Genomic DNA, 72089 nt, shown 5'->3' on the forward strand with positions numbered 1-72089 from the left:
TCAGTGACCTAATCATAGTTGCAAGCCCGTGTGTGTCAGGCACACACAGACTTTATTGTGGCCACTAGCTAGTGGCTAGGCCTCCACTCATACCGTTACAGGTTGTCACTCACTCAAATACCTTGCAAATAAAAAAAAATTCATTTAATAATTTTCTGTGATATAATCACAGTTGCAAGCCCATGTGTGTCAGACCCACACAGACTGTATTGTGGCCTCTGGCTAGTGGATAGGCCTCCAATCATACCGTTACAGGGTGTCACTCACTCAAATACCTTGCAAATAAAAAAAAAATTATATTAAATATTTTTCAGTGATATAATCACAGTTGCAAGCCCGTGTGTGCCAGGCCCACACAGACTGTATTGTGGCCACTGCCCACCACTTATATAGGGTGGCACGGTACCTTGCACGCATAGTATCACTTATCTAAAAAAATGACAGGCAGAGGCAGGCCACCTAGCAGGGGCCGTCGTGGTCGTGGTGCTGTGAATTTCACTGGCCCTGGAATAATGCCTAGTGTTCAGAGGACACGTACCCTGAACCCAAAAAATTCTGAGAAAATAGCTTCCGCTAAGAAACTTGACACACCATCCTCCTCCAGCTCAGCTTTGGTCACCTGCTCTCAAGTTACCACTCTCCCGCTCGCCGCCACCACTACCACCACAGCCACTTCACTTAATCCCTGAGGAGTTATTTACACATCATTTGGATGAAATTAGTGATGCGCAACCATTATTGCCAGAGGATGTAGATAACAGGGATATGTCTCAGTCAGGCAGCATTACACACATGGACGTACAGTGTGATGATGATGATGATGATGATGATGTTGTACCCGCTGCTGCTTCCTTTGCTGAGGTGTCAGAAGATACAAGTGAAGTGGTTGATGATGACGATGTGTCCGTGGATGCCACATGGGTGGCTGCTCAAAGAGAAGAAGAAGAGGGGGAAAGTTCAGAAGGGGAGACAGAGAGAAGGAGGAGACGAGTTGGAAGCAGGGGGAGGTCATTGCAAGGAGCTAGTGGCACAGTCAGACAGCATGTATCAGCACCCGGGGTCAGCCAGACAGCACGCCAATCAACGCATGCTGTTGCTACCACCAGAATGCCGTCATTGCAAAGCTCAGCAGTGTGACATTTTATTTGTGTGTCTGCCTCTGATAACAGCGATGCCATTTGCAACCTGTGCCAAAAAAAACTGAGTCGTGGGAAGTCCAACACCCACCTTGGTACAACTGCTTTGCGAAGGCACATGATCACACATCACAAACGCCTATGGGATCAACACATGAGTACAAGCAGCACACAAGCTCAAAGCCACCATCCTCCTCCTGGTCCAGCATCTTCAGCCACGTCAACCACTGCTGTCCTCCTTGCCCCCTCTCAACCACCCGCAACGCCGCCTCTCATCTTCAGCAGTTCCATCTCATCTGCCCACAGTCAGGTGTCTGTAAAGGAAATGTTTGAGCGTAAGAAGCCAATGTCACAGAGTCACCCCCTTGCCCGGCGTCTGACAGCTGGCTTGACGGAACTCTTAAGGCTACTTTCACACTTGCGTTCGGGGCTCCGCTTGTGAGCTCCGTTTGAAGGGGCTTACATGCGGACCCAAACGCAATGCATCAATAAGGGGCTTACATGCGGATCTGCTCAGAATGCATCAGTCTGGCAGCGTTCAGCCTCCGCTCCGCTCAGCAGGCGGACACCTAAACGCTGCTTGCAGCGTTCGGGTGTCCGCCTGGCCGCGCGGAGGCAAACGGATCCGTCCAGACTTACAATGTAAGTCAATGGGGACGGATCCTTTTGAAGATGACACACTATGGCTATCTTCAAACGGATCCGTCCCCCATTGACTTTACATTGAAAGTCTGGACAAATCTGTCTGAGGCTACTTTCACACTTAGAAATTTTTTAACATTATAATGCAGACAGATCCGTACTGAACGGAGCCACCGTCTGCATTATATGAGCGGATCCGTCTCAGACGGATCCACTCTGAACGCAAGTGTGAAAGTAGCCTAACCCGACAGCTTTTACCATACCAGCTGGTGGATTCTAAGTCCTTCAAAAAATGTATCGCTATTGGGACACCACAGTGGAAGGTACCCGGACAATTCTTTTTTTTCAAAAAAGGCAATCCCAAACCTCTACTTAGTGATTGAAAAGGAAGTCATGGCATCTCTGGCATACAGTGTTGGGGCAAGGGTCCATCTGACCACTGATACCTGGTCTGCAAAGCACGGTCAGGGCAGGTATATCACCTACACTGTGCATTGGGTCAACCTGCTGATGGCTGCCAAGCATGGAATGCGTGGCTCTGCAGCGGAGTTGGTGACACAGATATGACTTGCAGGCAGGCCTACTGCCACCTCCTCTACTCCTCCTACTCCATCCTCTTCCATAATCTCCTCGGCTGAGTCCTCTTCTGCTGCAGCGTCTGGCTGCACATTAACTGAATCCCCCAGCTCCCCAGGAGCTATTCCACATCCCGGATACGACAGTGTCACGCTGTCTTGGGTTGACTTGCCTGAAAGTGGTGTGTGACAATGGAAGCAATTTGTTGGCGGCATTGATTTTGGGCAAGTTGTCACATGTGCCGTGCATGGCACATGTGTTGAATCTCATCGTGCAACGCTTTGTGTCTAAGTACCCAGGCTTACAGGACGTCCTCAAGCACGGCAGGAAGGTGTGTGGCCATTTCAGGCATTCCTACACGGCCATGGCACACTTTTCAGACATTCAGCGCCGAAACAACATGCCAGTGAGGCGCTTGATTTGCAACAGCCCGACACATTGGAATTTAACACTCCTAATGTTCGACCGCCTGCTCCAACAAGAAAAAGCCGTCAACGAGTATTTGTATGACCGGGTGCTAGGACAGCCTCTGCGGAGCTGGGAATTTTTTTGCCACGTTACTGGACGCTCATGCGCAATGCCTGTAGGCTCATGGGTCCTTTTGAGGAGGTGACAAACCTAGTCAGTTGCACCAAAGGCACCATCAGCGACCTCATCCCATTTGTTTTCTTCCTGGAGCGTGCCCTGCGAAGAGTGCTGGATCAGGCTGTAGATGAGCGTGAAGAGGAAGAGGAAGAGTTGTGGTCACCATCACCACCAGAAACAGCCTTGTCATCATCGGTTATTGGACCTGCGGCAACGCTGCAAGAGGTGTCTGAGGAAGAGGAGTGTCACCACCAGACATCTGAGAAGCTCTGACAGATGTGCTTCAGAACCTCCTGCTTGAGGTTCCTTTTGTTTTGCTTTCGTTTTCTCATCTCGTTAGCCTCTCTCAGCTGTTATGTAGTTGCACTGATTGCATCCCTTCTAAATCCCTTCCCATACTGCATCACTTTGCGGTTTATACAACTTCCTGGAGTGTGCTGATGCTAGAAGCTGTTACTTCTGCATCCACAAGATAAGTCTGTTTTCTTTATTTCCTAGGTGACCCTGACTCCCTCCGTATTAAGTGTAGGGAGCTGGTGGTCATGTCCCCTCACTATTATAGGGTGTTCAGGTGCATACAGTCGAGAAACGAGGATATGCAATTTTCTACCATTGAGATTTTTGCATAGGCTGAGCAGTAAGGGAGAGAGCTAGGGCTCTTACAGGGCTTACCCTCCTGCTCCTTAGTTTTGGATCAAGTTAGTCGGATCTTCATTTGTGTCTTCTAGTTTTCTGTAACACCATTCGTGACATTATAAACCGCCAAAACCGTCTCAAGCATGGATCCGGTTTCACTTTTGACTGAACACATGCAGGGTCTTTCATTGGAGGTAGCAGATCTCCGTAAAACTGTTTCTCAGTTTCAGGTGACCGGTTCAGCTTGCATTTATGGAGTTTGTTCTGAGCCTAAGATCTCGCTCCCGAATACGTTCTCCGGGGGTAGTGAGAATTTTGTTTGTTTTAGAGAGGCTTGCAAACTCCATTTTCGCCTACTTCCCCATTCCTCTGGTGATGAGGAGCAGAGGGTGGGGATCATTATATCGCTGCTCAGGGGTAACGCTCAGTCGTGGGCCTTTTCGCTGCCAGTGGGGGCACGGCCCCTCTGTTCAGTGGATGAATTTTTTTTAGCCCTGGGTCAGATATATGATGATCCGGATCGTATTGCTCTGGCTGAGTCTAGACTACGTCTTTTATGCCAGGGTAAACAGTCCGCAGAGATATACTGTTCAGAATTTCGGAGATGGGCAGCTGATACTGGTTGGAATGATGCTGCACTCCGAAGTCAATTTTGCCATGGTCTTTCAGAGGGATTGAAAGATGCATTTGCCTTTCATGAGAGACCTACCTCCTTGGACTCTGCCATGTCTCGGGCCGTTCGTATTGACAGGCGTCTTAGAGAGAGAGGAGAGATCACTCCTTCCTGTCATACTCAGTCCAAGGACAGTGCGGCCGGTCTCATTCAGTGCACAGGGGTCTCAGTCGCTCTCAATCCCCTCTGAGCAGGAAGCCCATGCAGCTGGGTTTGCTTGCCTCTGACAATAGAGGATTCAGCTCTCATAGGAAGGTTTGTTTCTGTTGTGGAGGTATAAATCATTTGGCAAATGTTTGTCCCTCTAGGAGATTCAGGCAGTTTTTTGAGAGTAATAAAGAAACAAAAAGAAAAAAATCCTCTAAAAACATTCCATCTGTTACTATTGGCAAGGTTGATGCGGAAATTGAAGCTTTTCCGTTTGCTTGTAGTTCCCGATTTGTCCTACCTGCCAGGGTGGCGCTAGAGAGCATGAACATTTTTTGTGAGATTTTTGTAGATAGTGGAGCAGCTGTCAATCTCATTGATAATCAATTTGCTATAACTCATGGTTTCCAGGTATGTACTTTGGGAAAGGATATACCTGTTTTTGCTATTGATTCCATTCCACTTTCTCAGAAATCGTTAAAGGGCATAGTTCGCAATATCCGTTTGATTGTGAGTGATACTCAATTTGAGGATGTGTCATGTTTCGTCCTAAGCGGGTTGCCTACTCCTCTAGTGTTGGGGCTACCCTGGCTCACTAAACATAACCCCACCATTGATTGGCAAGCGAGGCAAATAAATGGTTGGAGTGACTTTTGCAGAGAGAATTGCCTCACGACATCTGTTTCTGAGGTTTCTACTAAGACGGTACCATCTTTTCTCTCAGAATTTTCGGATGTGTTTTCTGAGAGTGGTGTTCAGGACTTGCCCCCTCACAGGGAGTACGATTGCCCTATTAATCTCACCCCAGGCGCCAAGCTGCCTAAATCTCGTTTATACAATATCTCCCAACCTGAAAGGGTCGCTATGCGTGCTTGTATCTCTGAGAGTCTGAGAAAGGGACACATACGACCCTCAAAGTCACCTGTCGCCGCTGGTTTATTCTTTGTTAAGAAAAAAGATGGTTCTTTAAGACCACGTCTGGATTTCAGGGAGCTGAACAGTATCACAATTCGTGACCCTTATCCGCTTCCTCTGATCCCAGACCTGTTTAACCAGATTGTTAAGAGTTTGCTAAAGTTTTTTCCAAGTTGGATCTAAGAGGGGCATACAACCTGGTCAGGGTCAGAGAAAAGAGACGAATGGAAGACAGCCTTCAATACCTCTGAGGGCCATTTTGAGAATTTGGTTATGCCTTTTGATTTGATGAATGCTCCAGCCGTCTTTCAGCATTTTGTAAACAGCATTTTTTTATCATTTAATGGGGAAATTTGTATTAGTGTATCTAGATGACATTTAGATTTTTTCTCCTGATTTCAAAACTCATAAGGACCACCTACGTCAGGTCTTGCTCATCCTGCGGGAGAATAAATTGTACGCTAAACTGGAAAAATGTGTGTTTGCGGTTCCAGAAATTCAATTTCAGGGGTTTCTTCTCTCAGCTTCTGGTTTTCGCATGGACCCCGAGAAGGTCGCGCTCTGCGTGAGTGGGAGCTTCCTGAGAATCAGAAGGTGCTGATGCGTTTTTTGGGTTTTGCCAATTATTACAGGAAGTTTATTTTGAATTATTCCTCTGTTGTCAAACCACTCACTGATATGACTAGAAAGGGGGTAGAAAGGCGCGTAAGGCCTTTTCTAGTATCAAGGAGAGTTTTGCTTCTGCTCCCATCTTGGTACAACCTGATATCTCTCTGCCCTTCATAGTTGAGGTGGACGCTTCTGAGGTGGGTGTGGGTGCGGTCTTGTCTCAGGGTCCCTCTCCTGCCAAATGGCGACCGTGTGCCTTTTTCTCGAAGAAACTCTTCTCCGCAGAGAGAAATTACGATGTGGGAGATAGGGAGTTGTTGGCCATCAAGTTAGCTTTTGAGGAATGGCGCCATTGGCTAGAGGGAGCCAGACACCCTATTACCGTGTTTACTGACCATAAGAATCTGGCCTACTTGGAGTCAGCCAAGCGTCTGAACCCGAGACAGGCCAGATGGTCTTTGTTCTTTTCAAGGTTTAATTTTGTTGTCACGTTCCGCCCTGGGGTTAAGAATGTGAAGGCGGATGCCCTGTCACGTTGTTTTCCGGGAGGTGGGAATTTTGAAGACCCGGGTCCCATTTTGGCTGAAGGTGTGGTGGTCACTGCTCTTTATCCTGAATTGAAGGCAGAGGTTCAGGTAGCCCAGTCAGAGGCTCCTGATCTTTGTCCTCCTGGGAGGTTGCTTGTGCCTCTCTCTTTAAGACACAAGATTTTTAAGGAGCACCACGATACTGTCCTTGCTGGGCACCCGGGGGCAAGAGCCACAGTGGATCTCATCGCTCGGAGATTCTGGTGGCCGGCGCTTCGTAAGTCGGTTGAGGGTTTTGTGGCAGCCTGCGAGACCTGCGCTCGTGCCAAAGTCCCTCATTCACGGCCATCAGGTCCTCTTCTTCCGTTACCCATTCCTTCCTGTCCATGGACATTATTACGGACCTGCCTCGTTCCTCGGGGAAGACTGTGATTCTGGTGGTGGTGGACCGTTTTAGCAAAATGGTGCATTTCATTCCTTTTCCTGGCTTGCCCAATGCTAAGACGCTGGCGCAGGCATTTATTGATCACATTGTCAAATTGCATGGTATTCCTTCAGACACAGTCTCTGATAGGGGCACGCAGTTTGTTTCCAGATTCTGGAAGGCTTTCTGTTCTCGCTTGGGGGTTCGGTTGTCATTCTCTTCTGCTTTCCACCCGCAGTCGAATGGCCAGACAGAGCGCGTCAATCAGAATCTGGAGACATATCTGCGCTGTTTTGTGGCGGAGAATCAGGAGGATTGGTGTTCTTTTTTGTCCCTTGCTGCGTTTGCTTTAAATAACCGTCGTCAGGAATCCTCTGATAAGTCACCATTTTTTGGTGCATATGGGTTTCATCCGCAGTTTGGGACATTCTCTGGAGAGGGGTCTTACTGGTTTACCCTGATGAGGACAGATTCTCCTCGTCTTTGTCATCTATTTGGCAAAAGATTCAGGATAATCTAAAGAGCATGAGTGAGAGATATAAGCGTGTCGCGGATAAGAGACGTGTGCCTGGTCCAGACCTGAATGTTGGTGATCTGGTGTGGTTGTCTACTAAGAATATCAAATTGAAGGTACCCTCCTGGAAGTTGGGTCCTAAGTTTATTGGGCCTTACAAAATCTTGTCCGTCATCAATCCTGTTGCCTACATCAATCCTGTTGCCTACATGATCTTCCTCAGACTTGGAAGATCCATAATGTTTTTCATAAGTCCTTATTAAAACCTTATGTCCAACCCATTGTACCCTCGTCTTTGCCTCCTCCTCCGATTGTGGTTGATGGTAATCTTGAATTTCAGGTCTCTAGGATTGTGGATTCTCGTGTTGTCCGCGGTTCTCTCCAATACCTCGTTTATTGGGAGGGTTATGGTCCTGAGGAGAGGATGTGGGTCCCAGTGACGGACATTAAGGCCACTCATCTCATCAGGGCTTTCCATAGGTCTCATCCTGAGAAGGGGGGCTCTGAGTGTCCGGAGTCCACTCGTAGAAGGAGGGGTACTGTCACCACCAGACATCTGAGAAGCTCTGACAGATGTGCTTCAGAACCTCCTGCTTGAGGTTCCTTTTGTTTTGCTTTCGTTTTCTCATCTCGTTAGCCTCTCTCAGCTGTCTTGTAGTTGCACTGATTGCATCCCTTTAAATCCCTTCTCATACTGCATCACTTTGCGGTTTATACAACTTCCTGGAGTGTGCTGATGCTAGAAGCTGTTACTACTGCATCCACAAGATAAGTCTGTTTTCTTTATTTCTGTTTGTCTGTGGGCTTGATCCTAGGAGACCCTGACTCCCTCCGTATTAAGTGTAGGGAGCCGGTGGTCGTGTCCCCTCACTATTATAGGGTGTTCAGGTGCATACAGTCGAGAAACGAGGATATGCAATTTTCTACCATTGAGATTTTTGCATAGGCTGAGCAGTAAGGGAGAGAGATAGGGCTTTTACAGGGCTTACCCTCCTGTTCCTTAGTTTTGGATCAAGTCAGTCGGATCTTCATTTGTGTCTAAGTCTTCTGTTACACCATCCATGATAAGGAGTCAGAGGAGGAATGTGGCTTTGAGGAGGATGAAGACCAACCACAGCAGGCATCCCACCAGGGTGCTCGTTGTTGTCACCTATCTGGGACCCGTGGTGTTGTACGTGGCTGGGGGGAAGAACAGACCGTCAGTGACATCAGTGAGGACGAGGAACGGGAAATGAGAAGCTCGGCATCCAACCTTGTGCAAATGGGGTCTTTCATGCTGTCATGTCTGTTGAGGGACCCTCGTATAAAAAGTATGAAGGAGAACGACCTGTACTGGGTGGCCACGCTACTAGACCCCCAGTATAAGCAGAAAGTCGCGGAAATGTTACCAAATTACCGACAGTCAGAAAGGATGCAGCAGTTCAAAACCAAACTAAAAAATATCTTTTACACAGCTTATAAGGGGGATGTCACAGCACAACGGGAATCTAACTGGGGAAGAGGTGAAAGTAATCCTCCTACCACGACCATGGCGGCAAGGACAGGACGCTTTACAGATGTGTTGTTGATGGAGGACATGCAGAGCTTTTTAAGTCCTACACATCGCCACAGCCCTTTGGGGTCCACCCTCAGAGAACTCAACCGACAGGTAGCAGACTACCTCACCTTAACAGCAGATATCGACACTCTGAGGAGCGATGAACCCCTTGACTACTGGGTGTGCAGGCTTGACCTGTGGCCTGAGCTATCCCAGTTTGTGATAGAACTTCTGGCCTGCCCCGCTTCAAGTGTCCTGTCAGAAAGGACCTTCAGTGCAGCAGGAGGCATTGTCACTGACAAAAGAAGTCGCCTTGGTCAAAAAAGTGTTATTACCTCACCTTCATTAAGATGAATGAGGCATGGATCCCGAAGGGACTGACAGTTGGCTGCAACAATACTTAATTTTTCAGGCATGTGTACATGCCTAATTTTTCTGGCCTCTAGTGCTGAACTTTGGCTGAACTGTGGCTGCAAAAACAAAGCAAAAAAAAGGCACATACATGTGTCAATTCCCCTTCGTGACCGGTACCTTGTTGTGGTGAAGGGGCTTGCGTATCACAATGAAGCAATCATCACCTCTGAGTGTGTTGCCACACCCCAGATTAGGCCGTTGCTTCATTATGATCAGACTAAAAACGATCGGCTGGATAATTTTTCATAGAAAAAACATATATTTTTTTTTAAAGTTGTATGGGTTTTTAATACATAAAATAAAAAAATCATAATAAAGTCTCTTAATAGTTTATTAGAAATAATGCAGACAATTTAAAAAATCCCCATCAATTCTAATACAAAGCAAGTAAAGAGCTCAGAACAAAATTATTCCAGGATGTCGTTTATTCGACAATGATTAATCAATTCGACACACGTCCCCGGATAGGGGATATAACAGGGATTAAACTGATAGGAATAGTACTAGTTAAGACACCACTCATATAGGGTGTCACAGCACATTGCTCCGTGCACGCGCAGTGCCCCAACTTGGGAGTAAGAGGACCAACCAAGCTGCTTTTTCAATCTCCCGATTCTTAAAATCAATTCACTGTCACCGTGAAGGCAGTCGAAGGTACCCGGCCTAAATTTTTTTTCACAAAAGGCAATCCCTGATATGGGACGTAACAGGGATTAAACTGATGAGAATAGTACTACAGAAAATATCACTCATATCGGGTGTGACAGTAAATTGCACGGCGCAGACACAGTGACCGCTGCGTGGATTCAAACAAAGGGAAGGGAGCCAGCGTTTTTTTAACCATCTCCCCGTTCGAAAAATCAATTTAATAAATGGATCCCAGATTGGGGATGTCACGTAACAGGGATTAAACCGATGAGAATAGTACTACAGAAAATACCACTCATATCGGGTGTTACAGTAAATTGCAAGGCGCAGACGCAGTGACCGTGGCGTGGATTCAAACAAAGGTGAGGGAGCAAGCGTTTTTTTTTTTAACCATCTCCCAGTTCGAAAAATCAATTCAATTCACCTTTCGGGGACCCTTGGTGTTGTACGTGGCTGGGTAGAGGAGGAAACCTTCAATGACATCAACGGGACATGGCTAGCTTGGTATCCAACCTTGTGCAAATGGGAAGTTTGCAGTTGGGCAAATGGACTGTTTGTGGTTGTTTGCGGTGCATTCAAATGGGAGTTTGGTCTGTCAATGTCTGTGAAGCGGGCGTAACCCTTACACTACCTGATCGATACAACATCATACCTGATCGTATACACACACTGGATGTTTTAAACCACGTTGTTCAAAAAAAATTTAGGATTGTTAGGTGATTTATGCCCTTTATGGATTAAAATCCAAATCTGCGTCAACTATGTAATTTTCCATTGGAGTTTTGCCATGGATCCCCCTCCGGCATGCCACAGTCCAGGTGTTAGTCCCCTTGAAACAACTTTTCCATCACTACTGTGGCTAGAAAGAGTCCCTGTGGGTTTTCAAATTTCCCGATTCGCCCGTTCGCGAACATCTGCAGAAATTCGCATTCGCGAACGGAAAGTTTTATGTTCGCGACATCTCTACCCAGAACCCGACCTTCCGCAGAGTTCGTACAGGTAGTTGTTAACTGCACGTTTCTGCTGGAGCAGCCTATCAAGCAAATACAAGGTGGAGTTCCATCGCATCTGGCAGTCACAAATAAGACGTCTGACGGGATGGTGGTGTCTTTGCTGAATGTCAGCAAGGCGAGCCATGGCTGTGGAAGATCTTCTAAAATGGCCAGAGATTTGTCTAGCCTACCTCAATACGTCCTGGATCCCGGGGTATTTGGAAACGAATCGCTGCACAACTAAGTTCAGGGAGTGTGCCTTGCAATGTGTCAATTTGCCCTGTTTCAGCGCACTCAGCAGATTGGCACCGTTGTCGCGCACCACTTTACCAACTGTGAAATTGAGCGGGGTTGGCCACTGATCGGCTTGTGACCTCAAAGCTGAAAGGAGTGCAGGACCGGTGTGGCTCTTGACTTCCAGGTCAACACATAGCACAGCATGGCAACGTCTCACCTCTCACGTCAAATCGCTCCTGGGGAGCTTGGGGGGCGCAGCGGAAGAGACGGTAGCAGCGGAAAAGGAAGAGTCAGCCAAGGAGGAGAGGGAGGATGGAGTAGAAGGAGAAGAAGAGGCAGGCCTGCATGCAATCCGTGGCGGTAACACCAAATCTATATGGGTGCCTGCTTGATGGTCGTCAGAAGGTTCACACAGTGGGGAGTAAAAGTTATGTACCTTCCCTGCCCGTGTTTGCTAGACCACGTGTCTGTGGTCAGATTTATCTTGGGACTGATACTGTGTGCCAGAGATACATTCACTTGCCGCTGAACGTGGCCATATAGCTGTGGGATGACCTTCTGGGAGAAATATTTCCTTCCTGGGACCTTCCATTGCGGTGTTCCAATGGCCACAAATGGCCTCAGTTCTGACAAGCCAGCGCTCAGCCGTTGGGCAAGAGGATTATCCAGCATCATCATCTTTTTTTTTATCGAACATTTCGGGCAAGCAAGCCAGCCTTTTGCCAGATGACTGCGACGACTGCACGGTTGAAGGTGGAGTTGAGGACAACTGGGAGGAGAGAGGATAAGGAGAAGAGGCAGGATGCGGAGCGCCGGGAGTGTGGCTTTGTGGGTTCTGACGGTGTTGCTCCCACTAGGCTCGGTGATGGGAGGCCAGGTGCCTTCTTAAGGTGGTCGTCCCTAGGCAAGTGTTGGGCTTACTGCAACTCATGCGTTGACAGCACAGGCTGCAACACTATTGTCAGCAGTGGACACATTAAAAAAAAGCCCACACTGCGGAGCCATGTGCCACCATCCTGGGAGCGCCAGATGTGAACAACAGGGACCACCCTCCATGGGCTGATATGGGAACTGTTGTCAGACTGCTGGGTGGCGACCGATGATACCTCCACTTCCTGATCCGATTCTAAGAATGGCTGCGCATCGGTAAGGTCTTGTAATGGATGGGAAAATAATTCATCTGACTCAAGCGGAGGGGATATGGTGGTGGTGGTGTCTTTGGGGGTGCACAGAGCAGAGAGTGAAGAGGGTCTAGATAGAGAGGATGAGGAGGGTGCAAAAGCATAAGACTAAGTGAGCCACTCAACCAAGTCTGATGTGTCCTTTGACGTAATTACACGCACCTTCTGCAACTTCCCAGTTTGGCTCTAGCATTTATAATTCTGTGTAGATGTGGTAACGCAGCAATACAGCAAACAAATGATGCACTACCTAAATGCACTATGTAGAAAGTATATTATTGTTATATAACACCCCTGCTTCAATAATTTTTGGGGGGGGACAACTGGTAAATCACACCAGTAGAAATATTTTGTTCCAATAGTGTTTGTAACTCTGCATAGAAGCAGTAACACAGCAAGACCACAAATAAATGCTGCACTACCTAAATGCACTATATAGAAAGTATATTATTGGTATATAACACCACTGCTTCAATCAATTTTTTTGGGGTGCAACTGGTAAATCACACCAGTAGAAATTATTGGTTCCTATAGTGTTTGTCACTCTGTGTAGATGCGGTAACGCAGCAAAACCGCAAACAAATGCTGCACTACCTAAAAGCACTATATAGAAAGTATATAATTAGTATATAACACCCCTGCTTCAATCAGTTTTTTGGAGGGCAACTGGTAAATCACACCAGTAGAAATAAATTGTTCCAATAGTGTTTGTCACTCTGTGTAGAAGCAGTAACACAGCAAAACCTCAATAACCGCTAACAAATGGTGCAATACCCAAATGCACTATATGGAAAGTATATTACACTGGCCTGCTATAAAATCGATATCCCATGACCGTGTAAATCTACCTCGAGCCACATACTACTTTCTTCTTTTATGCATGCTAAATGCATAATTTTTGGGGCCTGCAGTCTGCTGTAAAATTGAAATCCAATGACACTGTAATCTAAATTCAGCCACATACTTACTTGTACTTTTTCGTAGGATGACTGCATAATTTTTGGGGCCTGAAAAAACCCTGACTGCTATAAAAATTATATACAATGACAGTGTAATATACCTCCAGCCACATATTACTTGTTCTTTTATGTACGCTGAAATGCAAAATTTTTGGGTCCTATAATAGATTAGCCTGTTATAAAATTGATTTCCAATGACCGTGTAATTAACCTCCAGCTAACTTCTTACTTGTTCTTTTCTGTACGCTGAATGCATACATTTTGGGGCCTGTAGTCCATTGGCCTACTGTAAAATTGATATCCAATGACCGTGTAATCTACATGCAGCCACATACTTATTTGGGGTTTTCTGTATGCTGAATGCATACATTTTGGGGCCTGTAGTCCACTGGTCTGCTGGAAAAATTGATATCCAATGACCGTGTATTCTACATCCAGACACATACTCACTTCTGCTGTAAAATTGATATCAAATAACTGTGTAATCTACCTCCAGCCAAATGCTTACTTGTTCTTTTATGTATGCTACATGCATAATTTTTCGTGCCTATAGTCCACTGGCCTGATGTAAAATTGATATCCAATAACAGTGTAATCTACCTTCAGCCACATACTTACTTGTTGTTTTATGTACGGTGAAAGCATAATTTTTGGGGCCTATAGTCTACTGGCCTGCTGTAAAATTGATTTCCAATGACCGTGTAATCTACCTCCAGTCACATAATTGCTTGTTCTTTTAAGTTCGCTGAATGAATAATTTTTGGGCCCTGTAGAACACTGGCCTGCTATAAACTTTATATCCAATAAACATGTAATCTACCTGAAGCTACATACATATTTGTTCTTTTCTGTTCGCTCAATGCATCATTTTTGGGGCCTATAGTACTTTGTCCTGCTATAAAATTGATTTATGTACGATGAATGCATAATTTTTGGGGCCTGTAGTCCACTGGCCTGCTGTAAAAATGATGTCCAATGACCGTGTAATCTATCTGTAGCTACATACTTGCTTGTTCTTTTCTGTACACTGAATACATAATTATTGGGGCCTGTAGTACACTGGACTGCTGTAAAATTGAAAACCAATGACCATGTAATGTACCTCCAGCCACATACATACTTGTTCTTTTATATATGTTAAATTCATAATTTTTGGGGCCTATTGTCCTATGGCCTTCTGTAAAATTTATATCCAATGACCGTGTAATCTACCTCCAGCTAGATACTTACTAGTTCTTTTCTGTACGCTGAATGCATAATTTTTGGGGCCTGTGGTCCCCTGGACTGCTATAAAATTGATATCCAATGACCGTGTAATATACCATCAGCCACATACTTACTTGTTCTTTTTTGTATGCTGAATTCATAATTTTTGGGGACTATAGTACACTGGCCTGCTGTAAAATTGATTTCCAGTGACCGTGTACTCTACCTCCAGCCACATACTTAATTAGTCTCTTATGTATGCAAAATGCATAATTTTTGTGGCCTGTAGTACAATAGCCTGCTGTAAAATTGATATCCAATGACCGTGTAATCTACCTCAAGCCACGTACATACTTGTTCTTTTATGTACGCTAAATGCATAATTATTGGGGCCTTTAGTACAATAACCTGCTGTAAAATTTATATCCAATGACCGTACAATCTACCTCCAGCCACATACTTAATGGTTCTTTTTTGTACGCTGAATGCATACATTTTAAGGCCTATAGTAATATGGCCTGCTATAAAATTGAATTCCAATAATCTACCTTCAACCACACACTTACTTGTTCTTTTATGTAGGCTGAATGTGTAATTTTTGGGGCCTATTGTCCTATAGCCTTCTGTAAAATTGTATATCCAATGACCGTGTAATCTACCTCTAGTAACATAATTCATTTTTCTTTTATGTATGCTAAATGCATAATTTTTGGGGCCTGTAGTACACTGGATTACTATAAAATTGATATCCAATGACCGTGTAGTCGACCTCCAGCCACATACTTGTTCTTTTCTGTACTGTAAATGCATACTTTTTGGGGCCTATAGTCAATTGGCCTGCTGTAAAAATATTATCCAATAACTGTGCAATCTACCCCGAGCCACATACCTACTTGTTATTTTATGTACGCTGAATGGTATAATTTTTGAGGACTATAGTCCACTGACCTGCTGTAAAGTTGATATCCAATGACCGTGTAATCTACCTCCAGCAACATAATTACTTGTTCTTTTATGTATTCTGAATGTATAATTTTTGGGCCCTGTAGTCCACTGACCTACTGTAAAATTGATATCCAATGACTGTGTAGTCTATCTAAAGCCACACACTGACTTGCTCTATTATGTACGCTGAATGCATAATTTTGGGGGTTTGTAGTCCACTAGCCTGCTGTAAAATGAATATCCAATGAATGTGTAATCTATCTCTAGCCACATACTTACTTGTTCTTTTATATATGTTAAATTCATAATTTTTGGGGCCTATTGTCCTATGGCCTTCTGTAAAATTTGTATCCAATGACCGTGTAATCTACCTCCAGCTAGATACTTACTAGTTCTTTTCTGTACGCTGAATGCATAATTTTGGGGGCCTGTGGTCCCCTGGACTGCTATAAAATTGATATCCAATGACCGTGTAATATACCATCAGCAACATACTTACTTGTTCTTTTTTGTATGCTGAATTCATAATTTATGGGGACTATAGTACACTGGCCTGCTGTAAAATTGATTTCCAGTGACCGTGTACTCTACCTCCAGCCACATACTTAATTAGTCTTTTATGTATGCAAAATGCATAATTTTTGTGGCCTGTAGTACAATAGCCTGCTGTAAAATTGATATCCAATGACCGTGTAATCTACCTCAAGCCACGTACATACTTGTTCTTTTATGTACGCTAAATGCATAATTATTGGGGCCTTTAGTACAATAACCTGCTGTAAAATTTATATCCAATGACCGTACAATCTACCTCCAGCCACATACTTAATGGTTCTTTTTTGTACGCTGAATGCATACATTTTAAGGCCTATAGTAATATGGCCTGCTATAAAATTGAATTCCAATAATCTACCTTCAACCACACACTTACTTGTTCTTTTATGTAGGCTGAATGTGTAATTTTTGGGGCCTATTGTCCTATAGCCTTCTGTAAAATTGTATATCCAATGACCGTGTAATCTACCTCTAGTAACATAATTCATTTTTCTTTTATGTATGCTAAATGCATAATTTTTGGGGCCTGTAGTACACTGGATTACTATAAAATTGATATCCAATGACCGTGTAGTCGACCTCCAGCCACATACTTGTTCTTTTCTGTACTGTAAATGCATACTTTTTGGGGCCTATAGTCAATTGGCCTGCTGTAAAAATATTATCCAATTGCCGTGTAATCGTGTAATCTACCTCCAGCAACATAATTACTTGTTCTTTTATGTATTCTGAATGTATAATTTTTGGGCCCTGTAGTCCACTGACCTACTGTAAAATTGATATCCAATGACTGTGTAGTCTATCTAAAGCCACACACTGACTTGTTCTATTATGTACGCTGAATGCATAATTTTGGGGGTTTGTAGTCCACTAGCCTGCTGTAAAATGAATATCCAATGAATGTGTAATCTATCTCTAGCCACATACTTACTTATTATTTTCTGTACGCTTAATGCTTAATTTTGGGGGCCTTTAGTCAACTGGCCTGCTGTAAAGTTAATATTCAATGACCGTGTAATCAACCTCTTTTATGTACGCTGAATGCACACTTTTTTTAGCCTGTAGTCCAATGGCCTGCTGTAAAATTTATATATATTGAATGTGTAATCAACCTCCAGACACATACTTGTTAATTTCTGTATGCTAAATGCACAATTTTTGGGGCCTGTAGTCCATTGGCCTGCTTTAAAATTGATATCCAATGACCATATAAGCTACCTCCAGCCAAATACTTCTTTGTTCTTTCATGTACGCTGAATGCATAATTTTTGGGGCCTGTAGTCCATTGGCCTGCTGTAAATGTAATATCCAATGACTGTGTAATCTACCTCCAGCCACATTCTTACTTGTTCTTTTATATACGCTAAATGCATAATTTTTTGGGCCTATCATCTGCTGGCCTGCAGTAAAATTGATTTCCAATGACCGTTTAATCTACCTCCAGCCACATACTAAATTGTTCTTTTCTGTACAGTGAATGCAAAAGTTTTGGGGCACTGTAGTCTACTGGACTACTGAAAAATTGATAAACGTGTAATCTAAATTCAGCCTCATACTTACTTTTTCTTTTATGTACGCTAAATGCATAATTTTTGGTGCCTATAGTCCACAGGCCTGCTCTAAAATTGAAATCTAATGACCGTGTAACCTACCTCCAGCCACATACTTTCTTGTTCTTTACTGTACGATGAATGCATACATTTTGGGGCCTGTAGTCCACTAGCCTGCTCTATAATTGATATCCAATGACCATGAAAGCTACCTCCCGCCATATACTTCCTTGTTCATTTATGTATGCTAATTGCATAATTTTTGGTGCCTGTAGCCCACTGGCCTGCTCTAAAATTGATATCCAATTACAGTGTAATCTACCTCCAGCCTCAAACATTCTTATTCTTTTCAGTACAATGAATGCATAATTTTTGGTGCCTATAGTCCACTGGCCTGCTTTAAAATTGATTTCCAATGACCGTAAAATCTTCCTCCAGCCACATACTTACTTGTTCTTTTATGTACGCTGAATGCATCGTTTTGTGGGCCTATAGTCCACTGATCTGCCGTAAAAATTATATCCAATAACTGTGTATTCTACCTCCAGCCACACACTTACTTACTCTAATTTGTAATCTGAGTGTATATTTTTTGCGGCCTATAGTCCATTGGCCTTCTGTAAAATTGATGTCCAATGACCGTGTAATCTACCTCCAGCATCATACTTACTTGTTCTTTTATGTATGCTGAATGCATAATATTTGGGGCATGTAGTCCACTGGTCTGCTCTAAAATTGAAATCCAATGACCGTGTAACCTACCTCAAGCCACATAATTTCTTGTTCTTTACTGTACGATGAATGCATACATTTTGGGGCCTGTAGTCCACTGGCCTGCTCTATAATTGATATCCAATGACCTTGTAATCTACCTCTAGCCACATACTTTCTTGCTCTTTTCTGTATGCTGAATTACATAATTTTTGGGGCCGTTTGTTCACTGGCCTGCTGTAAAATTGATATCCAAGGAATATAAAATCTACCTCCAGCCACATACTTATTTGTTCTTTTCTTTACGTTGAATGCATAATTTTGGGGCCTGTAGTACAGTGGCCTGCTATAAAATTGATATCCCATAACCGTGTAATATACCTTTAGCCAAATACATACTTGTTATTTTATGTGCGGTGAATGCATAATTTGTGTGGCCTGTAGTGCACTGGCCAGCTGAAAAATTGATATCTAATGATCATATAATCTACCTCCAGCCACATACTTAATTGTTCTTTTCTGTTCGCTAAATGCATAATTTTTTGGCCCTGTAGTCCACTGGCCTGCTGTAAAATTGATATCCAATAACCGTGCAAGCTACCTCCCCCCATATACTTCCTTGTTCATTTATGTATGCCGAATGCATAATTTTTGGTGCCTTTAGCCCACTGGCCTGCTCTAAAATTGATATCCAATTACAGTGTAATCTACCTCCAGCCACAAACGTTCTTATTCTTTTCAGTACAATGCATACATTTTGGGGCCTGTAGTCAACTGGCCTGCTGTAAAATTGATATTCAATGACCATATAAGCTACCTACAGCCAAATACTTCCTTGTTCTTTTATGTAAGCTGAATGCATAATTTTGGGGTCCTGTAGTCCACTGGCCTGCTGTAAAGATAATATCCAATGACCGTGTAATCTACCTCCAGCATCATACTTACTTGTTCTTTTATGTATGCTGAATGCATAATATTTGGGGCATGTAGTCCACTGGTCTGCTCTAAAATTGAAATCCAATGACCGTGTAACCTACCTCCAGCCACATAATTTCTTGTTCTTTACTGTACGATGAATGCATACATTTTGGGGCCTGTAGTCCACTGGCCTGCTCTATAATTGATATCCAATGACCTTGTAATCTACCACTAGCCACATACTTTCTTGCTCTTTTCTGTATGCTGAATTACATAATTTTTGGGGCCGTTTGTTCACTGGCCTGCTGTAAAATTGATATCCAATGAATATAAAATCTACCTCCAGCCACATACTTATTTGTTCTTTTCTTTACGTTGAATGCATAATTTTGGGGCCTGTAGTACAGTGGCCTGCTATAAAATTGATATTCCATAACCGTGTAATATACCTTTAGCCAAATACATACTTGTTATTTTATGTGCGGTGAATGCATAATTTGTGTGGCCTGTAGTGCACTGGCCAGCTGAAAAATTGATATCTAATGATCATATAATCTACCTCCAGCCACATACTTAATTGTTCTTTTCTGTTCGCTAAATGCATAATTTTTTTGGCCCTGTAGTCCACTGGCCTGCTGTAAAATTGATATCCAATAACCGTGCAAGCTACCTCCCCCCATATACTTCCTTGTTCATTTATGTATGCCGAATGCATAATTTTTGGTGCCTTTAGCCCACTGGCCTGCTCTAAAATTGATATCCAATTACAGTGTAATCTACCTCCAGCCACAAACGTTCTTATTCTTTTCAGTACAATGCATACATTTTGGGGCCTGTAGTCAACTGGCCTGCTGTAAAATTGATATTCAATGACCATATAAGCTACCTCCAGCCAAATACTTCCTTATTCTTTTATGTAAGCTGAATGCATAATTTTGGGGTCCCGTAGTCCACTGGCCTGCTGTAAAGATAATATCCAATGACTGTGTACTCTACCTCCAGCCAGATACTTACATATTTTTTGTGTACGCTAAATGCTGATTTTTTTGGGGTCTGTCGTACACTGGCCTGCTGTAAAATTGATTTCCAATGACCGTGTAATCTACCTATAAAACCCCTAGAGCTCTCCCTGACTGCTATGCCCGTGCAAAGGTCTTAATGGTAGACGATTGCATGCCCTCTTACCTTATACTATGTGACACCTGAAAATCCAACAATAGTGAGGGGACACGACCACTGGCTCCCAGCCACAAACTTATTTGTTCTTTTATGTAGGCTGAATGCATAATTTTTGGGGAATATAGTACACTGGCCTGCTAAAAATTAATATCCAATGAATGTGTAATCTACCTTCAGCCACATACTTTCTTGTTCTTTTCTGTACATTGACTACATAAATTATGGGGCCTATAGTACTGTAACGTATGGTGTTGCAGAAAGCTGTAACTTATAAATAAACATCCGACTGGCTTGATCCCAAACTAAGAAGCATATGGGTGAGCCCTATAAAACCCCTAGAGCTCTCCCTGACTGCTATGCCCATGCAAAGGTCTTAATGGTAGACGATTGTATTCCCTCGTACCTTATACTATGTTACACCTGAAAACCCTACAATAGTGAGGGGACACGACCACCGGCTCCCTGCACTTAATACGGATGGAGTCAGGGTAACCTACAATCAATCCAGCAAGAAAACACAAATAAAGGAAACAGACTTATCTGAGGAATCAGGAGAAGCAGCCTCAAGCAGTGAACACAATCCAGGAAGAAGTATAAACCACAAAGTCAGGCAGTATGGAAGGGAATATAAAGGGAGACAATTAGTGCAAATAGGTGACAGCTGGGAGAAGGAAAGGAGATTAGAAAGTGAAACCAAAACAAAGAACATTATACAACAGGTAGAGAGGAACGTCTGCCAGATCTTCTCACAGAGCTGGCGGTGACAGTACCCCTCCCTCTACGGGTGGACTCCGGACACTCAGAGCCCACCTTCTCAGGATGAGACCTATGGAAAGCCCTGATGAGACGAGTGGCCTTAATGTCCGCCACTGGGACCCACATCCTCTCCTCAGGACCATAACCCTCCCAATGAATGAGGTACTGGAGAGAACCGCGGATAATGCGAGAATCCACAATCCTGGAGACCAAAAATTCAAGATTACCATCAACAACAATCGGAGGAGGAGGCAAAGAGGAGGGTCCAGTGGGTTGGAAATAAGGTTTTAATAGGGACCTGTGAAAAACATTATGGATCTTCCAAGGCTGAGAAAGATCAAGACGAAAGGCAACGGGATTGATGACGGACAAGATCTTGTAAGGCCCAATAAACCTAGGACCCAAATTCCAGGAGGGAATCTTCAGTTTGATATTCTTTGTAGACAACCACACCAGATCACCCACATTCAGGTCCGGACCAGGCACACGTCTCTTATCCGCCACACGCTTATATCTTTCACTCATCCTCTTCAGATTACTCTGAATCTTTTGCTGAATAAATGACAAAGACGAGGAAAATCTCTCCTCATCAAGTAAACCAGAAGACCCCTCTCCAGAGAATGTCCCAAACTGCAGATTAAAACCCATATGCACCAAAAAATGTGACTTATCAGAGGACTCCTGGCGACGGTTATTTAAAGCAAACTCAGCAAGGGACAAAAAAGAACACCAATCCCCCTGATTCTCCGCCACAAAACAGCGCAGATATGTCTCCAGATTCTGATTGACGCATTCTGTCTGACCATTCGACTGCAGGTGAAAAGCAGAAGAGAACGACAACCGAACACCCAAGGCGAGAACAGAAGGCCTTCCAGAATCTGGAAACAAATTACGTGCCCCTATCAAAAACGATATCTGAAGGAATGCCATGCAATTTAACAATGTGATCAATAAACGCTTGCGCCAGCGTCTTAGCCTTGGGTAACCCAGGAAAGGGAATGAAATGAGCCATTTTGCTAAAACGTCTTACGAAGAGCCGGCCAACAGAATCTCCGAGCAATGAGATCCACTGTGGCTCTGGTCCCCGGGTGCCCAGCAAGGACAGTATCGTGGTGCTCCTTAAAAATCTTGTGTCGTAAAGCGAGAGGCGCAAACAACCTCCCAGGGGGACAAAGATCAGGAGCCTCTGCCTGTGCTGCCTGAACCTCTGCCTCCAAATCAGGATAAAGAGCAGAGATGACCATCCCTTCAGCCAAAATGGGACCTGGGTCTTCAAAGTGCCCACCTCCTGGAAAACAATGTGACAGGGCATCTGCCTTTACATTTTTAACCCCAGGGCGGAACGTAACAACAAAATTAAACCTAGAAAAGAACAAAGACCATCTGGCTGTCTCTGGTTCAGACGCTTGGCCGATTCCAAGTAGGCCAGATTTTTATGGTCTGTAAACACGGTAATAGGGTGTCTGGCTCCCTCTAACCAATGGCGCCATTCCTCAAAAGCTAATTTGATGGCCAACAACTCCCTATCTCCCACATCGTAATTTCTCTCTGCAGAGGAGAGTTTTCTTGAGAAAAAGGCACACAGTTGCCATTTGGCAGGAGAGGGACCCTGAGATAAGACCGCACCCACACCCACCTCAGAAGCGTCCACCTCAACAATTAAAGGTAGAGAGACATCAGGTTGTACCAAAATGGGAGCAGAAGCAAAACTCTCTGTGATAGTAGAAAAGGCTTTAAGCGCATCTAGCGACCACGAAGAAAAATCTACCCCCTTTTTTATTCATATCAGTGAGTGGCTTAACAAGAGAGGAATAATTCTAAATGAACTTTCTGTAATAGTTTGAAAAACTCCAAAACCGCATCAGCGCCTTCTAATTCTCAGGAAGCTCCCAATCAAGCACAGCGCAGATCTTCTCAGGGTCCATGCGAAAACCAGAAGCGGAGAGATGAAAACCAAGAAATTGAATCTCCGGAGCCGCAAACACACATTTTTCCAGTTTAATGTACAATTTATTATCCCACAGAATCAGCAAGACCTGAAGTAGGTGGTCCCGATGAGTTTTGAAATCAGGGAAAAAATCTAAATGTCATCCAGATACACCAGTACAAATTTCCCCATTAAATGATGAAAAATGCTGTTCACAAAATGTTGGAAGCCGGCCGGAGCATTCATCAAACCAAAGGGCATAACCAAATTCTCGAAATGAGCCTCAGGGGTATGGAAGGCCGTCTTCCATTCGTCCCCTTCCCTGAGCCTGACTAGGTTGTATGCCCCTCTGAAATCCAACTTAGTAAAAAACCTTAGCACCAACAATCTGGTTAAACAGGTCCGGGCTCAGAGGAAGCGGATATGGGTCACGAACCGTGATACGGTACAGCTCCCTGAAATCCAGACAAGGTCTTAAAGAACCATTTTTTTTCTCAACAAAAAAAACAAAACTGCGGCAACAGGTGACTTCGAGGGTCGGATGTGTCCCTTTCTCAGGCTCTCAGAGATATATGTACGCATAGCGACTCTTTCAGGTTGGGAGAGATTGTATAAACGTGATTTTGGCAGTTTGGCGCCTGGGATGAGATTAATAGGGCAGTCGTACTGCCAGTGCAGGGGCAACTCCTGGACACCACTCTCGAAAAACACATCCGAAAATTCAGAGAGAAAAGATGGTACAGTCTTAGTAGAAACCTCAGAAACAGATGTCGTGAGGCAATTCTCTCTGCAAAAGTCACTCCAACCATTTATTTGCCTCGCTTGCCAATCAATGGTGGGGTTATGTTTAGTGAGCCAGGGTAGCCCCAACACTAGAGGAGTAGGTAATCCGCTTAAGACAAAACATGACATATCCTCAACATGAGCGTCACCCACAGTCAAACGGATATTGTGAACTATTCCCTTTAATGATCTTTGAGAAAGTGCAGCGGAATCGATAGCAAAAACAGGTATATCCTTTTCCAAAGTGCATACCTGGAAACCATGCGTTTGTAACGCACCAAGTTGATTAGTTAGGATCTCAACTGCAGAGTCAATGGACATCAACTATTTACCACACTGCCTAAGTGCTGGCTGTGTGTTTTGCGGCTGCTCAATTTGAACCCCAGGCGGCTCTCTCAGTCTTAGGCGGAGAGGTTGGGGTTACCAAAATCATGTACCGCAATACACATAAACAGATTAATTAATGGGGAGGAAGATCTCCTCTTAGTTGCGAAGGTCAGGAGGTATTTTTATAGCAATTCCTCAGGAATATATATATCTGCAATATCAACTCTCACCCCCGGGTGGCAACAACTCTTCAGATTAGTATGTGACTGCAATATCAACTCACACCACTGTGTGGCAGCAATTCTTCAGATTAGTAAGTAACTGCAATATCAACTCTCACCACTGTGTGGCAGCAATTCTTCAGATTAGTATGTAACTGCAATATCAACTCTCACCACTGTGTGGCAGCAATTCTACAGATTAGTATGTAACTGCAATATCAATTCTCACCACCGTGTGGCAGCAATTCTTCAGATTAACTTCCACATAACCAGCGGAGCCTGTTAGCAGGCATGTACTTGTGTTTTAGGAGTCCTCCGAGAGGAAACCAGCAGTGGGGGAGCCGTAGCAGATGGTGGTGAATCCTCCAAGAGGAAGGCAGCAGTGTGGAAGTCCGTAGCAGATGGTGGTGAGTCCTCCCTGAGCTGCAGGGTTCCAGACCTGCATCAATGATTCTGTCCTCTTGTGCAAATGGAGCTGACAGGGTGCGCACTCCATTAGTGGAACACCCTGTACAGCCCCTGACTCCTATTTATTGGCCAGAGCGTGAGTGGGCGGCTCCATTAGACAGCCCAGCGGCAGGTGTGTTCCATCACAGCGTTATTGCAAATTGATTATCAATGAGATTGACAGCTGCTCCACTATCTACAAAAATCTCAAAAACAATGTTCTTGCTGTCTAGCGCCACCCTGGCAGGTAGGAGAAAATGTGAACTACAAGTTAATGGCAAACCTTCAATTTCCGCATTAACCTTGCCAATAGTAGCAAATGGAAAGTTTTTAGAGGGTTTTTTCTTTTTCTTTTTCTTTTATTACCCTCATAAAACTCCATGAATCTCCTAGAGTGGCAAACATTAGCCAAATGATTTATACCCCCACAACAGAAACAAACCCTCCTCTGAGAGCTGAATCCTCTACTATCAGAGGCAAGCAAACTCAGCTGCATGATCTCCTCCTCAGAGGGGATTGAGAGAGACTGAGACCCCTGCGCACTGAATGAGACAGCCCTACTGTCCTTGGACTGAATATGACAGGAAGGAGTAGTCTCCTCTCTCTCTCTCTAAGACGCCTGTCAATACGAACAGCTAGAGACATGGCAGATTATAACAACGCTGGTCTCTCATGAAAAGCAAATGCATCTTTCAATCTTTCTGAAACACCATGGCAAAATTGACTTCGGAGTGCAGCATCATTCCAACCAGTGTCAGCTTCCCATCTCCGAAATTCTAATACAAATATCTCTGCGGACTGTTTACCCTGGCATAAAAGACGTAGTTAAGATTCAACCAGAGCAATACGATCCGGGTCATCATTTATCTGTCCCAGGGCTACAAAAAATTTAATCCACCGATCGGAGGGGCCGTGCCCCGACCGGCAGTGAAAAGGCCCAAGACCGACCGTTATCCCTGAGCAGCGAGATGATTATCCCCACCCTCCGATCCTCATCATCAGAGGAATGGGGAAGTAGGCGAAAATGGAATTTGCAAGCCTCTCTAAAGCGAACAAAATTCTCACTACTCCCGGAGAACGTATCCGGAAGCGAGATCTTAGGCTCGGGACAAATTCCATGAACGCAAGCAGAACCGGTCACCTGAAACTGAGACACAGTTTTATGGAGATCTGCTACCTCTAGTGAAAGACCTTGCATGGGGTCAATGAAAGCTGAAACCGGATCCATGCTTAAGACGGATATGGTGGTTTATAATGTCACGGATAGTGTTGCAGAAAGCTGGAACTTATAAATAAACATCCGACTGACTTGTTCCCAAACTAAGGAGCATATGGGTGAGCCCTATAAAACCCCTAGAGCTCTCCCTGACTGCTATGCCCATGCAAGGGTCTTAATGGTAGATGATTGCATGCCCTCGCACCTTATACTATGTGACACCTGAAAACCCTACAATAGTGAGGGGACACGACCACCGGCTTCCTGCACTTAATACGGACGGAGTCAGGGTAACCTACAATCAAGCCAGAAATAAAACACAAATAAAGGAAACAGACTTATCTGAGGAATCAGGAGAAGCAGCCTCCAGCAGTGAACACAATCCAGGAAGAAGTATAAACCGCAAAGTGAGGCAGTATGGGAGAGAATATAAAGGGAGACAATCAGTGCAAATAGGTGACAGCTGGGAGAAGGAAAGGAGATTAGAAAGTGAAACCAAAACAAAGAACATCATACAACAGGTAGAGAAGAACATCTGCCAGATCTTCTCACAGAGCTGGCAGTGACAAGAGCACTGGACTTTTATAAAATTGATATCCAATGGTAGTGTAAGCTACCTCCAGCCATATAATTCCTTGTTCTTTTATGTACGCTGAATGCATAATTTTTGGGGCCTGTAATCCACTGGCCTGCTCTAAAATTTGATATTCAATGACCGTGTAATCTACCTTCAGCCACATAATTACTTGTTCTTTTCTGTACGCTAAATGCATAATTTTTGGGCCTATAGTACACTGGCCTGCTATAAAATTGATTTATAATAACTGTGTAATCTACCTCCAGCCACATAACTATTTGTTCTTTTCTGTACGCTGAATGCATAATTTTGGGGCCTTTAGTCCACTGGCCTGCTATAAAATTAATATTCAATGGCTGTGTAATTTACCTACAGCTACAAACTTATTTGTTTTATTATATTCGCTGAATGCATAATTTTTGGGGCCTGTAGTTCACTGGCCTACTAAAAAAAATGGATATCCAATGACTGTGTAATCTACATCCAGCCACATTCTTACTTGTTCTTTTCTCTACAGTGAATGCATTCTTTTTGGGTCCTGCAGTACACTGGCCTGCTCTAAAATTTATATTTAATGAAAGGCTAATCTACCTCTAGACACATACTTTCTTGTTCTTTTCTGTACAATGAATGAATACATTTTGGGTCCTGTAGTCCACTGGACTGCTGTAAAATTGATATCGAATGACCGTGTAAGCTACCTCCAAACATATGCTTACTACTTCTTTTCTGTATGCTGAATGTATAATTTTTGGGGCCTGTAGTGCACTGGCCTGCTATAAAATTGATATCCAATGAACGTGTAAGCTACCTCTAGCCATATACTTCCTTGTTCTTTTATGTATGCTGAATGCTTAATTTATGGGGACTGTAGTCCACTGGCCTGCCTTAAAATTCATATCCAATGGCCATGTAATCTACCTCCAGATACATGCTTTCTTGTTCTTTTATGTATAATGATTGCATACATTTTGGGGCCTCTAGTCCACTGGACTGCTGTAAAATTGATATCCAATGATGATGTAATCTACCTCCAGCCACTTACTTACTTGTTCTTTTCTGTTCGCTAAATGCATAATTTTTTGGCCCTGTAGTCCACTGGCCTGCGGTAAAATTGATATCCAATGACCTTAAAAGCTACCTCCAGCCAAATACTTCCTTGTTCTTTTATATACACTGAATGCATAATTTTTGGGGCCTGTAGTCCACTGGCCTGCTGTAAAGGTAATATACAATGACTGTGTAATCTACTTCCAGCCACATTCTTACTTGTTCTTTTCTATACGCTGAATGCTTAATTTTTTTGGCCTATAGTATCTAGGCCTACAGTAAAATTGAAACCCAATGACCGTGTAATCTACTTCCAGCAACATACTTACATGTTTTTTTGTGTACGCTAAATGCTGAATTTTTAGGGCCTGTCATACATTGGCCTGCTGTCTACCTCCAGATACATACTTACTTGTTCTTTTATGCATGCTGAATGCAAAAGTTTTGGGGCATTGTAGTCTACTGGCCTACTGTAAAATTGATATCCAATAACTGTGTAATCTACTTCCAGACACATACTTCCTTTTTTTGTACGCTGAATGCATATTTTTTGCAGCCTGTAGTAAACTGGCCTGCTTTAAAATTGATTTCCAATGACCGTATAATCTTCCTCCAGCCACTTACTTGTTATTTTATGTATGTGAATGCATAATTATGGGGGCCTATAGTCCACTGGTCTGCTGTATATATCCAAAAACCGTGTATTCTACCTCCAGGCATACACTTGCTTGCGCTAATAATCTAAGGCGATCTATAGAGATAGATATTATTTAGAACCTAAAAACCAACTGAATAATCTGCTACAAAGTGGATATCACAAGTCCATATTAAGCATGCGAAAAATCAGATGCAAAAAAACAGATGTTATGCGTCTATGTTTCTCACATGAATTAACAACCACTTCACTTTACTGCGCATAGACCAAAAAGTAGTTGTCTCGCATCTATATTCAGCATGCAGTGGACCCGCTATCCGCCTCTAACATATAGTTAGATCACGCTGATAGCACCAGCGACTCGTTCTTAGAAGTCAGAGTTATTATGCAATGCACAATGGTATGATCTTACTGTAAAGCTCCAGTCGTTCGTTCCATACAGGTCGAAATTACCGTGCGATGAACCAGCTATCCGCCACTAGCATATAGTCAGATCTCGCTAATAGCACCAGACACTCATTCTCAAACAAGTCGGGATTATCCTGCAATGGACAATGCTCTCCGTCTCCAACAGGTGATTGATTCTTGCTGCAAGGAACCAGGTGTTCGTTCCAAACAAATCAGGATTACCTTTTGCAAAGGACAAAAAAAGATGGTGCAATACCCTCACGGTTTAGAGGTAAGAAATTTTTTATCTACTCACAAGCATAAGTTTTCACATGCGTATAAAATGCCCGACCCGGGTTTCGCACTTAGCTTCATCAGGGGCTGCGGTATGAATGCCGCCAAAGGTCCACGGGTATATAACAACCCTTAACCCCGGAACAAGTACAGACTTCCGTTTATCCAGGCAATATATTAAAACGTCACAATATACAAAATACTAAAATAACTATAATAATACATAGAAATTATCATTAAGATACAATAAATATAGAAAATTGAAAATGACATTACATCCACAATAACTTAAAACAGTATTAAATATACTTAATTTTGACAACTTGCTTGCATAATTAAGAACAAAATTAAGAAAAATTATTTTTATTTATTATTATAGGGGTTCAGGCCATACAGACTGATTTGATGTCCCATTCAATATTATGTCCATGTGGCTGCAACGTATTCATTTCATAAATCCATTGCGCCTCCCTTTTGTTGATTTGTGTGGCGGGATTACCTCCTCGCCAATGGGGTTTTACTAATTCCACACCGCAGAATTTGAGGCCAGCAGGGTCTTTTTGACGGAATTTTTTATAATGTGCAGAAACGCTGTGTGTTTCTAATCCCTTTCTAATATTTTTAATGTGTTCTGCAACCCGAACTTTTAATTTTCTCAGTGTTCTCCCAATATACTGGAGACCACAAGGGCACTCCAGCATATAGATAACACCCATCGATTCACACGAGATGTTTCCACTGACTTTTTTTTAAATGGATTTCGAGGTAGACACAATATCTTATTTTTTGCTAAATTTTTTATCATTAGTGTTGAGCGAATTCGCGAAATTTCGCGAATATTCGAAAGAATATTCGTAAAATATTCGCGAATATTCGAATTTGTTATTATTTCGCATATGCGATAATTCAAATTTTCGCATCGCATAATACATATTATGCGATACATTTTAACACTAAGGCTAGGTCTACACGACGACATTTGTCGCGCGACATTTTGTTGCACTAATGTCGCGCGACAATTTTTATAATGGCAGTCTATGGTGTCACGCGACATTAGTGCAACAAAATGTTGCGCGACAAATATTGCGCCCTATCTGTCGCTCAACTTTTTGTCGCGCAACAAATGTCGTTGTGTAGACCTAGCCTAACCCGACAAGCATCACTTCACTGTGTTGTCAAAATATACCATCGGATCTAAGTTTTCCGTACGTTAGTGAAAACTCAGTTCCGATGGTATATTTTAACTAACTAGGGTTAATAGCATTTTTCAAAAATTCGCCTATTAGCTGGCTGTTAGATAATTCGCTATATTCGTTTATTCGCTACATAACCACCTAAAATGTGAAGTGTGATAAGATTGTTCGCGCGCACGTGCGCGCGCATTATAGGCGTGGTGTATCGCGAGTACGTCAGGGTCAATCAATAGCATTTTTCAAATATTCGCCCAACCGCTGCCTGTTAGATAATTTGCCTATTCGATATATTCGCTTATTCTCTCTATTCGTTTATTCGCTACATACACCACCTAAGTCAGTGTTGAGATTGTGCGCGCGCACCTGCGCGCGCATCATAGGCGTGGTTTATCGCGAGTACGTCAACTCCATTTTAAAAGTGAATCTTCAACTCCTGACTAGAGAAAATGGTGGGCACAAGATTCCATGACGAAGAGGATGAACTCCTGCTAACCGTAAGTCCAACACTTCATGTCATAACATTTTGAATGCATGTTCGCACCATATCTGTATAGTATAGTAATGCGTCACGCACATTGCCGGTGTCCTTTTTTTTTTTTTGTGTGGGTGGATATGAAAAAGACATTACGGACGTTTAAATTGAGCCTAAATCCAAATGTTGTGTGATTTCAGGGCTTCCAGCGCCAACGGTCCGCCGCCGTCTCCACAGAGGAGGATGAGCAGGCGGGCCCCTCTCACAGTCCTCGAGGTGCCACCAACCCACCTGATGTGGGGATTGTTGTGGAGGTGTCAGACGAGCCCGGACCCTCTCAAGGGCCAAAAACGTCTGGCCCAGCTCCTGCTGAGGAGGATACCACCACCCCAGCTCCTGAGGAAGAGGATCAGGCGCTGGTTACCACCCCGCACCAGGAGGGTAAATATGTGCACACATCATTGTAATTATGTATACATCACATATTTAGAAACATTAACCCTCAGTACCCCATGCCCATTTCTACTTTAACGCTAATTAAACATTTTTCTTAAATGTTAAACGGTATCTATGTTTGTGCTAATAACTTTAAAACGAGTTTACTGTTCACGGGCATAGTTCTATCTTATCGTTACACATTGTACTTCATGACAGTGGTAAAACGTAGTCAAAATTTTAATGGCAACTTTGTTAACGAAGTAACTAATCTAAAAAAATATTAGAAATAAAATTATATGATCAAAATAAAAATTTCAATTGATGCTACAATATAGATTAATAGAGATTAAATAAATGTATAAGTTTACAATCGCCATATGCCTATATCATGTTTATATAATTTATTAACAGAAATATAATTAACAATAACAGTTTGGTTATGCAGTCACTTTTTGAGGCCTACATAGTGTCAGCGACAAATAAATAACCCCATTTCAGAAACCACACATCCTCTATTTAAAGGGGTTGTCCGGGTTCAGAGCTGAACCCGGACATACCCTTATTTTCACCCCGGCAGCCCTCCTGAGCCTCGCATCGGAGCATCTCATGCTCCGATGCGCTCCAGTGCCCTGCGCTAGATCGCGCAGGGCACAGGCTCTTGTGTTTTCAATAACACACTGCCGGGCGGTAACTTCCGCCCAGCAGTGTGTTCGGTGACGTCACCGGCTCTGAGGGGCGGGCTTTAGCTCTGCCCTAGCCGTTTTACTGGCTAGGGCAGAGCCAAATCCCGCCCATCAGTGCCGGTGACGTCACCGGGCTGCCTGTCAGCCCCATAGAGAGCCCGGTATGTCACCGGAACTCAGAAAAATGCCTTTGCCCTGCGCGATTTAGCGCAGGGCAAAGGAGAGCATCGGAGCATGAACTGCTCCGATGCTCATGTCAGGGGGGCTGCCGGGGTGAAAATGGAGGGATGTCCAGGTTCAGCTCTGAACCTGGACAACCCCTTTAATCCAAATTTATCCTATAAAGTCTGTTAACGATTTAATTGTCCAACGGTAATCTATTAAAATGTTAAAAAAATCAAAATAATTTGAACAAATTATAAATTACGAACTATTTTATTTGAAAACATTGTAGTGTTTAAATCATAAAAAAATCTTAAACGTATTACAAACAATATGTATATTTACAAACAGTTGTGCACAAAACCCTTAACTTTGGTCGCACAGCAGGCTTCCGACTGCAAGGAGCACAATATGGCTTTAGGCTAAAGGATTTAAATTAATGGTAATTGGAAGCTATGTCGCATGTTAAGAGAAGACACCCTTATGTGACCCTAGAGTTGAAAACAAAACAAAGTTATTTAATTAGGCAAACTACACCCCTCAATGAATATACTAAGCAATTAGATCAATCCGCAATTTTACATAATGAGCCAACGATTGTCTTCTAGAAAAAAACGTTCAAATTGACAAAAAAAAATAAATGAATTTACACACATTTTTTTTTATTAAATAAGTGGTTACAGGACTAAATGCACCCCACACTTAGTTCCACTTTTAGCATATAATTCACCTGAACACCACCACATATGTGAATTTATTTAATTGGCTGTAGAGTTGTAACAGCCAATATCAGCGCTTGCAGGGGAACAAAACTCTGGTGTCCCCTGCTTCACCTCTAAGGCAACAGGTGCTGTCGTACAGTCTTTTTTAGCATTTGTCACCTCCACATGACACCTACTTACCCCCCCCCCCCCCCTTCAGCTACGTAGCAGCAATGCTTATGTCTTTGAAATACGTCCAATAGGAGAGATCTAGACAGCAGGTGTTTGACAAATACCTGAAAAGGCCTTATTTTATATAATTGGCTAGCTGCTCAGGACTAGTAGATCACCTATTAGACCACGGTTAATGAGCCATTTTGTCCCCAGGGCAAATATTTTATATTTGGCACAAAAATAGTACGGAGCAATTTTGAAAGTCATGAAACACTGCACCCTACAATTATATAGCAGGTGATGAAGATCATAAAAGTAACAATAATAATGGGACAACAAAAACCACAGTAATATCAAACAACAGACATGCACAAGAACTCTTTAATCTACATAAACTAATATTATATAACACAACAAAATTAAATTTAAAACTACTAAAATGTCACTAAATAATCTAATATATAACTACATTTATTATGGTATACTTTAAAAATGACACTCAAATTCTCTGCACTTAACTACATACTACACAAAATTCAATAAATGACTTATTGTTAATTGATATATTTATCTCTTGTGTTTTCATAACAGTAATCAAGAAAATGTCTGCAAAAATTGCTCTAATGCAAAAGAGGCATGGGGAAATCAGGCAATTAAGAGCCCTCATTCAAAAATCCCAAAGAATGCTGCAGGAATTTGAATGCCAATACGGGGAGGACCTGAAGGAGCTCGCAAGCCTGCAGGAAGAACTGCAAAAGTTCCCTTAATTTTATTCTAATTTTTTTGTTATTAAAAAAGTTTTCTTAAGTTATATTGATTCCATACTTTTTTTTTCTATAAGGTTATGTTTTTGTATAATTTTGTATAAGAACCATTGAAACTGATTTCTGCTAGCTGACATTTTGGTATAGTATAACCTTACCTATATTTTATAGGATAATTAATTAATATAATACATATCTATCTATCTATCTATCTATATATATATATATATATATATATATATATACAGACGTGGACAAAATTGTTGGTACCCTTTGGTCAATGAAAGAAAAAGTCACAATGGTCACAGAAATAACTTTAATCTGACAAAAGTAATAATAAATTAAAATTCTATAAATGTTAACCAATGAAAGTCAGACATTGTTTTTCAACCATGCTTCAACAGAATTATGTAAAAAAATAAACTCATGAAACAGGCATGGACAAAAATGATGGTACCCCTAGAAAACACAGAACATAATGTGACCAAAGGGACATGTTAATTCAAGGTGTGTCCACTAATTAGCATCACAGGTGTCTACAACCTTGTAATCAGCCATTGGGCCTATATATATGGCTCCAGGTAATCACTGTGTTGTTTGGTGATATGGTGTGTACCACACTCGACATGGACCAGAGGAAGCAAAGGAAAGAGCTGTCTCAAGAGATCAGAAAGAAAATTATAGACAAGCATGTTAAAGGTAAAGGCTATAAGACCATCTCCAAGCAACTAGATGTTCCTGTGAGTACAGTTGCACATATTATTCATAAGTTTAAGATCCATGGGACTGTAGCCAACCTCCCTGGACGTGGCCGCAGGAGGAAAATTGATGACAAATCTAAGAGACGGATAATCCGAATGGTAACAAAAGAGCCTAGAAAGACTTCTAAAGAGATTCAAGGTGAACTTCATGCTCAAGGAACATCAGTGTCAGATCGCACCATCCGTCGTTGTTTGAGCCAAAGTGGACTACATGGGAGACGACCAAGGAGGACACCATTGTTGAAAACGAATCATAAAAAAGCAAGACTGGAATATGCCAAACTACATGTTGACAAGCCACAAAGCTTCTGGGAGAATGTCCTGTGGACAGATGAGACAAAAATCGAAGTTTTTGCCAAGGCACATCAGCTGTATGTTCACAGACGAAAAAATGAAGCATATCAAGAAAAGAACACTGTCCCTACTGTGAAACATGGAGGAGGCTCTGTTATGTTCTGGGGCTGCTTTGCTGCGTCTGGCACAGGGTGTCTTGAATCTGTGCAGGGTACAATGAAATCTCAAGACTATCAAGGAATTCTAGAGAGAAATGTACTAGCCAGTGTCAGAAAGCTTGGTCTCAGTCGCAGGTCATGGGTCTTGCAACAGGACAATGACCCAAAACACACCGCTAAAAACACCCAAGAATGGCTAAGAGGAAAAAATTGGACTATTCTAAAGTGGCCTTCTATGAGCCCTGACCTCAATCCTATTGAGCATCTTTGGAAGGAGCTGAAACATGCAGTCTGGAAAAGGCACCCTTCAAACCGGACACAACTGGAGCAGTTTGCTCATGAGGAGTGGGCCAAAATACCTGCTGAGAGGTGCAGATGTCTCATTGACAGTTACAGGAAGCGTTTGATTGCAGTGATTGCCTCAAAAGGTTGCGCAACAAAATATTAAGTTAGGGGTACCATCATTTTTGTCCATGCCTGTTTCATGAGTTTATTTTTTTACATAATTCTGTTGAAGCATGGTTGAAAAACAATGTCTGACTTTCATTGGTTAACATTTATAGAATTTTAATTTATTATTACTTTTGTCAGATTAAAGTTATTTCTGTGACCATTGTGACTTTTTCTTTCATTGACCAAAGGGTACCAACAATTTTGTCCACGTCTGTATATATATTCAATTAACCATACTGTGTGTATAGTATCTGTTTTGGAATAAGATTGGGGTGTACCTGCAGCATCATCCTGAAAATAAATCCAATACAGGGATATTGAAAATATACTAGTGAAAGCACGGTATTATCTCCAAGGAACTGAATTCAGTTCTAGACCAGTATGGTTGATTATATATATATATCTTTATATAGATACAAGATAAACCAGATTTGGGTTTAAACAAACATTTGTCGGCTGAGAGAAATCAAGTACTAAATTGATTTTAAATATAATTGAGGGGTATTATTATAAGAAGGCATAGACTGTCAATCGGAGACAGCATAAATATTCCGACAGAGTCAGTTTAAAGATCTTCAGGAACCAGAAGCCATAATTGTTGCTCCTACCAGAGAGCTGATCAATCAGATTTACCTAGATGCTTGGAAATTTGCATACGGAACTGTCGTTCGTCCAGTTGTAATCTATGGAGGAACACAAACGTCTAATTCACTGCGCCAGATATTTCAAGGCTGTAACATCCTTTGTGCGACACCTGGGAGGTTACTGGACGTTATTAACAAGGAGAAGATTGGGTTGAGCCAAGTGAAATACCTTGTTCTGATTAAAGATCGTTGTGAGCTCGCTCCGCACGGTGTATGTGAGCACCAGATGATTCGCCACACGAGTGTTGATCCTGTCGATCGTGCTCACTTATGTTTGAGGGAAGCCGTATGCGGTGCGTGTTCACTGCTTGGTAGGCCGCCCGGACTGCGGGCCTCTGTTCCCTGCCCCTTATAGAGATAATAATATTAAATAAGATGTTTTTGTCCATCTGCATTATTAAAGCTTTTGATGCCGGGTGGGTCCTGCTTTCTTCCCAGGAAGTGAGATCTCCATTTGATTTTGTTAACATGCATATAATTATGGACACTTGCATGAAATTATATTCAACTATGTTTATAAAACTAGAATTGACGGACTTATGGATTTTATAGTATTGTAAATGTAATGTTGGTATGTAGTCTTTGTATGATAATAAATAAAATATTTAAACAAAAAAAAAAATACCTTGTTCTGTATGAAGCTGATCGTATGCTGGACATGGGTTTTATGGAAGATGTAAGAAATTTGTTTTCAAGTCAAGGAATGCTCTGAAGTCACCCCAGTAGCAGGACAGAACCTCCTGGGAGAAACCCACAGTCCTTCAACAGACAAGTAAGGAAATCCCAGGGAAAGATAAGTAACCCTGATGGGCAGATGCATTAGAAAATAAAGCAAGAATCTAATACCTGAGGAAGATATATTTTACCAAGGTTTTAAGCCACCCTTTAGGCATCCGGGCCTTGGGATAGAAAGCCAGACAGGAGTTCTAAAAGAACAGTGTACGCTATTTCTGAGGAAAGGTACAACCTGTCTCTGAGTGCATTGTGAATTTACCCTCTGCGTATAACCAAGACCTAAAATCTGTTACGGTTTCGTGACGTATTGTGGCCGCGGCGGTCGCAGTTCGTCACAGGCTAAGCTGCTGGAACTTTTACAACTCATAGGCCATGAGCGCACAATGGTTTTTGTGAAAAACAAAAAGATGGCGGATTTAATTGCAACATTTCTTTGTCAAGAAAAAATCCCCTGCACAAGCATTCACGGGGACAGAGAGCAAAGAGAGCGGGAGAAAGCTCTGGGCGACTTCTGCTCTGGACAGTGTCCTGTGATTGTTGCCACGTCTGTTGCTGCCAGAGGATTAGATATCGAGAACGTCCTTCATGTGATAAATTTTGACATCCCTGGTGATGTTGACGAATATGTTCACAGGATCGGCCGAACCGGACGTTGCGGCAACACTGGAAAAGCCATTTCTTTTTTTAATAAGATTGGTGATGACGAGCAAAAAATTGTCCGTGGACTAGTGAAAGTTTTAACCGATGCTCACCAGGAGGTACCTTGTGCCGGCATACATACATAATTCCTCTGGGTAGCCATCTTATATGCTTCTGGCATATGTAAAAAAACAGTGAACTCTCATCTTCCTGAAGCCTGAAGCCGGGGTCACCTATGATATAGATGGACACTTTTATTACCACTACTCTGTGATGCCGGCTATAAAAGGTCATAAAGGCTATACCAGGCCCAGCTCATCCTGTCCTTTAAGATATACCCCGGTCACGTGAGGTCTCTGTGTGTGCGCAGACTCCGTCACAGACCACTAGGTCACAGCTCTGGGATCCGGAGCAATCAGATCCATAGTTCGTGACAGTACCTGCTTGGCTTGAAGAGATGGCGTTCAGTGCCCATGGCATGCCAACATTTAGTTCACAGCCAAGCAAATTTGCTTCAGTGGATAGCAGGAAGAGAGGTGACTTCCAGGAGGACAACGGTTACAGCAATGCTGGCATTTCACAACCTGCAGCGCGGGCGGCAGCGGAGGAGGAGGAAGATTGGGGCTAGTCGGACGTGGTTAAGCAGATGAGACACTCTTACAGATTCAGTTTTACATGAAACAATATGTTGTATGTTTGTAAAAATGAGAATTTTGTTTATCGCACTCCAGTATTTAAGGTAGTAATTTGCCGTTAGGAAATTTACTTATTTTGGTTCATTGTAAATGGCTGCTCTGAAAACTTTAGAGCACTAAATTAAAGTTTTCTGTACTTTGAAAAAAAAAGACCGTAATTTATAATAGAAAATTATTGTTTAACGCACATTAATTAACCTTTGTGTGAACACACTATTACCTTTCAAATGTATTATTGAACAAAACTTTAGATTACAAAATACAAATCTACATTCAAAATGTATAATAAATATATATAGAGTATCAACCAAATTTTAACAAAAAATAAATTTATACTTTTGAAAAAGTATCTTTATATTAAAAAAAGTATTAAATTATCCATACTGTGATCCAAATTTCAACCTCAATAATACAATATTGCATATTAAAGTTTTCTTCAGTTATATTAGTTCCATTATTCAAAAAAATTTGAAACATCAAATGTGTCTGAAAAAAAACAAAAAAAAACAAAACAATTGATGAGTCAGCAAAGAAATAACTAGCATGATTCTGATATAGTGTCCGTTTGTTAAACTGGACATGTTGGAGCATAGCTTCCTCAAAAAAGACATCAACATGTGATGCAATGAGTAGAATCACTCACAAAATGGTGACATGGCTTCAAGATTATTATTCTGTCAGCAGGTAATTTTGAAAGATTAAAGTCTATTATTATATTACACTAGCATGTGAAAATAATCATTATATAATTGTCAAGAAGTAAGATTACATTTAAATGTATATATCTATATATACATGTGGCAATAACGCTCCATTACCAAAACCGGATTACCACACGGATGAGTATAACGCCAGTAACACCCAACCATGTAGAGAGGTCAACACGGAAGCCAGGCATCCTTTCCAGGACAACCGACAACACCATGTTAGAACCTAAGTCCGTATTAAAATAATAAATAAAACAAAAAACTTTCATTAGGTTTATCAATCAGTCTTGTACAATGTTAAGTGCACAAAACCTTTTGAAAATGGAAGCCCACATGCGGTCCCCACCTTGCTAAAGTAAGAACCACAACATGGACGCCAACAACCCAATTAAAGCAAAATTAAAATTTTTAAAATAAAATAAAACAAAATAAATTATTTTGGTGAATGAAGCGTAAAACCGCATGAATGTATTAAACGAAAACACTTTTATTCTATCTATATTCCAATCAAATTCTTGACACTATACGATGAATAGTGCACATTCGCAAATATTAAACATGAACACCATTTTATGAAAATAATAATACTCAATACTTGTCATATTACAAGGGCTAATAAGTGGTCCATGCTGGTTCTCCTTTGCATGATCTTGAAAAAAAAAATCCACAGTTAGATTTTAATAATTTAGTATATTTCAGACACATTACTTGGCAGCATTAGGCCAGACAGTAGCAGTAAAATAGTAACGCAACAGTAGAAGGCATACAAATCAAAGGGCCAAACAATTAAGGATAACTACTGAAACTACCATTAAAACAGAAAAATCTGTTATCTAAAGGCCACACATAGCTAAACTAAACTCTGCAGGAACAGGGCAGACAAAAGCAGGTAAATGTAAACACCATAGTAAAAGGTCTACACCAAGTTCGCCTAACCCTGCAGGATAGGCAGCATCATAATTTAATGTTAAAATTGGAGAATAAAGAGTAATTAGAAATACATGTTCAGGACAGACAGATGCAGCATCAACTAGATGGAATTTTGAAATGGTTGAGCATAAGGTCTACACATAACTTGGCACAACTCAGTAGGAAATGCATAATCAACATTTAAATATAATGATGTAGTGTAAGGACTAAACAAAAATCAGCCTGATCAGCAAATTCAATAGCAGCATCAACAGGATGGAAGATGGAAAATGTCTAGTAAAAGGCCTAAATATAGCTCCGAATAACATATCAGGACAGTCAGCAGCACGTTCAAAGTTGGCAGCAGCAATGAGTACTGCTGAATGGGAAACCAACAGGCCATGGGAAGCCCATAAATTAAATATGACATGTCAGTCAGCAGCACGTTCAAAGTTGGCAGCAGCAATGTGTAATGCCGAATGGCAAACCAACAGGCCATGGTAAGCCCATAACTTAAAAAAAATGCAACTCTGACAGCAGCAGGTATTCAGTGTGCTAAGGAAATTTGATGACATGCATGATAATTAAAAAATTTGGCATTCTAGAATGATTATTTTGATTATATTAAGATTTTGCTTCATAAATAAAAATTTATAATATATAAATAAGTAAATATATAAATAAATATTTTTAAAAAAATTAAAAAACAACGTAGTTTTGGAGGGAGAGACAAGGAGAGGGATGGACAAGGGACCCTTCAACGGCCTGAACCGACAGCGGGGGCCAAGAAGTCACTGCCGATCCAGGACTCGTTCATTTTAATGAATGTAAGTTTGTCCACTGAGTCTGTGGACAGACGGGTCCGCTTGTCCGTGACCACCCCGCGCTAAATGTCCGCTCAGACAGTACGCTGGAGGGGGGGGCAAGATAGTAACTCCAGCGCATACTGAGCGAGCTCGCAGCAGGTGTCCAGCCTTGCAACCCAGTACTCCATGGGGTCGTCGGTGCTCATGCTGTCGGAAGCACCAACGGACCCCATGTAGTCTGCCAGCCGCTGGTGGTGACTGCTGCTGCTGCTGGTGGTACTGGGTCGCGCAGACTGGTAGAACGACTGCATCTCACCCATAAGGTCACCTGCTCGGCTGGTGCTGCTGGGGCCAGCCACCTGCTGGGTGAGATGGGCGGGGAGAACTAGAGCGTGAGGCCGAGGGTTGGCCTGCTCCAGACGCTTGATCAGACAGGCCCGCAGTTGATCCATACGGGCCTGTCTACGGCTGGCTGGGATGAACTGCTCCAGTTTCCCCTTGCAGCGAGGGTCTAAAAGGGTGGCCAACCAATAATCTTCCCTCTCCTTGATTCTCTTGATCCGGGGGTCCCTCCGGAGGCATCGCAGCATGTGGGCAGCCATAGGGAAGAGGACAGCCCGCTGTGACTGTTCATGGCTGCCCAGGACCATGACTTCTTGGTCCTCCTGCTGCTGTTGCTGCTGATCCCGTTCGGAGCTGCCCCACCCCCGGACTAACGGTGCCCCCAACACCGTCTCTCCCTCCTGACCAGGCCCAGGCTGCTGGACGTCTACAAATTCTTCCTCCTCCTCCTCGTCTTGGGCCTGGTCTTGTTGGAGCATTGCTGCCTCCTCTTGCTCCAACAAGGCACTCTCCCCAGCCTCGAGCAGGCGATCTAGTGTCCTGTCCAGCAGGAACACTAAGGGGAGCACGTCGTTGAGGCCGACATGCTCCCCGCTGACCATCTTGGTCGCCTGCTCAAATGGGGCCAACACGTGGCAGACCTGCTGTATCTGCCCCCACTCCGCATTAGTGATGTATGGGAGTGGTTGTGCTGGCCCTGGAGTGCCTTGGTCCAGCAGGTATTCCCTCACCGCCCTTCGCTGCTCCCACAACCTCTCCAGCATGTGGAGGGTGGAGTTCCACCGCGTCACACTGTCCACAATCAGCCTGTGAGGTGGCAGGCTGTTGTCCTGCTGTAGTTTGGACAGGGACGCGGCAGCAGTTGGGGAGCGTCTAAAGTGGCTGGCAATCCTCCGTACCCTTGGCACAATGTCACTCAACCCTTCGTATGTCCGGAGGAATTTCTGCACAACTAGGTTGAGGACATGTGCCATGCAGGGCACGTGTGTCAGACTGCCAGCTTGGAGGGTGGCGAGGAGGTTGCTGCCGTTGTCACAGACAACCATACCTGCCTGGAGCCTTCGGGGTGTCAGCCACTTCTGGACCTGATCCTGTAGTGCGGCCAGAACGTCAGGTCCAGTGTGTCTCCGTTCCCCTAAGCTCACAAGCTGGAGCACGGCCTGGCAGCGGACGTGCACCACACTCGCGTAGCTACGGGGGCGCTTGCTGGGGGGCTCAGCAGCGGTGGAGACAGTGGCTTGTGGGGGGAGAGCAGCAGTTCTCCCCTGGACACCCCGGGGCGGCACCACAAACTCAGATGCCGCCGTTCCCTCCCCGGCGCCTCGGAGGGAAACCCAATGGGCAGTAAAACTGATATAGCATCCCTGTCCATGCCTGCTGGTCCAAGCATCCATTGTCAGATGCACCCTGTAACTGACAGCATGATCCAGCGACAGGGATACCTTCTGCACAATGTGCTGGTGTAGGGCAGGGACGCCAGTCCTGGCAAAGAAATGGCGGCTGGGGACACGTCATCTGGGTTGTGCCTGCTCCAACATCTGCCGGAATGGATTGCTGTCCACAAGATTGAAGGGCAGCAGATGTTGGGCGATAACCCTTGCCAGGAGCCCATTGAGTGAACGCACTTGTCGGTCCCCGGGGGCATAGGGCGCGGTGCGTTCGAAAAGGTCAGCAACCGTGGGCTGGCGCCGGACGGCAGTGGAGGACATAGAGGAGGGTGCGGTGGAGGCAGAGGTCTGGCTGCCGGTACCAGTACCTCTAGGAGAGGGAGCGGGGGAGTGGGAACGCCTTGTTGGAAGTGGTTGGGGTGGCTGCAGAACAGTGGCAGGAGCTGCTGTCCCCTGCACACTGCCGGTGGCGCCACTGCTATGACCACCCGGCATCTGTTCCCACTCCCGCCAGTGGTTGACTCGTAAGTGCTGGGTGAGGGCAGTGGTACCCAGCCGAGCCGCAGACCTCCCTCTCCTCACCCTGGCATGGCACAGATTACAAATGCCAATTGTGGCATCATCTACTGCCAGGGTGAAGTAAGCCCAAACAGGCGACTTACGTACCACCCTCCTGTCAGATGGGGCGGTGCTGACTTGCGCCTGCTCGGGCTCGATGCGGACAGGTGGATCTGGCTGCTGCTGCCTCCTCCTACTGCCATTACTGCCCTGACGCTGGGCTCACTGGCAACCTGTCGCACCATTTGCCTCTGGTGCCTACCTTCCTCCTCATCAGTGCTGCTGATTCCTGACAAGGGAGGTGGCACCCATTCTCTGTCACCCTCCTCTTCATCCCCCGATATGTCAGACACAGGGCCAACCAGTGGTGGACTGAGGGGAACAGCAGATGTGGGGCCCCTGACCTGGCTCCTCTGTCCCCTCGCTGACGCCTGGGTCTGACTAGGTGTGGGGTTTCGCTGGCTGAAACCGCCCACACCTGTTGGAAGGGATGTCACTGGGGTACATACAGGTGGTACCCCCTCCATCTCCTCCTCCATCCCTTCCATAAGGTCCTGACCCTCAGGACTGAAGTGCAAATCAGCCTCCTGCATTACCTCCCCCAAGGTGTCCCTCTCACTGTCGCTGTCAAACAGGAGCAGGGACGATTCTTGGGGGCTGGGGGTTGGTCCTACTGGAGACGAAGTGCAGCTGCTGCTCGGAGTCGGGGCAGAGGACTCTGTGGCACTGGCTTGTGCCACAAGAGACACAACTTCCTCGGCATCCTGAGAGGAAATTCTCCTGCTGCCAGTGGCAAAAAAATCCCGAATAAGGCGGACGCCCCTGACACCTGTGTCCGCACCTCGGTGGGTAGAGGAGCGGCCCCGTGCTGGCAGCTGTCCAGCACTGGGACCAACTACTCTCCTACCCCTGCTGCTCGATCGTGAAGACCTCATTATTATAATTTTTTTATTTATACAAAAATGAAATTATATGATTTAGGGAAAAAGTTTATTGGGATAGGGACTGTCGCACAATAAAGAAAACCAAATTTATATATGGTAAATCAACATAAATATATATTTTATTTTAAACTAACAAAGGACGTAAACACTGACAATACACCGAATAACCAGTAAAAGAAAAAAACTAAAACTAATAAAAAAAAAAAAGACAAAAAAAAGTTTATTAGTTTTAGTTTTTTTCTTTTACTGGTTATTCGGTGTATTGTCAGTGTCTACGTCCTTTGTTAGTTTAAAAAAAAAAAAAAGACAAAAAAAAGTTTAACTAACAAAGGACGTAGACACTGACGCGGACAAAAAACAGGGAATAACCAGAAAAAGAAAAACACTAAAACTAATAAACTTTTTTTTGTCTTTTTTTTGTCTTTTTTTTTTTTAACTAACAAAGGACGTAGACACTGACACGACACAAACTAAACAGTAATAAACGAAAACTAATAAACTTTTTTTTTTATTATTACAAACACTATACTAAACTAGAAAAAAATAAAAAATAAAGCCTACACTATAACTAACCTACACCCTTCACTAGAAACTATCAGCTAACTAATCTATTCACTAACCTAAATAAATTATTATATTTCTCCTAACTATGCCCTACACTGCACCCTGCACTAGAAACTATCAGCTAATCTATTCACTAACCTAAATAAATGATTATTTTTTCTCCTAACTCTGTGCCCTAATCTTTATCCTATCAGCTACACTATTACCTAACCTAAATAAATGATTATTTTTCTCTAACTAGGCCCTACACTGCACCCTGCACTAGAAACTATCGGCTACACGAATCTATATAAATGATTATTTTTCTCCTAACTCTGTACCCTAATCTTTATCCTATCAGCTACACTAACCTACCCTATCTAAAACTATGAGATTAAATCGTTTTACAATTTGCTTTTAAAAAAGCAAAGCACTGCACAGTTCCAAGATCCTCTCTCAATCACCACCACATGAAACTGCACAAAATGGCTGCCGTGACAAAATCTTATATAGTAATGGGGTGGGCAACTTTCTGATTGGATGCTAGGGATGTTGCTAACCTGTTGGACTCCTTCTCATTGGCCCACAATCTAAAATAAGGGAGGGATTAGTGTCCTCACAAAGTGCCAATATTCGCATGTGCGCTAATAAAATCGCCTTACGAAGATTCGCAACTCAATTCAATCACTAATGTAAGAATGCAAAGCCCTTTGCCTCTGTTCTAGGACAAGTGCCGATATTCACATGTGCGCTAATAAAATCGCCTTACGAATATTCGCGCCTCAATCAATTTCTAGGCAATGTGAGTAAGATCTGAGCTTTTGGACTTTTGGGAATCAATCGAGATACAGTGGGCGGTGATGACTGTAGTTGACAGAGTACAGATCAATGTAATCTGTAAGGTGGAAAGTAAAATAAAAAATACGAATATTCGTAAATCAAATTTTACGAAGTTCTAAGTTTTCGCGAATATGGTGCTATACTATATGAATGCACAGGCCTTTGCCTCTGTTAGTAACATAGTAACATAGTACATAAGGCCGAAAAAAGACATTTGTCCATCCAGTTCGGCCTGTTATCCCGCAAGTTGATCCAGAGGAAGACCCCTCTCTAGTAGCTATAGCCTGTAATATTATTAAGCTCCAGAAATACGTCCAGGCCCCTCTTGAATTCCTTTATTGTACTCACCATCACCACCTCCTCAGGCAGAGAGTTCCATATTCTCACTGCTCGTACCGTAAAGAATCCTTTTCTATGTTTGTGTACAAACCTTCTTTCCTCCAGGCGCAGAGGATGTCCCCTCGTCACAGTCACAGTCCTGGGGATAAATAGCTGATGGGATAGATCTCTGTACTGACCCTTGATATATTTATACATATTAATCAGATCTCCCCTCAGTCGTCTTTTTTCTAAAGTGAATAACTCTAATTTTGATAATCTTTCAGGGTACTGTAGTTGCCCCATTCCAGTTATTACTTTAGTTGCCCTCCTCTGGACCTTCTCCAGCTCTGCTATGTCTGCCTTGTTTACAGGAGCCCAGAACTGTACACAGTACTCCATGTGTGGTCTGACTAGCGATTTGTAAAGTGGTAGGACTATGTTCTTATCACGGGAATCTATGCCCCTTCTGATGCAACCCATTATCTTGTTGGCCTTGTTCTGGGGACAAGTGTAGATATTCGCATTTGCGTTAATAAAATCGCCTCACGAAGATTCGCAACTCATATCAATCACTAATGTATGAATGCAAAGCCCTTTGCCTCTGTTCTGGGACAAGTGTAGATATTCGCATGTGCGCTAATAAAATCGCCTTACGAAGATTCGCACCTCAATCACTTTCTAGGCAATGTGAGTAAGATCTGAGCTTTTGGACTTTTGGGAATCAATCGAGATACAGTGGGGGGTTATGACTGTAGTTGACAGAGTACAGATCAATGTAATCTGTAAGGTGGAAAGTAAAATAAAAAATGCGAATATTCGTAAATCGAATTTTACAAAGTTCTAAGTATTCGCGAATATGGTGCTATACTATATGAATGCACAGGCCTTTGCCTCTCTGTTCTGGGGACAAGTGTAGATATTCGCATTTGCGTTAATAAAATCGCCTCACGAAGATTCGCAACTCAATTCACTAATGTATGAATGCAAAGCCCTTTGCCTCTGTTCTGGGACAAGTGTAGGTATTCGCATGTGCGCTAATAAAATCGCCTTACGAAGATTCGCAACTCAATTCACTAATGTATGAATGCAAAGCCCTTTGCCTCTGTTCTGGGACGTGCCGATATTCGCATGTGCGCTAATAAAATCGCCTTACGAAGATTCGCGCCTCAATCGCTTTCTAGGCAATGTGAGTAAGATCTGAGCTGTTGGACCTTTGGGAAACAATCAATTATATGTGTACTGTAATTTTGTGGGGGGGGGAAAAAAAAAAAAAAAAAAAAAAAAAAAAAAAGAATATTCGTTTTTACGAATATATAACACTATATTCGAAATATTCACGAAATCGCGAAGTTGCGATATTCGCGAAAAAAATTCGCTTTTCGAATATTCGCGCTCAACACTATTTATCATCTCTTGAGCGGTTCTTGCAGCATATGCAGAAACCGCACCAAGTGAAAACATTACGCAGTTTGGATGTATTAGAGGGCTCTTTGTCATAACTGTGAACTATGCGGTTTCTGACAGTGGGGGCTCGTCTAAATAAAAAAGGCGGTTTTTTAGGGATGAGTTCTCCTATAATGGGATCATTCAACAAAACATTCCAATTTTTTTGGATTATATTTTTAATTTGTGGACAATTAATGGAATAAGTGGTTGAGAAGGCGAATTTATATTTTTCTTTATTTTGTATTCTTTGTTCTTCAGACATATTTTCTTTTATACCTGATTTTTCTAGCTTGATTTCTTCCTTCTGGTTTTGTAAAACTTCTTTTTTATATCCTTTTTCCACAAATCTATTTACTATGATCTCACTTTGTTCCTCATAATCCTCAATATTGGTACAGTTTCTTTTTATACGTTTTAATTGTTCGGCACATTGCAGATCCATGGTTCATGATGACAACTACTCCTTTCAATGTACCCATTACGGTCAGTGGGTTTGAAATAAGTGTTAGTTTTAATTCTTCTTTCATCAACTTTTATCTCAAGATCCAAGAAATGTATAATCTTTCTACTAACCTCCTGGGTAAATTGGATATTCCACTGATTTGAATTGATTCGAGATATAAATGCTGTTAAACCTATCTCTGTCCCATACCAAATGCCAATGCAATCATCTATATATCTTCTCCAGAGTTGGAGGCTACCACCCTCCGTCTCTTCTCTAATAATCGGGTCAATATATACATGTTCCCAATAGGACATAAAAAGATTGGCGAAACTGGGTGCGAATTTCGCACCCATCGCCACACCAGACACCTGTAAAAAATAACTGTCATCATACCAAAAATAATTGTGTCCCAGACAATACTGTATGCAGTCTAGTATAAAGATTTTTTGTTCTTCCCGCATTTGATCATCTCTGTTCAAATAAAATCTTATTGCCTCCATACCTATGTCATTTGGTATGATGGTGTATAGTGAGGTAACATCTAAGGTCATCAAAAAGGCATCTTCAGGAATATTTTCAACTTTTTTCAAGACCTCTAAAATATGTCCTGTGTCCCTTAAATAGGATGGTGTAGTAATCACATACTTTTGTAAAAAAAATATCTATATATTCTGACACACGACGATCCCTGAGACTATTGGTCTCCCAGGGGGGCGTTCTGCATTTTTGTGTATTTTTGGTAAGTAGTAAATGGTAGGACTCTTCGGATATATATTATTTAAATATTGATATTCTTTATCATTTAATACTTTTTGCGTCAGTCCTCTGTCCAGCATTTTCAATACTTTTTTATATTCCATAATAGGATCCTTCTTTAGTTTTTTATAGGTAGTTGTATCACTAAGAATTCTCTGCATTTCTATATCATAGTCTACTTGATTCAGAACTACTACCCCTCCGCCCTTATCCGCTGGTTTAATAATTATTTTTTCATTTTTTTCCAAGGTTTTTAGGGCTTCTTTTTCTTTTTTGGTTAAATTATTCTTTTTTGAAACCCCTATGTCTAAATGATCTAATCCTTTTAATACCCCACGTTTAAAGGCTTCTATACACTCATTCTCTTTATTATCTGGAAAAAAAGTGGATTTATTTCTCAGATGTGTATATGTTCTAGTGTCTTGTATATTAGGAGTATTTATCGTATTTTTTTTCAGATATTTACAAATATTTAGTTTCCTTATAAACCTATGGACATCTAGATACATATCAAATTTATTGCCTCTATAGATTGGTGCGAATTTAAGGCCCTTATTAAGCACTGATAGTTCGTCATTAGTCAAAACGTGTGTACTAAGGTTATAAATGCCTATGGAATCCCTCTGCCTTTCTTCGCTTCTGGACTTATTGTGTCTTTTTTCTCCCCTTCTTCCCCTACATCTCGTTTTTTCTTTCTTGGTGTCCCTTCTATCATTTGCGGAACTTGCAGTGTTTTCCCTTTTAACATCTTGTGGGGAAAATTTTCTTCATGGACATTATTACCCCTTCCTTCTTTAACATGTATTACATCTTCATTTTCATTAACCCTACTATTTGTCGGGTTATAATTATCAGTCTGTCTGTTCTCTACAGGGAGACTCCACCCCCCTTGTCTATGGTCTGTTCCCCTAGTATAACTATAATCATATCTGTTATTACGCTCTTGTGTATATACCTCACCACCTCTGTTGTTATAATACGGACGGTATTGTTGTCTCGGTGTTCCTGAATTGGAGTAATCACGGGGACCATATTGATATTGGTTATAGTGCCCGCGATAGTTGTGAGCATTATGATGGTAATTCCCCTCGTATCTATAGTATCCCTGATTTTTTCGATGGCCATTCCATCTGGGTCTATAATCACGAGATTGTTCCTGACCCCAACCAGGATTTAGGTTAGTCTGGTGATTATATGTGGCGGTTCTCCCTAAATCAGGTGCGATACGTTCATTGCTTTTTGGTTCACTCATATAGACCACCGTTTCTTCCTTTTTCTGTTTCCATTTGTACACTGTATTATTTTTATATTCATCCAGCACCTTTAGGTACTTTTTTTGTTTTTTCTTTTTTACTTCCTGCTCAGCTTTCATCACCTCTTTTTGACATTTTTGTGACAGTTCGGAATATTCAGATAATTCTTTAAATGGTGCTAATTTAATTTTTATATCCTCTATTTTGTTACATAAAGAGGTCAATTTATTTTTCCTTCTCTCAATAATAAATTTTATAGCACCCAAACCGCATGCATTAACATAACTTTCCCATTCACACAGTTCTGTTTCTATATCTGAATTTAATGGGAGTTGCCATGGGATTTTTTCTTCCACAAGAAATCTTTCCAGTGAAATAACATCCCAGATGGTCCTGATTTCCTTAACCATCAATGTTTCTAGATTATTAAATACTTCATCAATGTCATTACTATAATGTTGCTGGGGTTTCTCATTAAATACTTTGTGTACATTTAAATGCATATTATCCCTAAATGTAAAGATATCCATAATCCCCACCAACTGAAACTAAAAACAATAGACAAAGCAAAATTTGGTAGGTGTGGGTTAATGGACTTTTAGAGCTGCGGTAACCTTAATGAAGTAGGTTCAAACACTTCTAAATAGAAAATATAACAAAATAACGGATACCGCGCTAATAATCTAAGGCGATCTATAGAGATAGATATTATTAAGAACCTAAAAACCAACTGAATAATCTGCTACAAAGTGGATATCACAAGTCCATATTAAGCATGCGAAAAATCTGATGCGAAAAAATCGAATGCGAAAAAACAGATGTTATGAGTCTATGTTTCTCACATGAATTAACAACCACTTCACTTTACTGCGCATAGACCAAAAAGTAGTTGTCTCGCATCTATATTCAGCATGCAGTGGACCCGCTATCCGCCTCTAACATATAGTTAGATCACGCTGATAGCACCAGCGACTCGTTCTTAGAAGTCAGAGTTATTATGCAATGCACAATGGTATGCCTCTCCAACAGATGGTTAGATCTTACTGTAAAGCTCCAGTCGTTCGTTCCATACAGGTCGAAATTACCGTGCGATGAACCAGCTATCCGCCACTAGCATATAGTCAGATCTCGCTAATAGCACCAGACACTCGTTCTCAAACAAGTCGGGATTATCCTGCAATGGACAATGCTCTCCGTCTCCAACAGGTGATTGAATCTTGCTGCAAGGAACCAGGCGTATATAATGCCCGACCCGGGTTTCGCACTTAGCTTCATCAGGGGCTGCGGTATGAATGCCGCCAAAGGTCCACGGGTATATAACAACCCTTAATGTCAAAATTAAGTATATTTAATACTGTTTTAAGTTATTGTGGATGTAATGTCATTTTCAATTTTTCTATATTTATTGTATCTTGATGATAATTTCTATGTATTATTATAGTTATTTTAGTATTTGTATATTGTGACGTTTTAATATATTGCCTGGATAAACGGAAGTCCGTACTTGTTCCGGGGTTAAGGGTTGTTATATACCCGTGGACCTTTGGCGGCATTCATACCGCAGCCCCTGATGAAGCTAAGTGCGAAACCCGGGTCGGGCATTTTATACGCATGTGAAAACTTATGCTTGTGAGTAGATTAAAAATTTCTTACCTCTAAACCAGGCATCCTCAAACTGCGGCCCTCCAGCTGTTGCAAAACTACAACTCCCAGCATGCCTGAACAGCCTACAGGTATCAGCCTACAGCAGGGCATTGTGGGAGTTGTAGTTTTACAACAGCTGGAGGGCCGCAGTTTGAGGATGTCTGCTCTAAACCATGAGGGTATTGCACCATCTTTTTTTGTCCTTTGCAAAAGGTAATCCTGATTTGTTTGGAACGAACACCTGGTTCCTTGCAGCAAGATTCAATCACCTGTTGGAGACGGAGAGCATTGTCCATTGCAGGATAATCCCGACTTGTTTGAGAACGAGTGTCTGGTGCTATTAGCGAGATCTGACTATATGCTAGTGGCGGATAGCTGGTTCATCGCACGGTAATTTCGACCTGTATGGAACGAACGACTGGAGCTTTACAGTAAGATCTAACCATCTGTTGGAGAGGCATACCATTGTGCATTGCATAATAACTCTGACTTCTAAGAACGAGTCGCTGGTGCTATCAGCGTGATCTAACTATATGTTAGAGGCGGATAGCGGGTCCACTGCATGCTGAATATAGATGCGAGACAACTACTTTTTGGTCTATGCGCAGTAAAGTGAAGTGGTTGTTAATTCATGTGAGAAACATAGACTCATAACATCTGTTTTTTCGCATTCGATTTTTTCGCATCTGATTTTTCGCATGCTTAATATGGACTTGTGATATCCACTTTGTAGCAGATTATTCAGTTGGTTTTTAGGTTCTTAATAATATCTATCTCTATAGATCGCCTTAGATTATTAGCGCGGTATCCGTTATTTTGTTATATTTTCTATTTAGAAGTGTTTGAACCTACTTCATTAAGGTTACCGCAGCTCTAAAAGTCCATTAACCCACACCTACCAAATTTTGCTTTGTCTATTGTTTTTAGGTTCAGTTGGTGTGGATTATGGATATCTTTACATTTAGGGATAATATGCATTTAAATGTACACGAAGTATTTAATGAGAAACCCCAGCAACATTATAGTAATGACATTGATGAAGTATTTAATAATCTAGATACATTGATGGTTAAGGAAATCAGGACCATCTGGGATATTATTTCACTGGAAAGATTTCTTGTGGAAGAAAAAATCCCAGAGGGCCTTAGATGGCAACTCCCATTAAATTCAGATATAGAAACAGAACTGTGTGAATGGGAAAGTTATGTTAATGCATGCGGTTTGGGTGCTATAAAATTTATTATTGAGAGAAGGAAAAAGAAATTGACCTCTTTATGTAACAAAATAGAGGATATAAAAATTAAATTAGCACCATTTAAAGAATTATCTGAATATTCCGAACTGTCACAAAAATGTCAAAAAGAGGTGATGAAAGCTGAGCAGGAAGTAAAAACAAAAAAAGTACCTAAAGGTGCTGGATGAATATAAAAATAATACAGTGTACAAATGGAAACAGAAAAAGGAAGAAACGGTGGTCTATATGAGTGAACCAAAAAGCAATTAACGTATTGCACCTAATTTAAGGAGAACCGCCACATATAATCACCAGACTAACCTAAATCCTGGTTGGGGTCAGGAACAATCTCGTGATTATAGACCCAGATGGAATGGCCATCGAAAAAATCAGGGATACTATAGACACGAGGGGAATTACCATCATAATGCTCACAACTATCGCGGGCACTATAACCAATATCAATATGGTCCCCGTGATTACTCCAATTCAGGAACACCGAGACAACAATACCGTCCGTATTATAACAACAGAGGTGGTGAGGTATATACACAAGAGCGTAATAACAGATATGATTATAGTTATACTAGGGGAACAGACCATAGACAAGGGGGGTGGAGTCTCCCTGTAGAGAACAGACAGACTGATAATTATAACCCGACAAATAGTAGGGTTAATGAAAATGAAGATGTAATACATGTTAAAGAAGGAAGGGGTAATAATGTCCATGAAGAAAATTTTTAAAGATGTTAAAAGGGAAAACACCGCAAGTTCCGCAAATGATAGAAGGGACACCAAGAAAGAAAAAACGAGATGTAGGGGAAGAAGGGGAGGAAAAAGACACAATAAGTCCAGAAGCGAAGAAAGGCAGATGGATTCCATAGGCATTTATAACCTTAGTACACACGTTTTGACTAATGACGAACTATCACTGCTTAATAAGGGCCTTAAATTCGCACCAATCTATAGAGGCAATAAATTTGATACGTATCTAGATGTCCATAGGTTTATAAGGAAACTAAATATTTGTAAATATCTGAAAAAAAATCCGATAAATACTCCTAATATACAAGACACTAGAACATATACACATCTGAGAAATAAATCCACTTTTTTTCCAGATAATAAAGAGAATGAGTGTATAGAAGCCTTTAAACGTGGGGTATTAAAAGGATTAGATCATTTAGACATAGGGGTTTCAAAAAAGAATAATTTAACCAAAAAAGAAAAAGAAGCCCTAAAAACCTTGGAAAAAAATGAAAAATTAATTATTAAACCAGCGGATAAGAGCGGAGGGGTAGTAGTTCTGAATCAAGTAGACTATGATATAGAAATGCAGAGAATTCTTAGTGATACAACTACCTATAAAAAACTAAAGAAGGATCCTATTATGGAATATAAAAAAGTATTGAAAATGCTGGACAGAGGACTGACGCAAAAAGTATTAAATGATAAAGAATATCAATATTTAAATAATATATATCCGAAGACTCCTACCATTTACTACTTACCAAAAATACACAAAAATGCAGAACGTCCCCCTGGGAGACCAATAGTCTCAGGGATCGACTCAATAACTAGTCGTGTGTCAGAATATATAGATATTTTTTTACAAAAGTATGTGATTACTACACCATCCTATTTAAGGGACACAGGACATATTTTAGAGGTCTTGAAAAAAGTTGAAAATATTCCTGAAGATGCCTTTTTGATGACCTTAGATGTTACCTCACTATACACCATCATACCAAATGACATAGGTATGGAGGCAATAAGATTTTATTTGAACAGAGATGATCAAATGCGGGAAGAACAAAAAATCTTTATACTAGACTGCATACAGTATTGTCTGGGACACAATTATTTTTGGTATGATGACAGTTATTTTTTACAGGTGTCTGGTGTGGCGATGGGTGCGAAATTCGCACCCAGTTTCGCCAATCTTTTTATGTCCTATTGGGAACATGTATATATTGACCCGATTATTAGAGAAGAGACGGAGGGTGGTAGCCTCCAACTCTGGAGAAGATATATAGATGATTGCATTGGCATTTGGTATGGGACAGAAATAGGTTTAACAGCATTTATATCTCGAATCAATTCAAATCAGTGGAATATCCAATTTACCCAGGAGGTTAGTAGAAAGATTATACATTTCTTGGATCTTGAGATAAAAGTTGATGAAAGAAGAATTAAAACTAACACTTATTTCAAACCCACTGACCGTAATGGGTACATTGAAAGGAGTAGTTGTCATCATGAACCATGGATCTGCAATGTGCCGAAGGGACAATTAAAACGTATAAAAAGAAACTGTACCAATATTGAGGATTATGAGGAACAAAGTGAGATCATAGTAAAGAGATTTGTGGAAAAAGGATATAAAAAGGAAGTTTTACAAAACCAGAAGGAAGAAATCAAGCTAGAAAAATCAGGTATAAAAGAAAATATGTCTGAAGAACAAAGAATACAAAATAAAGAAAAATATAAATTCGCCTTCTCAACCACTTATTCCATTAATTGTCCACAAATTAAAAATATAATCCAAAAAAATTGGAATGTTTTGTTGAATGATCCCATTATAGGAGAACTCATCCCTAAAAAACCGCCTTTTTTATTTAGACGAGCCCCCACTGTCAGAAACCGCATAGTTCACAGTTATGTCAAAGAGCCCTCTAATACATCCAAATTGCGTAATGTTTTCACTTGGTGCGGTTTCTGCATATGCTGCAAGAACCGCTCAAGAGACGATAAAAAATTGAGCAAAAAATAAGATATTGTGTCTACCTCGAAATCCATTTAAAAAAAAGTCAGTGGAAACATCTCTTGTGAATCGATGGGTGTTATCTATATGCTGGAGTGCCCTTGTGGTCTCCAGTATATTGGGAGAACACTGAGAAAATTAAAAGTTCGGGTTGCAGAACACATTAAAAATATTAGAAAGGGATTAGAAACACACAGCGTTTCTGCACATTATAAAAAATTTCGTCAAAAAGACCCTGCTGGCCTCAAATTCTGCGGTGTGGAATTAGTAAAAACCCCATTGGCGAGGAGGTAATCCCGCCACACAAATCAACAAAAGGAAGGCGCAATGGATTTATGAAATGAATACGTTGCAGCCACATGGACATAATATTGAATGGGACATCAAATCAGTCTGTATGGCCTAAACCCCTATAATAATAAATAAAAATAATTTTTCTTAATTTTGTTCTTAATTATGCAAGCAAGTTGTCAAAATTAAGTATATTTAATACTGTTTTAAGTTATTGTGGATGTAATGTCATTTTACATTTTTCTATATTTATTGTATCTTAATGATAATTTCTATGTATTATTATAGTTATTTTAGTATTTGTATATTGTGACGTTTTAAATTAATATATTGCCTGGATAAACGGAACTCCGTACTTGTTCCGGGGTTAAGGGTTGTTATATACCCGTGGACCTTTGGCGGCATTCATACCGCAGCCCCTGATGAAGCTAAGTGCGAAACCCGGGTCGGGCATTTTATACGCATGTGAAAACTTATGCTTGTGAGTAGATTAAAAATTTCTTACCTCTAAACCGTGAGGGTATTGCATAATAACTCTGACTTCTAAGAACGAGTCGCTGGTGCTATCAGCGTGATCTAACTATATGTTAGAGGCGGATAGCGGGTCCACTGCATGCTGAATATAGATGCGAGACAACTACTTTTTGGTCTATACGCAGTAAAGTGAAGTGGTTGTTAATTCATGTGAGAAACAGACTCATAACATCTGTTTTTTCGCATTCGATTTTTTCGCATCTGATTTTTCGCATGCTTAATATGGACTTGTGATATCCACTTTGTAGCAGATTATTCAGGTGGTTTCTAGGTTCTTAATAATATCTATCTCTATAGATCGCCTTAGATTATTAGCGCGGTATCCGTTATTTTGTTATATTTTCTATTTAGAAGTGTTTGAACCTACTTCATTAAGGTTACCGCAGCTCTAAAAGTCCATTAATCCACACCTACCAAATTTTGCTTTGTCTATACACTTGCTTGCACTAATTTATACTCTGAATGCATATTTTTTGGGGCCTATAGTCCATTAACCTTCTTTAAAATTATTATCCAATGATCGTGTAATCTATCTCGAGCATCATACTTACTTGTTCTTTTATGTATGCTGAATGCATAATATTTGGAGCATGTAGTCCACTGGCCTGCTCTAAAATTGATATCCAATGAACGTGCAATCTACCACCATAAACATACTGACTTGTTCTTTTCTGTACGATGAATGCATACATTTTGGGGCCTGTAGTCCACTGGCCTGCGGTAAAATTGATATCCAATGACCATGTAATCTACCTCTTGCCACATACTTTCTTGTTCTTTTCTGTATGCTGAATTACATCATTTTTGGGGCCTCTAGTCCACTGGCCTACTGTAAAATTGATTTCCAATGAATATATAATCTACTTCCAGCCACATACTTACTTGTAGAGTTGAGCGAACACATGGATGTTCGGGTTTGAGAAGTTCGGCCGAACTCCCCGGAAATGTTTGGGTTCGGGATCCGAACCCGACCCGAACTTCGTCCCGAACCCGAACCCCATTGAAGTCAATAGGGACCCGAATTTTTCGGCACTAAAAAGGCTGTAAAACAGCCCAGGAAAGGGCTAGAGGGCTGCAAAAGGCAGCAAAATGTAGTTAAATCCCCTGCAAACAAATGTGGTTAGGGAAATGAATTAAAAAAAAAAAAAATTAACCAATATCAATTGGAGAGGTCCCATAGCAGAGAATCAGGCTTCATGTCATAGCAGAGAATCAGGCTTCATGTCACCCAAAACTGGAACAGGCCACTGTCAGATATTTTTAGGCCCCGGCACTGAGACAGAGGAGAAAGGTCCCATAGCAGAGATTCAGGCTTCATGTCATAGCGGAGAATCAGGCTTCACGTCACCCACCACTGAAACAGGCCATTGTCAGACATTTAGGCCCCAGCACCCAGACAGAGGAGAGAGGTCCCATAGCAGAGATTCAGGCTTCATGTCAGCAGAGAATCAGGCTTCATGTCATAGCAGAGAATCAGGCTTCACGTCAGCCAAAACTGGAACAGTCCATTGTCAGATATTTAGGCCCCGGCACCCAGACAGAGGAGAGAGGTCCCATAGCAGAGATTCAGGCTTCATGTCAGCAGAGAATCAGTCTTCATGTCATAGCAGAGAATCAGGCTTCACGTCAGCCAAAACTGGAACAGTCCATTGTCAGATCTTTCGGCCCCGGCACCCAGACAGAGGAGAGAGGTCCCATAGCAGAGAATCAGGCTTCATGTCATAGCAGAGAATCAGGCTTCACGTCACCCACCACTGGAACAGGCCATTGTCAGATATTTAGGCTCCGGCACCCAGACAGAGGAGAGAAGTCCCATAGCAGAGATTCAGGCTTCATGTCGGCAGAGAATCAGGCTTCATGTCATAGCAGAGAATCAGGCTTCACATCACACAAAACTGGAACAGTCCATAGTCAGATATTTAAGCCCCGGCACCCAGACAGAGGAGAGAGGTCCCATAGCAGAGAATCAGGCTTCATGTCATAGCAGAGAATCAGGCTTCAGGTCACCCACCACTGGAACAGGCCATTGTCAGATATTTTGGCCCTGGCACCCAGAGGAGAGAGGTCCCATAGCAGAGAATCAGGCTTCATGTCATAGCAGAGAATCAGGCTTCATGTCATAGCAGAGAATCAGGCTTCACGTCACCCAACACTGGAACAGGCCACTGTCAGATATTTTTAGGCCCCGGCACCCAGACAGAGGAGAGGTTCATTCAACTTTGGTTGCCCAGCAATATAATGGTAAAATGAAAATAAAAATAGGATTGAATGAGGAAGTGCCCTGGAGTGCAATAATATATGGTTAAGGGGAGGTATTTAATGTCTAATCTGCACAAGGGATGGACAGGTCCTGTGGGATCCATGCCTGGTTCATTTTTATGAACGTCAGCTTGTCCACATTGGCTGTAGACAGGCGGCTGCGTTTGTCTGTAATGACGCCCCCTGCCATGCTGAATACACGTTCAGACAAAACGCTGGCCGCCAGGCAGGCCAGCACCTCCAAGGCATAAAAGGCTAGCTCTGGCCACATGGACAATTTGGAGACCCAGAAGTTGAATGGGGCCGAACCATCAGTCAGTACGTGGAGGGGTGTGCACATGTACTGTTCCACCATGTTAGTAAAATGTTGCCTCCTGCTAACACGTTCCATATCAGGTGGTGGTGCAGTTAGCTGTGGCGTGTTGACAAAACTTTTCCACATCTCTGCCATGCTAATCCTGCCCTCAGAGGAGCTGGCCGTGACACAGCTGCGTTGGCGACCTCTTGCTCCTCCTCTGCCTTGGGCTTCCACTTGTTCCCCTGTGACATTTGGGAATGCTCTCAGTAGCGCGTCTACCAATGTGCGCTTGTACTCACGCATCTTCCTATCACGCTCCAGTGCAGGAAGTAAGGTGGGCACATTGTCTTTGTACCGTGGATCCAGCAGGGTGGCAACCCAGTAGTCCACACACGTTAAAATGTGGGCAACTCTGCTGTCGTTGCACAGGCACTGCAGCATGTAGTCGTTCATGTGTGCCAGGCTGCCCAGAGGTAAGGACAAGCTGCCCTCTGCGGGAGGCGTATCGTCATCGTCCTGCGTTTCCCCCCAGCCACGCACCAGTGATGGGCCCGAGCTGCGTTGGGTGCCACCCCGCTGTGAACATGCTTCATCCTCATCCTCCTCCACCTCCTCCTCATCCTCGTCCTCCAGTAGTGGGCCCTGGCTGGCCACATTTGTACCTGGCTTCTGCTGTTGCAAAAAAAACTCCCTCTTAGTCACTTCTAAGAGACTGGCCTTAAAGTGCTAAAAATGACCCCTCTTCCTCCTCCTCCTCCTGGGCCACCTCCTCTTCCATCATCGCCCTATGTGTTTTCTCAAGGAGACATAGAAGTGGTATTGTAACGTTGATAACGGCGTCATCGCCACTGGCCATGTTGGTGGAGTACTCGAAACAGCGCAACAGGGCACACAGGTCTCGCATGGAGGCCCAGTCATTGGTGGTGAAGTGGTGCTGTTCCGCAGTGCGACTGACCCGTGCGTGCTGCAGCTGAAACTCCACTATGGCCTGCTGCTGCTCGCACAGTCTGTCCAGCATGTACAAGGTGGAGTTCCACCTGATGGGTACGTCGCATATGAGGCGGTGAGCGGGAAGGCCGAAGTTACGCTGTAGCGCAGACAGGCGAGCAACGGCAGGATGTGAACGCTGGAAGCGCGAACAGACGGCCCGCACTTTATGCAGCAGCTCTGACATGTCAGGGTAGTTGTGAATGAACTTCTGCACCACCAAATTCAGCACACGCGCCAGGCAAGGGATGTGCGTCAAACCGGCTAGTCCCAGAGCTGCAACGAGATTTCGCCCATTATTGCACACCACCAGGCCGGGCTTGAGGCTCACCGGCAGCAACCACTCGTCGGTCAGTTGTTCTATACCCCGCCACAACTCCTGTGCGGTGTGGGGCCTGTACCCCAAACATATGAGTTTCAGAATGGCCTGCTGACATTTTACCCCGGGCTGTGCTGAAGTTGGTGGTGAAGGTGTGTGGCTGACTGGATGAGCAGGTGGAAGAAGAGGAGGAGGAAGCCATGTAGGAGGAGGAGGCAACAGGAGGCAAAGAATGTTGCCCTGCGATCCTTGGCGGTGGAAGGACGTGCGCCAAACAGCTCTCCGCCTGGGGCCCAGCCGCCACTACATTTATCCAGTGTGCAGTTAGGGAGATATAGCGTCCCTGGCCGTGCTTACTGGTCCATGTATCTGTGGTTAGGTGGACCTTGCCACAGATGGCGTTGCGCAGTGCACACTTGATTTTATCGGATACTTGGTTGTGCAGGGAAGGCACGGCTCTCTTGGAGAAGTAGTGGCGGCTGGGAACAACATACTGTGGGACAGCAAGTGACATGAGCTGTTTGAAGCTGTCTGTGTCCACCAGCCTAAATGACAGCATTTCATAGGCCAATAGTTTAGAAATGCTGGCATTCAGGGCCAGGGATCGAGGGTGGCTAGGTGGGAATTTACGCTTTCTCTCAAATGTTTGTGAGATGGAGAGCTGAACGCTGCCGTGTGATATGGTTGAGATGCTTGGTGACGGAGGTGTTGGTGGTACATCCCCTGTTTTCTGGGCGGCAGGTGCCAACGTTCCTCCAGAGGCGGAGGAAGAGGCCGAAGCGGCAGCAGCAAAAGAGGCCGAGGCGGCAGCAGCAGAAGAGGTAGCAGGGGCAGCCTGAGTGAGTTCCTTGTTTTTAAGGTGTTTACTCCACTGCAGTTCATGCTTTGCATGCAGGTGCCTGGTCATGCAGGTTGTGCTAAGGTTCAGAACGTTAATGCCTCGCTTCAGGCTCTGATGGCACAGCGTGCAAACCACTCGGGTCTTGTCGTCAGCACATTGTTTGAAGAAGTGCCATGCAGGGAACTCCTTGAAGCTGCCTTTGGGGTGCTCGGTCCCAGATGGCAGCGGTCAGTAGCAGGCGGAGTCTCTTGGCGGCGCGTGTTCTGCTTTTGCCCACTGCTCCCTCTTTTGCTACTCTGTTGGCTCGGTCTCACCACTGCCTCTTCCTCCGAACTGTGAAAGTCAGTGGCACGACCTTTATTCCATGTGGAGTCTTGGACCTCATCGTACCCTGCATGGTCTTGATCCCTGACCTCCTGTTCAGTCTGCACACTGCAGAAAGACGCAGCAGTTGGCACCTGTGTTTCGTCATCATCAGAGACGTGCTGAGGTGGTATTCCCATGTCCTCATCATCAGGAAACATAAGTGGTTGTGCGTCAGTGCATTCTATGTCTTCCACCGCTGGGGAAGGGCTAGGTAGATGCCCTTGGGAAACCCTGCCAGCAGAGTCTTCAAACAGCAGAGTAGACTGCTGCATAACTTGAGGCTCAGACAGTTTTTCTGATATGCATGGGGGTGATGTGACAGACTGATGGGCTTGGTTTTCAGGCGCCATCTGTGCGCATCTGAAGAAGACTGGGTGGGAGATAATGTGAACGTGTTGGTTCCACTGTCGGCCACCCAATTGACCAATGCCTGTACCTGCTCAGGCCTTACCAGCCTTAGAACGGCATTGGGCCCCACCAAATATCGCTGTAAATTCTGGCGGCTACTGGGACCTGAGGTAGTTGGTTCACTACGACATGTGGCTGTGGCAGAACGGCCACGTCCTCTCCCAGCACCAGAGGGTCCACTAACACCACCACGACCATGTCCACATCCCTTACTAGATGTTTTCCTCATTGTTACTGTTCACCACAATAAGAAAAAATTATTTGGAAAGAAAAATTATTTGGCCCAATGTATTGAATTCAAATTCAGGCCTTTTTTTTACAGGCACTATCTGGCTATCTATTTAGGTACCGTATTACACTAATACAGGCACAGCAGTAACGACAGATTTAGCTGAATATAAATTGTAGGCCTAGTATTTAGGTGCTGGATGACAGGTATACGTTTACGGACAGATTTAAACTTGGAAATGCAAGGTAGCGTGTGAAGTTATTGAGGATGACACTATCCGCACCTTCAATCTAATATACCCTTTTATGGATCGATTTAAACTTGGCCTGATACAGCAGAAACTACTGATTTAGGGAATTGCCAAGTTGGGAATTGTATTTCAACCCAGAACAAAAACTGTGCTTTGGCGGACACTAAATGAATTGACCAGCCACAGCAATAACCACAGATTTAGCTGAATATAAATTTTAGGCCTATTATTTAGGCACTGGGTGACAGGTATACGTTTACGGACAGAATTAAACTTGGAAATGCAAGGTAGCGTGTGAAGTTATTAAGGATGACACTATCCGCACCTTCAATCTAATATAGCCTTTTATGGATCGATTTAAACTGGCCTGATACTGCAGAAACCACTGATTTAGGGAATTGCTAAGTTGGGAATTGTATTTCAACCCAGAACAAAAATATATCCTTTGCCAGACAGCAGAAAGTATTACAATTGGCTAGCCACAGCTGAAACACCAGATTTAGGGTACTGCTATTTTGGCAATTGTATTTCACCCCTCAAAAAAAAAGTAGGCACAGCCAAGCCCCAGATATAGGATATAGCAAAAAAATAACCACACTATTGATGGTTAAATGGACTTGTTGGCAGCTTGTGCTAGCGCACCACAAGACTCAAAATGGCCGTCGATCACCCCCCAAAAAAAGTGACATAAAAACGCTCTGGGCAGCCTAAAAACAGTGAGCAATTAAATAGCAGCAGTTCAATGATCCACAGCTGTAGGTCGATCACTGAATTAAGTGTTTTTGCTGAGTTAATCACTGCCTAATCTTGTCCTAACAGCAGCTGCATCCTCTCCCTACACTGATCAGAGCAGAGTGACGTACGGCGCTACGTGACTCCAGCTTAAATAGAGGCTGGGTCACATGCTGCACTGGCCAATCACAGCCATGCCAATAGTAGGAATGGCTGTGATGGCCTCTTGGGGCAAGTAGTATGACACTTGTTAATTGGCTGCTTTGCAGCTTTTCAAAAAGCGCCAAGAAAGCAACGAACACCGAACCCGGACTTTTACGAAAATGTTCGGGTTCGGGTTCGTGTCACGGACACCCCAAAATTCGGTACGAACCTGAACTATACAGTTCGGGTTCGCTCATCCCTACTTACTTGATCTTTTCTTTATGTTGAATGCATAATGTTGGGCCTATAGTACAGTGGCCTGCTATAAAATTGATATCCAATAACCGTGTAATCTACCTTTAGCCAAATACATACTTGTTCTTTTCTGTACGGTGAATGCATAATTTTTGTGGCCTGTAGTGCATTGGCCAGCTGTAAAATTGATATCTAATGATCATGTAATCTACCTCCAGCCAGATACTTACTTGTTCTTTTCTTTTAGCTAAATGCATAATTTTGAGGGTCTGTAGTACACTGGCCAGCTATAAAATTGATATCCGATGACCGTGTAATCTACCTCCAGCCACATACTTACTTATTTTTTTCTGTACGATGAATAAATAATTTTGGGGCCTGTAGTCCACTGGCCTGCTGAAAAATGTATATCCTATGACCAGGCAAGCTACCTCCAGCTATATAGTTACTTGTTTTTTTTTTATGTACGCTGAATGCATAATTTTTGGGGCCTGTAGTCCACTGGCCTGCTCTAAAATTGTTATCCATTGACAATGTACTCTACCTCTAGCCACATACTTTCTTGTTCTTTTCTATACGATGAATGCATACATTTTGGGGCCTGTTGTCCACTGGCCTGTTGTGAAATTGATATCCAATATAAGTATTTTTTAACCATATACTTCCTTGTTCTTTTCTGTAAGCTGAATACATAATTTTTCGGGGGGGGGGGAGTCCACTTGCCTGACATCAAGTACATATCCAATGATGTGTAATCTACCTCTAGTCACATACTTATTTGTTCTTTTATGTTCGCTAAATGCTTAATTTATGTGGCCTGTAGTCCACTGGCCTGCTCTAAAATTGATATCCAATGACCGTGTAATCTACCTCTAGCCACATAGTTACTAGTTTTTTTTATGTACCCTGAATGCATAATTTTTTGGGCCTGACGTGCACTAGCCTTACATCAAATTCATATCAAATGACTGTGTAATTTACCGCTAGTCACATACTTAGTTATTCTTTCCTGTACATTGAATGCATAATTTTTGGGGCCTGTAGCACACTGACCTGCTATAAAATTGATATCCAATGACCGTGTAATGTATCTCCAGACACATACTTTCTAGTTCTTTTCTTTACGATGAATGCATACATTTTGGTGCTTATAGTCCACTGGCCTGCTGTAAAATTGATATCCAATGACAGTGTAAGCTATCTCCAGTCATATACTTCCTTGTTCTTTTATGTACGATGGATGCATAATTTTTGAGGCCTGTAGTGCACTGGACTGCTATAAAATTGAAATCCAATGACTGTGTAATTTACCTTCAGCCACATACTTACTTGTTCTTTTCTGTAAGATAAATGCATAATTTTTGGGGCCTGTGGTAATCTGACCTGCTTTAAAATTGATTTCCAATGAATGTATAATCTATCTCCAGCCGCATACTTAATTGTTCTTTTTTTGATGCTGAATGCATAATTTTGGGGACTTAAAGTACATTGGCCTGCTATAAAATTGATTTCCAATGATCTTTTAATTTACCTCTAGCCACATACTTTTTTTTTTTTTTTGAACAATAGTTTTTATTAAGATTTACATAAAAAATAGAAAAAAAATAGGTTACAATTGCATGAATACAATCACATGTATACATTCGTAGCAGAGGTATTTTTAGGCACTTGTGAAACTTCTTTTAGAAAATTGGAAATTACACTTCATAAGACAGATAAACTAATACCAGTAATAAGAAATGACATCACAGGTACTTCACATAGCAAAGTATTAGTGTACAGGTAACGCAACAAGATTGTAGCGTTATAACCTAATAGACGCATTGGGAGGTATCTTGCACTTATTGTCGTTCAGCCACATATCCCAATTCTTTAGAAAGGTAACTTTCGAGTTCCTAGATGAAGCCCAAATTCCTTCATATAAACAACAATTATCTAGCGTTCTAAGAATTCTCTTGATATTGGGAAGATCACCGGCTTTCCAGCAGGCAGCAATTTTTAGGCGGGTAACAAATATTAGATGACTAACAATGGATCTATAATGTTGAGGGAGTTCAATAAGGCCTACAGATAAAAGAGCCATCTTAGGAGAGGGAGTGATTTGGGAGCCTGCCAGATGAGATATTAATTCAAAAATTGAGATCCATAAACAATTAACTGATGGGCAATCCCACCACATGTGTATGTATGTACCAGAGGCATTACCACATCTCCAACATGCTTGCGACATTTCAGGAAATATTTTATTCAAGTACATAGGGGTTCTGTACCATCTATATAGTATTTTTCTCGCTCCTTCTAAATGGTCTGAGCATTTGGAAAGTTTAGATACAGAGGTGAAGGCTTCCCCCCATTCCGCTTCTGTGAGAACAGAACCCAACTCAGAGTTCCACAAGTCCATGATGTGTTGTAAAGGATTTGTGCTAGATTCTTTTAGTAATTGATATCCTTTAGTGATACCTTTATCTAGTCTATGTGTCATATGGATCCAGTCCATTAGCGAATGGTTTTGTGAGGTGAATTGAAAATTCCTTGGGGATTGAAGTAGATGTCTTATTCTAAGGTATTTATAGAAATCTGAGTTGGGGATGCTGAATTCTCTATGAAGATAAGCAAAGTCAACAAAAACTTCATTAATTCTCAATTGACCAATATCTGTAATACCGGAGGATATCCAGTTACTAATCTGAAGGTCTGGTATGGCTAATTCACATATTTCTAGAGGTAGGGAGGAGATTGAAGAAGTAACTAATTTTTCTGTTCTAGCAATGACATACCAGATGCTGTAGATTGCATTCAGGGTTGATAGTGAAGAGACATGTTTAATACCAAAGACCGCTGTGGCTGAGAGCCATAAGTTTAAATCATGGGCACCCATTATATTTTTCTCCAGTACAACCCATTTTTTAGAGGTATCATTTTTAATCAAGTATCTCATTTGATCAAGTATAGAAGAGGCATAGTAGTGTTTAATAGAAGGGGTGTTGAGTCCGCCTGTTTTAAGTGATTTTTGAAGAATGAGACCTTTCAGTCTGGGTTTAAATTTCCCCCATATATGTCGGTTGAGTAAGGTTTGTAGTTTTGATAAATATCCTTTGGGAATGGCAATTGGAATATTACGAAACATATAAATAATTTTGGGTAATATCATCATTTTAATTGCTGCTATTCTCCCTAACCATGAAAGAGAGTCCATTCTTAGGTTGTTTAAGGAATCATTTATCTTATTATATAGTGGCCAAAAATTAACTTTGAATAATTTACTAGTAGGGAATGCAAGCTGAATGCCTAGGTATGTCAATGATTCTACAGCCCAGGGGTATTTGTATGAGTTGGAGATTAAGTTTTTGGTAGTTCTGGATAAACCCAGGTCAAGAATTTGGGACTTGTTGATATTAACTTTATAGAAGGACGCTTTGCCAAATTTAGTAATTATATTGTTAATAGCATTTAATGCAGTTGCAGGGTTTGATGTTAAGATTAACACATCATCTGCAAAAAGACCTATGCGATGATCTGTGTTCCCCACCGTTAACCCTTTAATGAGAGGGGAGGATCTGATATGCTCCGCAAAGGGTTCCATTGCAAGGGCAAATATTAAAGGGGACATGGGGCATCCTTGTCTAGTTCCATTCTTAATATTGAATGGAGCAGATAAGAAACTAGATGAGTAAATAGAGGCGCTAGGGTTGGAATATAAGGACATTACCGCCGACAGGAAAAAATCACCAAATCCAAATTTTTTCAAGGTTGCATGAATGTATTTCCAATGTATCCTATCAAACGCCTTCTCCGCGTCCAAGGAGAGGAGCAGAGAAGGCGTTTGGGTAGAGTGTGCTACATCTAAAAGGTCTATGAATCTCCTAGTGCCATCTGATGATTGCCTGTTGGGGACAAAACCAATTTGGTCATTAGCTATTAATGTGGGAAGGATACCAGATAATCTTTTTGCCAGAATTTTCGCAAAAAATCTTTATATCTGAGTTTAGTAGCGATATAGGCCTGAAGTTAGCCGGCTTGTCTGCAGATTTACCAGGTTTGGGGAGCGTAATTATCAGTGCGTTTAACATATCTTTGGGGATCGACTCCTGTTCTGCTATTAAGTTGAAGGATCTATTCAAAAAGGGGTTTAGAATGTGTGAGAAAATTTTATAATATTCATTTGTAAGCCCGTCCGGACCAGGAGATTTATTGTTTTTGAGGGAATGTATTGCTTCAGAAATTTCCTGATGTGTGATTTTAGAGTTAAGGGATTGATTTTGGGCTGGAGTTATGGAAGGAAGTGATATACCAGTAAGGAAATCATTAATATATTCAGTAGTCGGTTGGACAATGTCAGGTGCTTTCTCCAGATTATATAAATTTTCATAATATTTGGCGAATTCCGCTGCTATATGCTTGGGATTATATAATTTTTGGTCTTGACTGTCGTATAAGAAGGGGATTCTTGATTTAGTTTCTCTTTTTTTAATTCTATTAGCTAAAATTTTGGATGCTTTATTACCTTGAGAGTAGTGGTCTGAATTGACTTTACGCAGGTGGAATTCATGTTTTTCGTGTAAATGGAGATATAAATGGTGTCTGGCTGTTTTTAATTTGCTGAGAATTTTAGGGTCTAAAGAAATCTTAGAAGAATCCTCTAGGTTTTTGATATCAGCTAGTAATTTATCTAGAGTTTTCCGTCTATTCTTCTTTTGGATAGCCGCATGTTTTAACAAAACACCCCTTATAAATGCCTTGTGCGCACTCCATAATGTAATATCTGAAACCAACTTATTGTCATTGGATTTAAAATATTCTTTTAATGAATTTTCTACTTCTGTACGAATAGAAGAATTTTGGAGTAAGGAGTTATTGAGTCTCCATGGGGAATATATTCTATTACTATACTTGTCATCCAGAGTAAGAGTGATAACGCATGGTCAGACCACGTTATATTAGAGATTGATACTTCTAACACTTTTTGAAGGAGCCATTTATCTGATACAAAGAGGTCAATTCTAGAGTAAGTATTGTGTGGGTGTGAAAAGAAAGTAAAATCTTTTTCATTAGCATGGTGAACCCTCCATATATCTAGAAGACCCTCTTGGAATAAGAAATCTCTGAGGTGTGAGTTCTTTTGAGAGGGAAGAGGAGAGGGCAGCCTATCAATTGAGGAGTCAGGACACATGTTGAAGTCGCCACAAATCAATAGAGAGCCTTGCTTAGAATCCTGAGCTAACTTGACTGTACGTTTGATAAAATTGATCTGATCAGCATTAGGGCATATAAATTAACTATTGTGTATCTAGAGTTGTTTATATCGCATATAATGATAATGTATCTGCCCTCTTCATCAATTATTGTATTATGACACTGGAAGGCAACAGAATTTTTGAAACCTATAATCACACCTTTTCTTTTATTTGAAGCTGATGAGAAAAAAATGTGTGGAAAGGAGGGGTGAGAAAATCTGTAGGAGTCTTCCTTATTAAGGTGGGACTCTTGAATACAGATAATGTCAGCTCCTTGTTTCCTCACCTCATTCCAACATGCTGACCGCTTAAATGGGCTATTAAGACCCTTAACATTTGCAGAGAAGATTTTTATACCTTTACTAGCCATATTGATTTCTAATGCAATATGCTAATATTTCTAACCTGAGATGATTAATTATTGGTGTGTGATTGAAATAGTGAAGTACACCTATGTTACCGTAAAGAAATTGTGGGGAACGTAGATTTGAATCTTTGACTTCCTTTGTTTGAGGTAGACCTTTTTTGTGTAACCTTGTAAAACAATAAGATAAAACATAGAAAAAAAAAAGATTAATAAATAACAGAAACATAACAATGGTCTAACAGTGACCACAAGTAGTGATGTATCTCACTTAGTATGGGAGGCGTTAGGAAAACAGTGGATTAGGGAATGTGAACACAGAGATGTAATATGTGTTCTCAGAGGTAGAGCATCAGGGTGTGGAACCCCATAAGAATAGCATAATAGTAGTATAACCAAACAAGTATAACATGGAAGGATACTTATGGTATCAAAGAAACTGTCCAGCATAAGTTTCACGGAGGATTTCTTCCCACTTTGGTCCATTCTGGAGTTAGGTTAAGGTGGCTTCTATCAGAGGAAGGTCTATTAGAAGGAGAGTTCATTGCTTTGTCTCTTTCTTTGTCTTTGTCTTTGGCTTTGGCGCCCTCCGGTGGCACAGAGATGTTCCATTTGGCAAAAGCTACTGACGCTTCCTGTGGAGAAACTAGGACATTTGATGAATTTTGGTATCTCACAATCAGCTTGACAGGGAAACCCCATTTGTAAGGAATATTGTTATCCCTTAATGCTTTGGTGTATACTTGGAACTCGCGTCTCCTGCTCAGTGTCGCTGGTGATAAGTCAGTGAATAGGAGGACATTACAAAATCTTTCAGGGATATCCGTCCTCTTTTTTTGAGCTTCTCTCATTAGGGAGTCTTTTAGGTGATAAAAGTGTATTCTGGCAAGAACATCTCTGGGAATAGAGGCTGGAAGAGCTTTGGGTTTGGGAACTCGGTGAACCCGGTCTATTATCAACTCTGGCCCTGGAGTGTCTGGCAGATAGGCCACTATGAGGTCCGCAATAAAGTCCTGCAACTGAGAGTCCAGAACACTTTCAGGAATGCCTCTGAATCTAATGTTGTTTCTTCTGGAGCGATCCTCCAGATCAGCGATTTTAAGTTTCATGGTGGCTATGTCATCTTCAACCGCATTATGATTATCAACTAGTGAGTTATGCGCTGAGACAAATTCCTCCATTTTTTCTTCCAAATGTGCGGTTCTTTCTCCTATAGCGACTATGTCTGCATGAATAACAGAGATTGTCTCTTTAAAGTCGCCATGAATAGATCGTTTTAGATCTGACAGCATGTCCTGCATTGCATTGACTGTTAATCCAGGATCTATGCCTGGTGACGCAGGGTAAGTATCAAGGGGAGGACTGTATGGCTGCTGTTCACTCACCCTCTTTTGCTTTTTAGGTTCCTGTGAAGAAGGAGAGTCGGATCCTGCTGAAGAGGGAGACCCTGGTGAATGCTGAATGAGCGCCGCTGCAGAGGACGGGCAGGGCGCTCCCTCTGTGTGGCGGGAACCGGCGCCATCTTGTGAAGACCCAGGAGCTGGATGGAAGAATGCCGTCATCTTCTGAGGCTGCGATCCCTTCTTCCTTCCTCTGGTCATCATCGGAAGGAGTACTGGAGCAAGGTCCGTTCTGGGGTAGGTAAGTATCTCCAAAATCTTTGAAATATAGCCGCTTTGTGCCGCTGTCGGAGTTCCACAGCCGGAGCTCTGGCACTATGTGACCTCTCCTCCCGGCATCCGGCCACGCCCCCAGCCACATACTTGCTTGTTCTTTTATGTACACAGAATGCATAATTTTTGGGGATTGTATTCCACTAGCCTGTTATAAAAATTATATCCCATGGCTATGTAATCTTTCTCCAACTACATACATGCTTGTTCATTTCTGTACGCTAAATGCATAATTTTTGGGGCCCGTAGTTCAGTGGCCTGCTGTAAAACTGATATCCAATAACCGTGTAATCTACCTTCAGCCACATACTTACATGTTCTTTTCTGTACGCTGAATGCATCCTTTTTGGGGCCTTTACTCGACTGGCCTGCTGTGAAATTGATTGTAATGACCATGTAATATACCTCCAGAAAAATACTTGTTCTTTTCGGTAAGCTGAATTCATAGTTTTTGGGGCCTATAGTCCACTGGCCTGCTCTAAAATTGATATCAAATGACCGTGTAATCTTCCTCCAGCCACATACTTACTTGTTCTTTTCTGTTTGCTGAATACATAATTTTTGGGGCCAGTAGTCCACTGGCCTGCTGTAAAGTTGATATCCAATGACCGTGTAATCTATCTCTAGCCACATACTTACTTTTTCTTTTATCTACGCTGAATATATAATTTTTAGGGCTTATAGTAAACTGGCCTGCTGTAAAAATAAAATTCAATGACCGTGTAATCTACCTCCAGCCACACACTAACTTACTCTATTATGTACGCTGAATGCATCATTTTTGGGGCCCGTAGTCAATAAGCCTGCTCTAAAATTGATATCCAATGTCCGTGTAATCTACCTCTAGTCACATACTTACTTGTTCTTTTCTATACGTTGAATGCCTAATTTTTGGGCCTATAGTCCACTGGCCTGCTATAAAAATGATATCCAATGACTGTGTAATCTACCTCCAGCCACATACTTACTTGATCTTTTCAGTTCTCAGCATGCAAAGGTTTTGGGGCCTATAGTCCATTGGCCTGCTGTAAAAATAATATTCAATGACTGTGTAATCTACTGTAATCTACCTCCAGCTACATACATACTTGTTCTTTTATGTACGCTAAATGTATACTTTTTGGGACTTATAGTACATTGGCCTGCTGTAAAATTGATATCCAATGACCATGTAATCTACCTCCAGCCACATGCTTACATATTCTTTTCTGTACGATGAATGCATAATCTTTGGGGCTTGTAGTCCACTGACCTACTGTAAAATGTATTTCCAATGAACGTGTAATCTACCTCCAGCCACATAAACACATGTTCTTTTCTATACGCTTAATGCATAATTTTTGGGGCCTGTAGTACACTAGCCTGCTGTAAAAATGATATTCAGTGACCGTGTTATCTACCTCCAGCCACATACATACTTTTTATTTTATGTACGCTGAATTAATAATTTTTTTGGGCCTGTAGTACACTGACCTGCTGTAAAATTGATATCCAATGAATGTGTAATCTATCTCTAGCCACATACTTATTTTCTCTTACTGTACGTGAATGCATAATTTTTGGGGCCTGTAGTACACTGGCCGACTCTAAAATTTATATCGAATGACCTTATAATCTACCTCCAGCCTCATATTTACATTTTTTTATGTACGTGAATGCATATTTTTTGGGGCCTGTAGTACACTGGCCTGCTATAAAATTGATATCCAATGACCTTGTACTCTACCTCCAGCCACATACTTATTCTATTCTGTACGCTGAATTTATAATTTTTGTTGCCTGTAGTACACTGGCCTGCTGTAAAGTTGATATCTAATGACCGTGTAATCTAAATCCAGAAACATACTTACATATTATTTTCTGTACGATGAATGCATCATTTTTTAGGCCTGTAGTCCACTTGCCTAATGTAAAATTGATATTAAATTACCGTGTAATCTACCTCCACCCACATACATACTTGTTATTTTATGTACGCTGAAT

This window comes from Bufo gargarizans, chromosome 10 (genome assembly GCF_014858855.1).
Source record: "Bufo gargarizans isolate SCDJY-AF-19 chromosome 10, ASM1485885v1, whole genome shotgun sequence".
In the NCBI taxonomy this organism is placed as follows: Eukaryota; Metazoa; Chordata; class Amphibia; order Anura; family Bufonidae; genus Bufo; species Bufo gargarizans.